At 45.7% G+C, this 69,449-nt stretch overlaps 6 protein-coding genes across 10 annotated transcripts in view; 1 reads left to right on the top strand and 5 right to left on the bottom strand.

The window, feature by feature from the left end:
• mpzl3 (myelin protein zero-like 3) overlaps positions 1–4,949 on the bottom strand; it is a 12,373-nt gene extending 7,424 nt beyond the window's left edge. Inside the window, exons 1-2 of one of the 2 annotated variants that reach the window (XM_068585332.1) lie at positions 4,749–4,949; positions 2,578–2,744 (exon numbers count right to left, since the gene is read on the bottom strand). In XM_068585332.1, the coding sequence (XP_068441433.1) occupies positions 2,578–2,744; positions 4,749–4,809 (228 nt within the window). In that variant the 5' untranslated portion in view covers positions 4,810–4,949. Of the gene's footprint in view, positions 1–2,577; positions 2,833–4,748 lie in introns of those variants that run through there. The other variant, XM_068585331.1, reaches the window with a different exon arrangement.
• A 4,158-nt stretch (positions 4,950–9,107) lies between these two features.
• Positions 9,108–26,660, bottom strand: LOC137790669 (myelin protein zero-like protein 2). The gene is made up of 5 exons (XM_068585108.1): positions 26,339–26,660; positions 14,093–14,262; positions 13,510–13,720; positions 12,031–12,202; positions 9,108–10,415 (listed from the first exon to the last, which is right to left on the bottom strand). The coding sequence occupies exons 1-5, from the start codon at positions 26,391–26,393 to the stop codon at positions 10,259–10,261; spliced, it is 765 nt and encodes a 254-aa protein (XP_068441209.1). The 5' UTR covers positions 26,394–26,660; the 3' UTR covers positions 9,108–10,258.
• Positions 26,661–28,426: 1,766 nt separating this feature from the next.
• On the top strand, positions 28,427–31,734 carry LOC137790668 (T-cell surface glycoprotein CD3 epsilon chain-like). The gene is made up of 5 exons (XM_068585107.1): positions 28,427–28,499; positions 28,843–29,034; positions 29,127–29,270; positions 29,604–29,656; positions 30,482–31,734. Exons 1-5 carry the CDS (start codon positions 28,427–28,429, stop codon positions 30,539–30,541), a joined length of 522 nt encoding a protein of 173 aa, XP_068441208.1. The 3' UTR covers positions 30,542–31,734.
• Positions 31,735–33,525: 1,791 nt separating this feature from the next.
• On the bottom strand, positions 33,526–35,981 carry LOC137790878 (T-cell surface glycoprotein CD3 gamma chain-like). Its single transcript, XM_068585452.1, has 7 exons — positions 35,903–35,981; positions 35,513–35,584; positions 35,370–35,390; positions 35,101–35,292; positions 34,838–34,981; positions 33,997–34,058; positions 33,526–33,904 (listed from the first exon to the last, which is right to left on the bottom strand). Exons 2-7 carry the CDS (start codon positions 35,559–35,561, stop codon positions 33,854–33,856), a joined length of 519 nt encoding a protein of 172 aa, XP_068441553.1. The 5' UTR covers positions 35,562–35,584; positions 35,903–35,981; the 3' UTR covers positions 33,526–33,853.
• A 1,008-nt stretch (positions 35,982–36,989) lies between these two features.
• On the bottom strand, positions 36,990–43,485 carry LOC137790159 (transmembrane protein 25). The gene is made up of 9 exons (XM_068584141.1): positions 43,215–43,485; positions 42,520–42,639; positions 41,517–41,861; positions 41,140–41,430; positions 40,451–40,582; positions 40,326–40,359; positions 39,160–39,269; positions 38,139–38,222; positions 36,990–38,061 (listed from the first exon to the last, which is right to left on the bottom strand). Exons 2-9 carry the CDS (start codon positions 42,596–42,598, stop codon positions 37,988–37,990), a joined length of 1,149 nt encoding a protein of 382 aa, XP_068440242.1. The 5' UTR covers positions 42,599–42,639; positions 43,215–43,485; the 3' UTR covers positions 36,990–37,987.
• Positions 43,486–48,510: 5,025 nt separating this feature from the next.
• sik3 (SIK family kinase 3) overlaps positions 48,511–69,449 on the bottom strand; it is a 26,251-nt gene continuing 5,312 nt past the window's right edge. The window contains exons 2-26 of one of the 4 annotated variants that reach the window (XM_068584308.1): positions 63,131–63,247; positions 62,774–62,837; positions 61,983–62,144; positions 61,643–61,767; positions 61,333–61,456; positions 60,451–60,569; positions 60,101–60,211; positions 59,586–59,720; positions 59,003–59,083; positions 58,383–58,492; positions 57,925–58,081; positions 57,665–57,814; positions 57,505–57,578; positions 56,305–56,439; positions 54,236–54,377; positions 52,888–53,007; positions 52,682–52,740; positions 52,402–52,511; positions 51,792–51,961; positions 51,586–51,698; positions 50,135–50,919; positions 49,873–50,027; positions 49,443–49,572; positions 49,230–49,356; positions 48,511–48,691 (exon numbers count right to left, since the gene is read on the bottom strand). In XM_068584308.1, the coding sequence (XP_068440409.1) occupies positions 49,235–49,356; positions 49,443–49,572; positions 49,873–50,027; positions 50,135–50,919; positions 51,586–51,698; positions 51,792–51,961; positions 52,402–52,511; positions 52,682–52,740; positions 52,888–53,007; positions 54,236–54,377; positions 56,305–56,439; positions 57,505–57,578; positions 57,665–57,814; positions 57,925–58,081; positions 58,383–58,492; positions 59,003–59,083; positions 59,586–59,720; positions 60,101–60,211; positions 60,451–60,569; positions 61,333–61,456; positions 61,643–61,767; positions 61,983–62,144; positions 62,774–62,837; positions 63,131–63,247 (3,570 nt within the window). In that variant the 3' untranslated portion in view covers positions 48,511–48,691; positions 49,230–49,234. Of the gene's footprint in view, positions 48,692–49,229; positions 49,357–49,442; positions 49,573–49,872; positions 50,028–50,134; positions 50,920–51,585; positions 51,711–51,791; positions 51,962–52,401; positions 52,512–52,681; positions 52,741–52,887; positions 53,008–54,235; positions 54,378–56,304; positions 56,440–57,504; positions 57,579–57,664; positions 57,815–57,924; positions 58,082–58,382; positions 58,493–59,002; positions 59,084–59,585; positions 59,721–60,100; positions 60,212–60,450; positions 60,570–61,332; positions 61,457–61,642; positions 61,768–61,982; positions 62,145–62,773; positions 62,838–63,130; positions 63,248–69,449 lie in introns of all 4 variants that reach the window. The other 3 variants (XM_068584306.1, XM_068584307.1, XM_068584309.1) reach the window with 3 other exon arrangements.

The raw sequence follows: 69,449 nt of genomic DNA, 5'->3' as shown, positions 1-69,449 counted from the left end.
ATTTGAATGTGCTCAAGTATTCACATAACGCTGAATTGTATTCACTGTTTGAATATCATCACGCCAAATAATCAGAAAGGGACAAACGTGTCTTTGTTCTTTTTACTGTTCGCTTGCTAACATTGCCTCGGATGCAGTGACACAACATTTTTTAAACGACAAAGAGCGGTAAAGAAACAAGCCGATTTCCACCAAAATGCTTGCAAAAGTCTCTTTTACAAGCGAGAGGCGCAAATAAACACGGCTGTACGACCTCGACTACAATCCTCGTTGTTGAGATGCTTTGCCAGAGCAGATAAAACCCGGCAGCTGAAACGCGCGTAATGCTTCCCTGAAGAACCACAAGAGCACCAGCAATATCCATAACCGCTTAAAGCTACACACGCTAATGGCTAGCTGCAGCTGTAGCGAGGGAAATGTTTGAGAACAGTTGACCACGCAACAGTAAATCAAGATCATGCAGAATTGTGCGTGCATGTGTGTGTGTGCGTGCGTGTGTAATTACCACCTGAAGGTTTACACACAAGGATTAATGTCAACACACGTAGATAACAGTGTATGGTCTTTCAATAAACTGAGGCATAAAAATGCATTTAAAAGCAAAGAGAATCACCTGAACAAACTCCGACAGACAGAGTTTTATGGTTTTACAACAGTGCGTCCATCTCGTGAGAGAATGGTTGGAGGACTTGGCAAAGCTCGGCCTGCACGAGAGAGTCTGCGCAGTCTGGGAGACAAACATTTAGACCCAGTGATCCTTTTAAAGTCACGGGAAATGCGGCGAAACGGCCAAGTGTGTTGGATTGTTTTCAGCTCGCGGTTGCAAACCCGTTCTACAGATGCATGCAACGATTTAGACAGAAGCTTTCGATGACTCTGCAAATATTTAAAAAAAAAAAAAACAGGGCTCCACTGAATTGTTCATCATCTCAATTATTGTGTTAACCATATTCTGCTAAATTAAATTGCCAACGCTTCCCAATTACCATCGGCTTTTCGCTGATATTTGACTGAACGTTCAGCCTTCTCTGCTCCGCTCTGCAAAATTAATTCTCATCAGGACTGAGGTAATTATGCAAGTCACTGAAGCACTGCAGCAATTCAGATCGACACTAAAGCTTTGGCTGCAAAAAAAAAAACATTTTTCTGATGGCCGCTTTTCACTTGCTTGTTCGCGGTCTTTTTTCCCTCTGTCATGATATATATATATATATATATATATATATATATATATATATATATATATATATATATGACTGGGGACACGAGGGCCAGTCAACCAGCCAAAACTGTTAATGAAATTGGATGTAAAGTAAGTGGAAGGCTTCAAAACTTCCATATTTTCATCTACGGGGCCAGCCCTGAAAGCTGCCACACATTATTCATTTGTGATAAAAGAGAATAAACGAGTTGTGCTGGAGTCAAAGCAATTAATAAAAAAAGGGCACTGCTGTGGCGTTTTCCTGAGGCGAGCAGCGGGCACACCCTTTCTTATTGTTGTTTTACTTACTTTACTAATACCACGCGATCTGCTGACTGACAAATATGTGCATGCATACACCCAAAAACCGCCTCTCGACGTGTGCCGAGTCCTTCCTCTTCTCCTCCCTGCATCGTAATGATTAAACCAACAGCACTCCTAAGCAGCGCAGCCACAAAAAAACATTAGCCTCCACTTAACTCTTGAGTGCTCCTATAGGAAATGATAGCATATAGCGTTGCAGCTACCACACTATGGATTCCCATGGTCCAAATGCAATTACATAGCACCACACTTGATGGCTATCTTCAAATACAAATGGAACTGCTTAAATTATGTGGTGGATGTTTAGTGGATCAGCGTGCAGGCGGGGTTTTGGAGAACTGAGTGCAGTTGTGGGCCGAGACGGAAACATCTGAGCGCACTTGAAACAAGACCACGACATCACCACATAGGAAGAGGGGGAGGTATTGTGGGAGATGACCAGGCACAGAAAGGACATTACTTCAGCAGTGGTGCTGATTTATAAAGCTCATTGGTACGCAAACAGTATCTACTGTGAACCCGGGTCGGACCGGACTCCGCTCACGAGGGTTCAGACAACAATGCAAATAGAGCGGCCAGATATTCAAACAAGTCGCGTTTGTACAGCGAGAGCCGTGGAGGTCACATACCCCAGCAATCGACATGGGATTGTAATAAAAGTAAAAGGGAGATACAGGTACTAAGTGGCACCGGGGCTTCAGTGATAATACTGTGATTTTAAACCCAATCGGGAGGGCAACTAGTGACTGTTTTAGTTGTTGAATACATAAATATGTTAAGACGGGCATTTTGACCTGATTTTAAAATCATGTTTTGCATCCCTGACAGATACAAAAAAGGAATGTCAAAAGCACAATTGTTGGTGAAAGATACAAGCAAAAGACTCACACTTCACAGGCTGGAAGCAGTGATATTTAAATCACTGAAACAACCGATTGATTATCATCATAGTTCTCAATCAACGAATCATTTCAGCTCTTTTTGCGACAGTAGTGCAACCACATTACCGCCACAGGAACACGTTGTTTTTTTTTTAATAAACGTCGACTCACCGTCATTGGAGGTCCTCCAGTCTGGGGCCTGTAGGACCAGTCCACCGTCATCTTACTGGTCGGCCTACTGGTGGAGGTAAAAGTGCAGGACAATGTGACGACGTCCCCTTTAGAGGCCTGGAGCTCTGGCGGGGTGTTCACTATGATGGAGGAGACGAGGGACGGGGCTGGGTTGGAGGAGAGAGAAGGAGTGTACAGAAAAGAAAATGTCAAGAGCGACAAAGAGTGAGAAGGAACAAAAGGAAACATGATGAGGTGACCTCCTTTCTCCTTATGAACAGTAGGAGAAAAGAGGAAATATTGTGTGTGTGTTCTTCATTTGTACTGTTTACGTTAGTGGGAAAAAAAAAACTGAGTGTGTGTGTTCAGGTGTTAGCATAATGGTGAAGATAGCCCGATAGCGCCCACATGCCCACATTGGGCTGACGTTAAAGTGCCAGCGCAGCAAAAGTATCCAGATAAACTCTCACACATGTTCCTCGCCAGCTTCTCTTGATGCATCCGACATATTTCATAACATTGAGTCATTAAAAAGCTGCAAAACAAAGAGAGAGAGAGAGAGAGAGAGAGGTGTGGAAGCCAGGGCCGCTGGTCCGGGGACAATATATCCACATCCAACAAGCTGACAAAGACAAACTCACCCCTCTCTGCCTGTCACACGACATCCATTAATTATACCATTAAACTATTATTCCAATCCAACTGGTCGCTATTAAGCTATTTCACTGAATAAATGAAAGCTTTGACCTGCTCGGTCACGCTCGAGGAAAGAGCTGGGCGATCGCCCAAAGTCATTGGAAGTCATCCTCTCGGGGGCCTTAAATATCCTGAGCACATTTTTTTAAAGCAACGGATTGAATAGTTTAGATATTTCATGTCTGGACCGAAGTCGCTAGACATAAAAAAAGTACCGTCACGGCGTTTCATTGTGCCGTTTGCTGTGAACATGGAAAACTGTCAACACCCCCAATTTTGCGTCATTAAAACAGAGTTGTTTGTCAATGAAACTGTCCAACATTTTCAAAGAGAAATCCTGAAACAAGGATGAAGAGACTATCTTCTGACCACATCCCATCTCAGACCGCCCCCTCCCTCTCCATCGGAGACCGAAATAGCCCCGTGATAAGGACGAAAGTTTATGTCATGCTAAAGATATCACGACTCATCTACAAAGACCCTTCGGAGGAAAAACAAGGGGGGGGGGAGGGGGCAGCAAGACGACAAACACGAACGAAGCCATCTCTTCTGTAAAAGTGGAAGCTCGAGCAGAGGCCTTGAAAGCCGTAACCGCTCATGAACTTGGTGAGCTGTGATTGAGTCACTGTGGCAATTAGCAGTGGGACAGGAGCGCTGCCTTGCTCATCAGCTGGGATGTTGAAACCTGGTTTTTCACCAGACGTCTGTCTGGATATGACATTTAGGAAGGGAAGAAGAAAGGCATCGGATGGCCTCCATGTCTCGACTCTGGAAAGGAAGGATCGTCTACATGTGCAGGCAGCGTTCCTAAAACACAAGTGTAATCAAATAAAAAATGTTCATGCTGCCCTGCATGCACTGACTGAGACACACTGCAGCCATTTACTGCATTGTTTTATTCCTTCCAACATAAAAAAAAAAAAATGAAATAAAAAAACAGATCAGATGATTTCAGAGCGAGCTGAACAGATGTTTACAGTTCAGAGCCATGTTTGTAATGCAATTGGCATAAAGACAGCGGTCGTAACTCACTGCATACCAGTTGTCAGAGTCCCACTGATCTGCTCCGTGTATCCCTTTAAGAGGCAGACAGCTTTGCCGTTTAGCCATTTAAAAATGGGCCGGTTTCCTTTCTTCTTCACCAGGAATGGACCAACATGTGGGACTTTATATCTATATATACACACACACACATATATAGCTTGGATATATACTTGTTTTACTCTACTCACACAGGAAGTCCACACCTCCTGGCTACAACGGAGGTGTTGCGCTAACCAGCCTAAAGAAGTGAAGCCGGGGTTATGGCGTTTGAAGGCACCGCGACATTAAACGTGGACAATTTGTGTTAAATGTGTCCACTCGCGTGACCGGAGACCCCGGGGCTTTTCATCCCGCCCGGCTGGCACTAACAGCAGCAGCAGCTCCGGCTGAACAAACATGTCACGGTGGTGAAACTCGGCCTGTTTACTCACCCAAGGAGACGACGAGGTGCAGCAGCCAGACGACGCGCAGCGCGCTGCTCCCGCGACGCATTTTTTTTTTTTTAAGAAATATTCAAAAATAAGTTGGGAGAACAAGTTTCACTCGCGTGGTCATAAACACACAAACAAAAAAAAGTAGAAAAAAGTGTCCTCAGAGCTTCGGAAACACTCCGTCCATTATCTGTTTGGTCATGACTCAGTCTCTCCGTGGCGCGTGCACACTGCGGGCTCACGAGCCTACCTGACAAACAGGTGTACCAGGAAGTGTGTGATCCAGGAGAGTGAAGCCTGAGAGGGAGCAAGACGGTATCGAGACAGTATCGTTCACCTGTGATGCTCTTATCAAGTATAAACTACTCTTACATTTGGTCTGTTCAATAAATAATCTCTTAATAAAGTTGTAAAAGAGTGTAAAAGCTACTTAAAAAAAAAGAAAATTAGATAAAATAAGTTATTCGCATGTGTCGAAATAACTTCAAAGGCAACTAAAATACAAATTATATTAGAATAACAAATAATAATATCTTTCGTCTGGAGAAATTCAATTTTTCATGCTGAACGTGTCAATTCAAAGGATATTTGATGTTGTGACTTACATTTTTTGCATATTTATTTTTATTATTATCTACCCAATATCTTCCTTGGTGCCAGTGTTTTGGTAGATTTTGTTAAAAAAAAATTGTTCAAAAGTAAAGAGGTAAAAAACACCAAAGTATATGGTTTATATGTCATACCTTTTCCTTTGCAGGTGTCTTCGTCATTTCAAGTGTGCAGTTTGACTCCGTGGAAGATGTTGATGAAGAGCATGGAAATCTCATTAACATGCTTCTTTAATAAAACGAGCTAAAAACATAACAAATACATTCTCTCTGCCCTCGTGTGAACTCTCTGTGTGGAGGCCGGAGGCTTTATCTCCCCAGCCGGCTAATGAATCAACCCAGGGACGCTCTAGTGGGACTCCGCTGTTATTTCTCCATGTCCCCAATGTCCCGTCTTTACTGTTGTAATTACCTCTAATTGGAGAAGCCTTCGCTTGTTCGGCTTCGCTCCGGTGTAAAGCTTCTGTATCTCCCCGTTACGTGTTTACACAAGGTCCTTTTTGAAGAGTATTCATGCCTTTATTTGGGCCGGATTATCAGTTGCATCCTCGCATCCATCTCGTCCGCCTGCGGCGTTTCCTCCGTCCTGACAGCAGCGTGGAGCCGGAGCCCATCAGCAGGATGTGGAATGAGAGCAGCGTCCTCTGTTACTCCCTCAAAACACACTGTGTGTGAAATCAGATGTGCGGCCATAATCTGATTTAGTGTTTACCGGAAGCTTCATAGCTGGATGTTTTATTTGGAGCTTCTCAACAACTAACGCACGTGTACTCTGGAGAGAGGAGGAAAAATAAAGGAGCTAATAGTCTTGCAAAAACTAATTTGATGTGGAATTAATGAGTTGGAGGAAAATGCTTATCATTAACATTGCCTAACCTAACCTGAACTTGATTAAACATTAAAAAGCAGCCAAGCTTAGAGGCTCTCTAATAATGGAAAAGTGGGGTTTCCGTACAGTAAATAAAAATTAACGCTTAACTAACTTCTAATTAACAGCAGACCACGTCAAAGTAATTCATGTGACAAAGCAGTCCGGACAAGTTTCCAGCATAATAAAGGTGAAATTTGGGAAAAGTGCTGTCTCTGAAGTCGATGATTTATCACTGTTTATCATTTTCACCCCATCGACATGTGCAGTAAAGTACACACAGCATTTCCTGCTCACCTGGCTGCACTTCTTTGTGCAAATCTCTGTGGATGCTGAAGATGTGATGCTCGCTCCTCCCCGCCACCATTCACAAGCACCTGTGTTTGTATTGCATGGGTCGACAATATTATGTAACGGTTCCCAGACTTTTTAAATAGATGCAGAGCTATTAAAAGACTTGCCTTACCTGCAAGCTTTCACCGTGCATATCAACTATATGATATACAGAATAATCTGCATGGGTTTGATAGAGATTCCCCGTCTTTTGTGGCAAGATAAAGTACAATACCACACACACATTATGGCATTGTGTTGTGTATTGTGTGTGTGAACACAGCGGCTCTCTGTCTGCTTACAGTAGAGGGGTCTCAGGTTCAGCTGAAATCTCCTCGGTCCCCAACTCACATGGTCTTGTGGCGACTCCGGTCCACAAGAGAGCTGTTCTTCTGCTGTCAACACTTGAGAGGGGATAATAAAGGTGGTTTAAATTGTTGGGGCCAGACGGTGTATGTAACTATTATCCCTCGAACGTGAGAGCCTCTTTTCATCCGTTTACATGCTCTCTATGCGCTGAATAGTTGATGAAAGGTTGCACCCACAAGAAGAGTATTTAAACAAGTTGTAATGCAGGAACTATTTTTCGGGGCTGTCACAAACAAGTAGGACGGCATTACTCATGCACAATAGCTATAGGGGGCCCTATCAATGCAGGACACTGAGGCGAATACGGCTGACTCGCCACTTTTGGAGTGAATGGATTAGAAACTGAAGCGTTTGAGTGCACACATGGGTGTGTGTGTGTGTGTGTGTGTGTGTGTGTGGTACAAATGGAGACCTACAGCCGTCGATATGTAAGTCACAGTGCGGCATTCGGTCGTATAGTCGGAGGGGAGGAAGTGATTTGTTTTCTCTTTTCCACAAGCTGCCGTGCCAAAGCCCGTGTGTCGCATGTGAGTGAGTGTGTGTGTAAGTACGTGTGAAGGAATGTAGTGCCTCTCCGCATTAATGTGCCAGGTACAACCCCTCCTAAGGTGTGGAATGCAGCAAATGGAAAAATAGAGAAAGAGAGAGATGAAGCAATACGTAGACCAAGTGGGAGGGAGAGAGAGAGACCGACCTAGTTTCCTCATTAGTGTGTCCTTCCTCCCTTTATCAAACAAACCCTATTCTTCAGAAGGGATTTACGTGTGTGTGTGTGTGTGGCGGGTGATGAACTTATTGTGGCCGATGATGAGTCACGGGCGAGGAATGGGTGAGAGCACCTCTCCCAGGTGTCGGCCAGCCATCATCCTGTAGAAGCCGGTTTTAGGGACATTAATATGGGAGGTGGTGTTTTGGGAACACGAATATCTGCCTAAATGTTCCAGCGTGATTGCGCAACAGCAACAAATATGTTTCATTCCCTCCAGTACTTTCCCAAATTGGCCTTTTGGCAACCAGCAGAGGGACGGGCACGGACTCGCATGCACGCAGATGTTGTCGTGTTTGTCTCGGTGGAGAGAGCTGTAGCGGCGGCGATAGCGTAGCAACGGCCATATTTCGCCACTCAAAATGCAAAGAGCATTGCATTCTGGTCTATTTGCAGGAAATAGCACATGTGCCTTGCTCTACAATGTTTTACAAAGGTAAAAATACACTAAGATGATTTTTTTATTTTTTTATATTTATTTTTTTATTTTTTTTTATTTTGTAATATTATTTTTTTATTTTATTGTATTTATTTCATTTTTTTATTTTTATTAATTTTATTTTTTATTTTATTTATTTATTTCAACATAGTTAAATGTTCATTGTTATTGTTGTTATTGTTAAATGTTGAGCTCCTTCCACCAGGACAAACTCCTTGTTTGTACAAACTCTACAATAAGTGGTTTCTAATTCTGATTAAATTGATTTCCAGGCTGATTTCTTTTTAGCACGTTACGTCTACCAGACGCTAATCAACCGTACGTGACTGTCGTATCGTTTCTGCCCGTAAACTTTAATAAGCCTGAAACATGTTTGTTTCCACACCCACGATTGATTACTGAAGTGGTGGGATTATTTGGAGGCCAATGTCTGTTCGCTCCGCGAGAGTAATTAGGAGACGCTTTGGTGATACAAACAAGATTATCTAGAGACCCCACTGTTGCTTTATCACTTCATTACTCGTGGCCTTTCTCTCCAGCAAAATGTAATTATTCATCTTAGATAAACGCACACTGTCTCCCTCCTCCTTTCCTTCTTTTTAGTGTCCGTCACGCTCCCCCCTCCCACCTCCCCTCACACACACACACACACACACACACACACATTCTTTAGGTCTGTCAGTCAGTAACTAAAGCTACACCCAGGGGGACAGACTTTGATCACAAACACACAAACACTCACGCACAAAGGTGTGTAACACGAGCAGCATATTCACGGTCATGAACACTCTGGTCCGATAAACCGGCCGGCGGTCACGGAGAGACGGAGACGTGTCGGACGCGCGGCTAATGAAACAATGATTCACTGCGGGAGACGTGTGCACAGGTAAACAAGTGAAGCGCCGAGCAGACAGACACATCATACGCACACGGCTGGACGGAGTGCATTAAAGATAATGGCGCATAATAAATGATGGATAACAAGATTCTCCGCTTCCATTATAGATGAGCTCTCGCGGATCTTCCCCCCCGAGTGACGTGGGATTATTTATGAGCCGGCTCGCGTCGGCCCAGATCACCTCTGTGTCGTGCAAAGTCACATGACCCAATGTGGTAAAGGCATTTTTTTTATTAGAAAATCTTTTTTATATATATATATAAACGTATACATATATAAAAAGCTCTATAACCAACACATACAGTGACATTTTAAACAATGTGATAAAATACTTCTGGTATTATCCTATAAAAAGACAAAATAGAAAGACAAATCTATACACAACTTGCTCAGCATTACATCACAAGTACAGATTTCTGTCAGGAAACCCCCCCAAAAAAGGTGTTACAACCATTTGTTAGTAGACAACGGGCTCTCGGGGGACATTACGCAATCAAAGGGTTTTCAGATCTGACTGCGTGTCGCCACACAGCACTCGGGAACGGTCCGTGCACGCGCTCGCTCGCTCGCTAGCTGGCTAGCTAGCTCGCCGATCAAGTATTTGGCCTTCAGGCTTAATGACAGCAACATCACAGTTGTGCTCTTTTATCCGATGTAATCCGACGTGACATAAACCCCCCCTTAAGCCGGCAGCTGGAGGATGAAACGGCATCTAACAAGGGCCCCGAGACGGGCAGGTGCGGTTGTGCATAGAAGTGCAAGACCTGCGTCATCTGCAGTGGCTTTTTGAAGAAGTCTGCAGGGTTTCACATATTGTTGTCTATCAAGCCAACACAAGGAATCGTTGAGAGCACCGTCAGACATGTTGTGGCGTTCATTACGGCTCGTCGGACGCATGTTCAGGACGACTTTGCGACAGACTTGCAACATCTTTTGTGTCCAACAGATGAAGAGCAACGCAACTGGCCCCTTTTTTTAATTTTTGCAGGTCAAATCCAGCATTTCTTCCTTCGTGTGGATGTATCTCCTGTCGATGGCTTGATCTTCAGCGCTCCACTCTTCTTTCTTCACGCTCTTTTAAACTCCCCCGTCCCCGAACGACGTGCTCGTCTTCGCTCTCTTCGTCTGGTCACCGTGATCCACAGGTGCCACCTGGGGGTTCGCATCCCTGCGAGCTGGGCGTCCCGTCAGTCCTCCCGCCTCCCCTGTCTGTCCCTACACACAAATCCTCAGTCGGAGTCGTCGTCCTCCTCTTCGTCGGAGCTCGGGCCCTCCTCCTCCGAGGAGCTCTCGCTTTTGGTGCTGGGATCTGAGATCATGCCGTCCGAGCTGTCAATCTCTATGGACGTCTCTGACAGATACAGGTGGAAGGACCTCGATGGGTGGCTGGGACACACACACACACACACACACACACACACACACACAGACAGACATGCACCAAGGGGGAGAGACATAGCACACACACACACACAAAAACACAGAGCGTGATATGAATCCATGCGTGACACATTCATGAATTATGTATGCGTGCGTGCATGTGCATAAGTCACACAGAATGAGGGCAGGACGAAGACGAGCAGACAAACACACAAGCGCAGCGGAAAGCGGACAAAGGGTTAGCGTCACACCGGTTTAAAGGTCGGATCGTTGGGTTTACGACACCTGCGTCTGATTGGGTTTGAAATGTTTCCTTTTTGGGGGGCGGGGGGGTCGGAATAAATCGGATCAAGACCAAGAAGTTGTCAACTTGTCTCGGAGGCGCTCAGCTTTTTTTTTGTTTTTTGAAAAGGCTGGTGGGTGAAAAGTGAGTTGCGGTGTCGCGGCGCAGCGGTGACAGTAACCGTGTCGCGGCGCCGCTAACAGAGAGATCTGAAAACCCAAGATTTGAAACAAAGAAGTCCCACGTGTGCCCGGAAAATACAACAGCAAAAAAAAAAAAAAGATAGCTTTTTGAAACACAACAGCTCATTGTTCTAAACAGACAACCGGCCACCAGAGAGGCTACGTGGTACACAAGATTTGTCATCGGCATTTAGAATTGATGTCTGGTTTGTAAGTGCTAGTGAGATTGTGTTGTTGTTTTGGATGAAATGTCTGTTTAGCAACAAGTGCTCGTCATCAGGTTTTTTGAATTTTTTTTGATAGCACCTTGATCATTTCTGCAGGAACCTGGACATCAAGGCTGACAACACCACAGAGTCTCAGAAAAATACAGCAATGCAACTTCAGTAGTGAAACAAAACAGAAATGTACACGGACGTCCACAGCGAGGAGGAAAAAGCTGAAACACAACCGCTGAAATGAGGGCTGGAGACACACACTGATCACAGATATGCGTGAGGCTTTCATCATGAATCGTCTGGTCATTAAAGCTAAATTTCAATAGCGGCCCGGAAGCCGCTCGGTCATTGTTCCACAAGTTTCTATTGTTTGTTTGAAACAATATATCAAACACACTTGTACTGCATCGTCGTGGGGGTTTTGAAACGTATCAGTAAGGAAGTACACAGCGAGGAGACACGCCATTGTTCCACTTCCACATCACCAAAACATGTACTTCTACAGCAGGAAATGTGTTTTTGGAAAAGCCCGGTTAGCTGCAGATGAAGCGATAATACAGTCGTGAAAGGCACATGGTGATATCGGTAAAAACAACAACAACAAAGCTACACAACAGTCTGGCTTAAGTTCTGTATCTACAGCTTTCTATACAAAAAGGCACTTTCTGAATTCATATCTAGTTAACATGACAGCTGCCCCGTCGTCTGTGGTCCGGGTTCGGGGATCCAAAGACCAAAAGTTGGAGTGGAAGGAGGAAGCGTCCAGAAGAAAAAGAGCCCCAGACCCTCGAGAAGAAGCCCCCCGGATCCCCGCAAAGAGCCAAAGAGGAAGCGTGAAAGTCTTCGGGGTTCCTCTCTCTCTCTCTCTCGATCTCTCCGTCCCCGTCTTCCACCCCCTTCTCTCTCTCTCTCTCTCTCTCTCTCTCTCTCGGTCTTACCACGCGGTGGGGTCTTTCCTCTCTTTGCGGGGGGCCTCCTCGCTCCCTTCCAGCTGCCGCTGCCGCCGCTTCCTGCAGCGCCTGCAGGACACGACGATGACGAGGAGGACGACCACGGCGGCGATGCCGCCCCCGATGGCCAGAGCCAGGAGGAGGAGCTCGGAGAAAGAGGCTGGAGAGGAGGGAGCACGGGGAAGAGGAGAGTTTGACACGGCAGAAGAAAATACAGTTACAATATTATCAACGCAAACGCACATTTTGGAGTTGTATTTTTTTGTTTCCTGTTTTATTTTGTAGTCTTGTGTCCTGTGTGACTCTCCACTTCCTGCTCTGGTGATTGTTGTGTGTGATTGTGTGTTAGGTTCCTGATTGTGTGTTCCCTGCACCTGTGCTGCCCTCATTGTGTGCACCTGTGTCTCACTACCTCCCTCTTGTATTTAAACCCCGTCTGTCTCCTTGTCGGTTCGTCCTGTGTAACTCTGTGTGATGTTGTTCGTACAAATTGTCGGCGTTTGGGTCCTTGCTTCCTCTGTCCCGTGACAAAAAGACACCGGCGGCTCAGTCATGTGACCTTTTCCTTCACTCTGACCGAGTGACAGTTGGGCGCTACTGTGTAAATATGTTAACACTGTGTGTTGGGATTAACGGGTCATTTTAATCTGAAATAACAGACACACGCCTCTGTGTAGTCAAAGACAGAAGACGCTCGTCTCTACTTCCACCATATTGGTATTTATTTATGTTCAGAGTTTTTATCCTAATACTCTGTCACACATTTGTGGTTTTCACTGAAATACGGTATTTCAAAAACTACAATGTTGAATCCTACGGATGTTTATTCCCCCCGACTTCTACTGCAAACGTTCTTACGCTGTGAAGTACATCTCCACATCCGCCGGATTAGTTTTAGATTTCCACGGTTCTGGGAAGATGTAACCTGATGACGAGGACTGCGATTTGAAATAAAGTGACTCTATGACTGAGCCTATCGGATGGATTGCAATCAAACGGTTAACATCCCATTAGCCTCGACTTCGCTTTGTGCGTCGCTCTAATTAGAACATATTAGCAACGCTAACACGCTAATGTAAGATGGTGAACATTATAAGTGCCCATTGAGCATTGTTGGCATTGGGAAATTACAATTTCCCCCAAAAGCATGACTGTGCGATGTACGACGGGCTCTATATGTATTGTAGAAACTTCATTTTAATACATTTTTATGGATTCAATTACATTGTTCAGTGTGTATGGAACATTTGCAGAGTTTTCAATTATAATGGATGAAATTAAAAACATCCATTTTAAGAATAATGTGATTCATTTCAACGCATTACAGCCGTTTCAGATTAAATATCATTTTCTTTTGCTTAAATATTCTGTGCTCTTGTCTCTCTTTTTTTGCTGTTGCTTTTTGTTGTTTTGTTGTCAGACACAAATACATTCGCGGTAAGTACAGGGAAAGGTGTGCCGCTGTACCTGTGGTGACGACGCGGAGTCGAATCTCTCCCACCGTGCCGTGGACGTCCGGGGGATTCTTGACCTGGCAGATGTACGTGCCGTTGTAGGTGAACTTGACCTGCTGAAGGAGGATGGAGGCGTCGCGGCCCATGACGTCGCCGGCCCAGCTCACGCGCTTCCTGAAGATGCCGTCCAACGGCGGATACGGCCGCTGCTGGTAGTGGAACAGCTGGCAAGGGGGAAATCGATGGGTAGATGTTGGGTTCGGAGCGACAACAACAAAAAAAGGCCGATTGTCACAGACGGAAAACACAAAAATACCAAACTGCGTCTGGTGAAGGGAGGTATTTTAAACTCACAGACAAAGAAAGAGCGAAAATAATACCAGACCTCTGCTGCATTTTCTCAATATGCATACACACACACACACACACACACTGGCTGGCTTGGATGCTCTGCAGGGAGCCGGATGACTCACCACGTCTCTCAGTTGGCTGAGGGGGTGGATGCTCGCTGACACAATGAGAGAGGTTTAAGGGTTGTTCTCGCTTTCTTGCAAACACAGACACACACAGAGACACACACACACACACACACTCACCGACTCCTCTCGGCCTGGTCTCAGGGGTCTGAAGCTCCAGGAGATGATGATGGAGTTGGGGTTGATGGCGGAGGAGCTCTGGAACGTGCACTTCAGGCGGACGTCCGTCCCGTTGACGGCCTCCACGTCCCCGGATGTGTATATACGCATCCCGCCGACCCGCAGCACGCCTGCAGGACGACACAACACACAACGGGCACGGCGGCAGAGTGTTACGCAGAGGGGGCGGAACGAAGAGGGCACGAGGAGCAAAGAATCAATACGTGGATAAACGGTTTGTGAAAGAGCCGCGAAACGGAACGGATGAATATGAATTCAAAGTCGTCGGTGGATTCCTGCCGAAGCGAGCGCACACGCTGCACCCGGTGACCCCGCCTCTGCCTACGCACTGCTGCCGCGAGGGGAAAAAACACCAACTCCTTAAGTTGTCACGATAACTGCGTTAGGTTCATACAGTGCGTAGTGAAGATTGGTTTCCGAAATGCTGAAAGTACGAGATGAGAATTGCTTTTTCAAAACATCTGATTCATTGCATCCTGAAGGTCCCAAACTGATTTCAGATCAGCAGAACAAATTCGTGACATTTGATGAATAATAGCCACTTTAGCTGCACTGCCGCAGCCGAGACCGGGCCTGAAAATTGAGTGTCTGCTCTAGATCATGTGGATGTGGACTGTATCAATCTTTACAGTAGGCTGCGCGGTAGACCTATTAGATGGAAAATGAATGGACTGGAAGAGCAGAGAGGGATATTGGCAACGATTTGGCTCTTCCACGTAATGATGGATGAAGCTCCCCAGAATGGAGTTAGCGCTGACACACACACACACACACACACACACACACACACACACAAATGCATGCATGCACTCTCCCAGACAGAGACAGCCTTAATGCTGAGTTTCTGTCTGGCGACAGGTCAACGTCACATCACGAACGAGCGGATCGAGCCTCCCAGCGGTGGACTCAGGCTGTCCGAGGGGCATAGCATTAAATATAAAGGGTACTGACTGCATGTGTGTGTGTCTGTGGGGGGGGAAGAGAGGGGGGTGGGGGCGTTTTCTGGTATGTAGGGCAGCACATGCATCACAATAGCTCCATTTAAGGGCACCCATTAGTGCACTGCGTCTCATTTTCACCAGGTAAAGGGTACACTAAAGGGACTTTATCATGTGTCATCCTGGCATCCAATGGGCATCCATCCTGTAGGGGCATTCATCCTGTAGGGGCACCCAAGGGGCATCCATCCTGTAGGGGCATCCCAGGGGCATCCATCCTCTAGGGGCATCCAATGGGCATCCATCCTTTAGGGGCATCCAAGGGGCATCCATCCTGTAGTGTAGGGGCATCCGCGAAGCATTTCATCATGTTTTCTCCACTTGAAGGACACCCTAGAGGGCGCTTCATCATGTTTTGTCCACCATAGGCGCTTCCAAGAGTGCACTCGTCACCCAACTTGGTGGCAATTTGTCGTGTTTTATCTTGGAGCAGCAAACTTCATCATGTTTTCTCCTCTGGAAAGGCACCCAAGTGGGCACTTCATCAAGTTGTTTCTACTGTAGGGGCATCCAAGAGTGAACTCCATCATGTGTTCTCTACTTTAAGGGCACCTCAGAGGGCACTTCATCGAGTCGTATCTACCGCAGGGCCATCAAAGAGGGAACTTTGAAACGTTTTCTCCACTAAAAGGGCAGCCTAGAGGGCATTTCATCATGAATAATAGATGAAACTATTAGATTGTGTTGATGCAATTGGCTAACATCAAGGTTATACTGATGTAAATGGATGAGATGTAACCTCGAGCTGTCAATTATTTAAAAAAAAAAAAAAAGGTTGCTCAATACAGCAACTTCAGAGACGTCCTTACAATGTACTTCTATTAGATTTCAAACCCTAAAAAGATGGATTTAACTTAATACCACTGTGTATAGTTTGGGTTAAGAGATAGATAGGGTAGGTTTGCCCCATTCCCAATGGCAACATATGGAAATAAGAAAAATCCAAGGAGGGAAAAAGCAACTATATTGTTCCCCCTGCACTGTAACCACAGGGAGCATTACGGCGAGAGCAGCAAGCTGGGACGCGGCCAGCGGGAGCTCGGCTCCTCGGGCGGCTTGTTTTGTTCCTTATCGGGCTGGAGAGCGCTTCCTGTGGGCCGGGACGAGAGAGCGGGGCAGCCAGACGGGCCCCACGCGGCATTAAAAACAGACAGGGCTTCTCTCTCATCGCTGGGCCTCGACAGCGCTCCAACAGCCTAATGTGTTTTAAATGAGCCCGATGAAACCCGGGAGGAGTGAGCAACACGAGCAGAGTACACGCTGCAGGAGCTGTCCATCTTGGCAAATCGACTGGTCCCTTTTTCTTTTCAGCCGTAAAATTGCAGTTTTACTGAATAAAAAACACACTTGTCGTCGCAATAAGATTAGCAGTTTATGCTCGCTTGGTTGTCTTGAAAAAAAAAGGAAAGTAGGCCTACTACTTCCACGTGCATCCATAAATAACCTCTTTTATGTTTCAGAATAATGCTTTGATGGATGGACTCCACGGGGAACAGGCCTCCTCTGCAGCCTTTATCTGGTTTCCTCCGCTGTACCTGAGTGTACGGAAAACCCTGGAGTTAGTGGATTAAACCGCCTGTGTTTAGGATATTCATTAGGCAGATAACATCAGTGTTGGCTGCATCAGTCCAGACAGTAATAACTCGCCGCGTGTGTGTGTGTGTGTATGTGTGTGTGTGCCGTATATTAAACTGCACGTCTCAGAAAAATGACGACCGCTTCTGTTCTCATAGAGTCCCTCGTCTCAAACGAGGGTTTCTCTTTTAGAGCAATGACAGCAGCGTGGGATAGGATGGCAATGTCTCTCAGAAAAATGTTTGATATATTTGAGCATTTTCTTCTCTCCAGACATTCATGGCCACCAGAGAATCAACCCCACAGATTTAGGTAATCCCCTGACTTCTCATCTATTGGCTGGGTGGACACAATTTGGTGCAGGCGTCCATGTTCCCCTCAAGATTAATGGAAATGGTTAAATAAACTTTTTTTAAAAGAGAGAAAATCAATCAAACACTTTGGTTTGACGAAATGAATCCCATCAGCCTCTGCTTCACTTGTCCTTAGAGCTAATTAGCAAACTGTTGCATGCTAAAAAGCTAACTTAAGACAGCAGACAACATAGTAAATATAAAGGCTTTCCTGCAAAATATAACATGATGTTATTAGCATGTTAGCATGTGGACATTAGCATTTGTCCATGTGCCGCAATATAACTCTCTCAGTCTGGTTAATAAATACAAGAGAATGCTGTAAATCTCTGTAAACAATCATTAGTCACCAGATCAGTGTACACAGTTAAACCCCTCTGTTTGTCCATCCTTATTTCAGTGAGTACGCGAAAGATTAGCGCAACGCTCCTCAAGCAAATATTGCTTAATTTATCAGGGAAGAAAGCGAGTTCTCAGACGCCACAACGCCTCATTTCCTCAATTCCTCCCATCAACCAATCTATGTATGAATTCAAAAAAGGCATCGCTAATCTCCTTTCAGCGACAACAACAACAAAAAAGAAAGAAAACGCTTTCAACGACGCCGTCGTTTGACGCAAGCGGAGCCGATTTAAGAATTAAGGTTAATCAGTCCTTTTTGAAGGCATAATGGATGTTAACAGAATGACAGTTAGGGCTATGTACAGTGCCTCAATTACATTACTACATTCCCCCCCACGGCTAAAAGTACATGATCTCTACTTAATCGGTCATTAGCAAGGCACTAATTGGCGAGGAGGATGCGTACCATCGAGTGAAGTGCAGGATTTTACCCATTTAGAGAACGAGACAAGCGAGATAAACACGCCGGAACGAGAGAGCGAGCTTAAGTGATGAAAGAGCGAGAGCGGCGTGATTGAGCAGATGAGGGAATGAGTGCTGTGAGGACGCGGCAAGAAGATAACGAAATGATGGAAAAAATGCACGTTTTCTACATAATTGCAGTCTGTGAGACGACGATAAGATAGTAGTGTTTGTTTGCTTGTCGGTCCGTCCGTTTTTTTTTTCTACTGCGGCGTGTCTGCGAGGGTTGTTTACGTCTGAACAACTTGACCGGCTATAAGCGCTGTGACCACACCCGGCATCCAGAGACAGAGAGAGAGCTTTCACGGCTTATTAAGATGGAGCTATGCACCCTACAGAGGAGGGAAGGGGCCAGAGTGCAGACAAATATATTAAATTTAATGCCGAGGTCTGTCGAGTTGACACAAAGGTGCTGCTGAGTCAGAACAAGAAAAAAGAGAGCGTAAGAATAACCTAACCTCTTTCAGACTTTCTTCTCCATATTCCCCTCCATTAAAGTCATTAAATGCTTTGGAAAGATTTGAATAAGATCAATTACACCCTTCACCAGTAATTAAAGAGACAAAATGATTGCCTTTGTGTGGAGCGTGCAGACAATTTGCGAACCCGATTCGCCTGAATTTAAAACTATCGAAGCGACATTTGCACGTGGGCGAGCAGTAACATCTGGGGAATGCGTGTGAGTTTGTGTGCGCACGTTTGTCAATGAAAACTCCAGCTGTTTCTATTCAGGAAGAGTTTATCATCAGGAGTTGTAAAAAATGGTATCGTCTATTGTGAAACCTGTGATTATCGTGTGTGTTTGTGTCGGGTTTGGTATCCCTCAGCATCTGCACGTCCTCCATTAGATGTAACAGTGTTGGCATTAGTCCAATAATGTCTGTCAATAAGTCCAATATATCACAATAAAGCGAACTTGCTGACCCTTTAATGCACTTGAGTCTACCCGTCAACGCTTGCTGGTACATTCTGGTCCAACCGGCTCGTCTGGAGAGGGCAGACACTTTCATCCGCTGTAAAATAATCAAACCAAGCCCACTCAAGTGTGATTAGGTTTGTTTGTCTTGGCCGACGTCCCAAGATTGTATAAAAGCCTTTTCCGAGGGGCACGAAAAAAAAAAATCAAGTAGTGTTTGACCATGCCCGTATAATATTTCACCCAATGTCAAGAGCGAAAGCAGCTTTAAAGCTGCATAAACCTCCTCCGTGCCTCACCGTGTCTTAATCTCACGTCGCCAGATGTAGTAGGCTGTATCCCATGCAGGCACTCGTCAGTGAGGGCAGAAGAAAGGGCTGGCAGAAATCATTTTTAATCTGCTATAGCCGGGAGGGAAAATGGTGGAGCGGTGTTGTACTAATCTAAACTGTAAGCCCCTCAGACCTCGTTATCTGCTGTGCTTATGATACAGATTGTATATTGTGTATAATTCTCTGGCATTTTTGAACAAAAGCACGCTTCTCATGGTTAAAATGACAACTGTCAGCAGAAGATACCATCAGCTAGTTAGCTCACTAGCTAGCGAGTTAGTTAAGCTAACACAAAGCAGTTGGAAACGCCAACGGCTGTTTTTTTTTAAATACATTTCCAGCTGTCAGCTGAAAAGTCACCTCTTCCACACATGATGATCCGTGTAGAGGACTAACCATGCAGAAATGTTCTCGCTTTGCAGTGGAGAGCTAAAGTACGATAAGGGGAATTGCTTAAAATATACTTATGTGAGTTTTATTCGTTGTTTTTTGTCAAACAGTTTGTATTTTAGAGTAAAGGTGTCTAGATGAGGACTAATCGTACCTTCATCTCAGGTAGTGAGTTGGGAGGAGTACACCTTCGGCTTCTCCGTGTCCAACATAAGCCGGACACAGAGATGCTAACTCTGATAGCATCCAGCGCTAACTTACGACTTGTGATCGGGGCACAAACTGCAACCGCCCGCTAATAAGGTAACGCAATCGCTCCCTGGTGCGAGAAGTGATGCACAGATATAATTATCCTTTATGACATTAACTTTTTTAACCCGGTCGCATTTTCCAGGCCGGTCTGGGTGTGTTTCACACTGCAGAGAGACATCGCTCGGCACACCGAACTCGTGTCGTAACCACTCGGCAAACACTCTCTGGCGTTCTAAATATTTTGTCTTTGAATGTTTTTATCTTTGTCGGTGTTTTTGTGTCGTCTAATAACTCGAGGGGCCTTCTCGATGCAGCAGCTCATAAATATGCAGATTCATAAACAGCGGAGGGGAAAGCAAGAGGAAACAGAGCTCCTGTTAGTCAAGCGCAGTTCAATATCCATTGATAGCTCGATTGATTGGACCTCGGAGACGCGACCGGCGTTTAAGAGGCGTTTCCTCTTGCACAGCGTACGACCGACATGGTCTTTCCTTCGGCCCGGGAAGAGGACGTTAAGTCTTCTCGGACTTCAAGAGAGTGGAAGGAAACACTGCGGGAGGAATCGAGCGGCTCCAAAATCAGGAAATTGGTCTCATTACAGTGCGTCCTCGGAGGTATGTGTTTGGGCCTTTCCTCTCTTCATTAGGGCTCCGAAACAAAGGCACCAGCGGAGGAAACACGATTCTCCAGTTTGCGACGTTTTTCGGAGGAAACACTTAGGACGGGACAAAACACACAAAGAGCTCGGTGGCTCACAAAGAGCCTCTTCTCTCCTTTGTGAGAGGTTTCACAAGCCCAGGTTAGTTTTCGTTTTTTTTTTTTTTTTTTTCCATTCATCAACAAGGCCCGTCTTTCATGCGGCGCTGGGAAGAGCAGGTTCAGGTAACATGTGCGCTCCCAGAGGAGGAGGACACCGAGTTGAGGGAAAGTGTAAGTGTTTAAGCTGTTATAATGGGAGAGGGTGAACCCATGAGATGGACACATACATGTTGTCCGGCCCTCGCTCAGCCGTGAACACGCAGACACGCACAAACAATGCGCGGCCAAAGGTATGCGCTGTTGCACTTTTGGTTGTTTTTGTTTTCTTCGTGGTTTCGGCTCCTTAATTCCACTTAAAGGGAATATTGATAGAGTGCTTGTGTCCTCAGTTTGGGGGGATGGCAGTTTGGCTGTTTCAACCAAGACGAGATCAGAAGCTAGAAAGCTGTAAAAAGCAGATTTTAAGGTTGTTGTTCTCCTCTTCTAGTTACCTTTTGATTGGCACAGTGAGACTATTTTTGCATAGTTGGAAAGAGCTCGTACAACTCGAGGTTACTATTTTATCGCGCAGCTATGTTTGACACTTCCCCCCGAACATCAGCAGCTGCTAAAGCGGAGAGATATATGGAAATCACCCAATCAGCGATCGCATATAGACGTAAAACTCAGGCCCTTGTGGTCGTGTAATGTATGATCGATAGACATATCGGTTTACGACCTTCCCTCGCTCTTCTCTCAACACTATATTTAGCCCTTATTAGTAAAAATAACTGCTTTTTGATTATTTTTTTTACATGTTTTTGGTTTGACATTCTGCAGGTGGTGCTGTTTTCTTTCTTTCGTCCACGGTGACGTTACCATTCGCTCACATTACTCTCCAAATGGTCCGAGAGACCAGAGAGACGGACCAGACGCCGGGTGTTTGGAGCAATAAACTGATTTATGGGGAAACCGCTCTTCTTCCAGAAAGACAGAAAACAGACATCCCCCCCCTTCCTCCTATGAAAATGTCACAAATTGCAATTTTGAAAATGCATTTTCCTATTCTTTGTCCTCTTTCAACCTCATAGAAAACTATAAGAGCGTGTTTGAAAACCCTTTAAAGGTCAGTCCAAACACAGAGCACGCATCAATCTTGTTCTAACTCTTTCTTCCTCTCCCTCTATCCTCCTCTCCTCTCCTGCTTCCTCCATGCAGGCCAATTGTAATTCATCAGGCGGCGGCCGGAGGAAGCGTGTAGTGGGTGAGTGAGGATAAGAGTTTAATCCATCAAACCTCTTCCACTCCCACCTCGCGGCTGACTCAACAACTTCTCCCTCACGGGATTACAAACTCCTGAGGAGGGGTCGGGGGGGGTCCAGCCGTACGTTTCCGATACAACACGCCCACGGGGTTTTTTTTGGGGTTGGCAGGACGGTTCAAACCCTCCAAAGACTTTCCCCGTGTTTACTTTACGAAGCCAGTCCGGTCCGTATGTTTAGTGTCCTGCAGTGATGCGATCAGACTGGATCCGGTCCCACTGCGACTTCCCCCTCTGCCCCTGATGCAGATGAATAAACAAGCGAATAACAATATATATACACTGTTTACACACAGACCAGAGCCCACACCCTGCAGGGGACCACAAGCATCGGCTCTCTTTCTGCCTTAAAGGGCCACAAATACAGAAATACATACTCAGAAACTTGTTTTTCAAGTGAGATTATGCAAGAACAACCACATTTTCAGATGGAAAGTTGCATTATAAGCGTTCAAACATTCCCTTCTGCCGTTGCTTCAGTCTCACGTGAGGCAGCTTGTGTTACTCTTTCGAGTCTCCCGCTTGTTTACACGCGTATCTGAGTGCGTTGCCGTCAAAAGCTGCGGTGACCTACGCTCAACAGAGAGCTTGAATGCATCCTGTGTGGACGGAGACCAGACAGCAACCGAAGCTGCGAGCAAGCAGGTGAGCTGATGGTTACGTCATGTCACAGAAAGTCCACGTGTGCCTCTGTTACAGTACGAGTTTTGCATTTATAATTGTCTTTTATGTCCCCCTGATGGCAGCTGTTCAGCAAAAGCTACAACGTCTCACTTTAAAGAATAAGAAAAAAGCCCTGATAATATGTTAAACTCTGAAAAAGATGGTTTTCCGGGCAGGAAGGAACTAATGAACGACACTACCTGGTCACATGTTGAAGGATCTATGGATCTTTAGTCAAACTAGAGACTAAAAGTCAGGATATCTTGACCTCGACTGCATTCATTTGGACATTTTTTTGAAAATATGTCCCCAAATGTTACGACAGCCTATTGCTAAAGTATAAGAGAGGCTTTTCAAGCCAATATGAGAAAACTATGGACTAAAAGTAGCAGCTCTCTTGTAGTGAAGTATATATTCCCTCCCTTTTGCCACTGAATATAATCAAACATATAAACTTATGTCCCAGAGCCTGAACTCACACCGAAACCAGAAAATCACCCACATAGTCACACGGGCCGGGCTTCAATAGAAAATTAATAAAAGGTGTAGGAAGTGTCCTTCACCTGCCCCACCCACTCGCCCCTCCCTTTCTCCCTCCTCCACTTCCACTCTCGTTCATTGAAATAGCCGAGTGCCGTGTCAAATGTTAATTAGTGAGCAAAACCGGACCCTTCGACACAGAGACAATGTCATGAGTCAACGTGTTGTCGAACAGCAATGGCTGCACGCACAGGAACAACATGGCGGACGCACACGAGGAGGAAAGGAAATCAGCACAGAGGAACTTCCTGTTCGGAGAAATGAATGCATCGTGAATGATGTAGCTGACGGGAACAGACACACACACACACACGCACACACACGCACACGCCTGCAGCAAACGGAGTGGAGGTGTTGCTTTAGCGGGAAGATCTACTTGTTTATGCGGTCGCTCCAAACAGACTGGAGAGCGAGTGACCAGCTGACGGAGTGTGTGAGAATGTGACTACACAAACACAATCCCGTGCTCACAAACACGCAGTATTTGCAGAGATTCACATGAGCGTAAGACGTGTGTGTAAGTGCGTGTGTGTGTGTGTGTCTGTCTGCGCCTCGGGACGAGCCTCCAAACATGTTCGGGCTCAGTGAGAAGTGTATTTCAGATCCCTGTTCACACTCTTGTGGTTTAAAACATCACATTTCTCGGGGATTTCTTTGTTTTGCGTCGCAGAGCCGACGGGTCGTTGTCGACTCTGCAACCCCCAACACAAATAGAGACAGGCGGCCTTCCGAGGTGTGTCACCGACACAATGCAGGACATTAACACAACAGGCGTGCTTTTGTTTCTGATGACCTCACCTCTTATTGTGGCGGGATTACAGAGAAGCCACTGTTATGTCACAGTAAACAAGACACAAGTGTACTATAAAGCTGAGGCAGGCGCCTGGTGTGTGGAGGTGTGTGTGTAGGTGTGTGTGTGTGTTAAACCAGTAAGTCAGGACAGGTTGTCACACGTCAGACGTTCTTGTTGAAGACGGAAATATTAGACAAAGGGAGAACACAAAAAAAAGAGAGAATTATCATAAACAGATGGAGGTTAAAAAATAAAGTTTTCTTTCGCCCCCTGACTGCGTTTGGTGGAGAAATTAGAGTAATCTGGTCTAATCTTTCTCTTCTAATTAGCTTAACTCAAGTCATTTTGCCGGCTTTTAAACCAACGTGTAGAAGTAAGCGTCTGCCAAACGACATCATCCAAAGTATGCGGGGTTGTTTTTTGTGCCAGAGAAGCTCTGAAGCCTCTGTGTGCAGGTCAGACATCACCTTTTCCTTTTAAATATTTCAACGGCTGAAAACAGCAGAACAACGTGAACTGTAATGGTCCACACACACACACACACACATCTCGTCTTTGGAGGCCTTTCGGGCCCTTTGGCGGTCTAAAACCTCTTTCACTGTTGTGTCGTCTGGGCCCAAGCCTCCACCTCTGAGAGAGCGAGAGAGAGAGAGAGAGAGAGAGAGAGAGAGAGAGAGAGAGAGAGAGAGAGAGAGGGCGCTGCACTGACCCTCCTTTGACACCTGGCACACCTCACCACACCAAAACCTGTTACTGATCACATCTGGAGGAAAGAAAATTCCAATCGAGTGCTGCGAGAAGCGAAAAAAGAAACACACACATTGCTCCCGAGGGGTATCTTGACATAAATCATGATTAATAGCATGTTATCATACAACAACGCCATGCCCGAACACACACACACACACACACACACACACACACACACGCACGCCACACAAAGCAGGAGTGTGATGAAGGACTTTAACTCGAGAGCGAGGTCATTGTGTCACGTCCACGTCACATCTCCAGTGAATGTGTTGCTTCAGTGTCATACCTGTATACCTGTTGAGGGCGAGGGATTGGAGGAAGTAACAGCAATTTTTTTACACCACACACGTCTGCTGACAATGAGCCGAGTCCGCTGTGCTTGTTTGTCGCCACGTCGGCGACACACAGAGGTCGACCGACGCGGCGGTGGCAGCGATTGTCGTGATTGCGGCACAACAGACACTGCTGAGCTTTAATCAGTTCCACCGTGCTTTAGCCACACACACACACACACACACATGCTGCTATTTGATTATCCCTCCATGTCCACACAGTGTACACATCCAGCCTGGGACTGTGTAATGACTGATTTGCAGTGCACATGCTCCATGTAAACACCAGCTTGCTACCAGAGGGAGTCCCTGCGTGGTGCTCTGGCGCGCGGATGGACGTGCTCAATCAATATAATCCACTTAAACGGCACGCACGCAGATTACTTCAAGGTTAAGCAGCCCATAAGGCCTCTGCTGAATAAACCGGCCTCCGATAGCGCTGATTCGTGATATTAAAACATGTTCCATTAGCCCGCCGGCGATCAGATGGGAGCAGCTGTAACAATCAGGGTATCTCGGGTGTTTATGGTTTTGTTTGCATCTGAGTTGTTATGATTCCAGCTGACATATCCTGGACTCCCCCTCCCTCCCTCCTTTTACCCTCCCTCCCCCCTCTTGCACGGGAAGCAGGAGGACTTATCTGCCTTCCAGTGGGCCACTTCACAGTCTCTGTGAAGGCGAGAGGATGCACTTTAAGAAACAGGAAAGGAGGTGAGGCTGCATGTAGGAACAAAAAACACACAATAGATGCTGTTTTTTTTATTTTTAAAGCCCACTGTAAAGTCATTATGACGCCCAGAAGTGGTCCCTCGTTTGAAAAGCGTTAACTGGAAGGGAACCCTCCACTCACTGACCGACGCGCCTGTGCCACTGGGCCAAGTCCCTCCACTTCCCAATGACGCACGACGGGCGCGCTGGAGATGAGGGTTACGGCTCCCGGAGGAGCTTTCACTGCTGGACAAGACAATCCAGCTTTTTTTTTTTTCTCCTTTTGACTTTGAAACTCCACAGTGTCTGTGAGCGGCCTTCCTGTTACGTCTTAACATCTCTCTTGGGATGTGAGACAAACAAAAACACCGCCAGGGTAAACTTTTGGAAACCCCAGACACACGCAGAGAGAGAGAGAGGAAGAGAGAGGAAGAGAGAGAGAAAGATAGGCTTGTTATATAATTAGCATCTCTTTTTTTTTAAAGGATGCATTTCATGGATGAGGCTAACGTGTCCAACTCAAAACAACATGTCAGTGGTCGACTTTAAAACACGTGAAATCCTAAATACACACTATATATTAGGAGTGTGAAAGAACACACACACACACACAAAAACACAACCTGTGTCTCCTCGGTTTACACTTAAAAGGGTTTCTCACCTGAAGCTGCGAGTCCCGACAGGACGGTGAGGAAATAGAGCCCTTTTACGCACATTGGATGGACGGCGGGCTGCCCGAAGACCAGCAGACCGGGAGTGAATAAACCCACTGACTCTCTCTCTCTCTCTCTCTCGCTCTCTCTTCCTTGGACTCCCGACAACTCGACACCCGGCTGATAAGTCTGTGGATCCTCTTTTTGGAGAGGGATTACACACACAAAAAAACCCCACGAAGTTCCGTCGAGTCCCCTCTTCCAGCTTATCTCTCCAAAGACGCGTCCCAACTCGCCGCTGCGCTCCTACGTCTCCGTTCAGCTCCCTCCCACCACATTTTCGGGCGGAGTAACAAAGTCATCCACTCTCCTCGCTGCCTTCTTATCTCTCTCTCTCTCCCTCTCTCTCTCTCACACACACACACGCACACACATACACACACACACGCAGAGCATGATAAACCCAAAGTGGGTTTAAATACCTGTCGCTCACACAACCTGTTCCGCTGCTGCGTAAAACAATTTTTGCGAGGTCTGATGTCAAAAGAAGAAGCCATTGCGCAAAGCACACCCGTGCTTGATAGATATGCAAATATAATCCATAATCTAAAGTATGCTCTCATGTGATCTGGTGTCTCGTGGGTCTATGTGACATCGCCCCGCTGTAGTGAGACGTTTAAGGCACTTAAGGCCTCTTTATGACGTGACATATTGGAGGTTATGAGCTGTTTGACACGTTGAGTGTGTTATTACAGTGTGGGATATCTCAGATTAATCTGTATTCACTCACATGTGTTGGTTTTATTCATACAGTTGCATTAAAAAGTCAAAGATAATTTGGCTTGTCAGAGATACAAGATGGTAAAAAAAAAAAATGTTTTTTTTCTTCCAGTTGAAAGAAAAGGTGATAAGACAGCTGATAGTGACGTGTTTGAACCACCAGGGGGCGCAGCTGCTCCTCGGTGCTTCTGGGTAGTCAGTTCTCAGCTTGTTGAAGTCTTTACAGTAAATATGTGAAACGACAATTTACTGTAATAAACTCCACAAATGTACTCTATGCAATCTACGTCAAATCTACAGAGTGAACATTTTTACAAACTTAATAGCGGCTCGTGTGGATGTTTGGAAGTTATAGTGCCGTTAAACGTGTTCATGAGCTGTGTCACAATGATGATAATCAAACAAAAACAAGACAAACAAGCAGTAAAATGAACAATCTGCATTTGGCACCACAGATATCATCATGAATTATTTATTATATAGACATATTGCATAGTGTTCAACAATTAATTTGTGTACTTGTGTGTACAGTTATGTAGAAACGCATGTAAATCTCAAACATATATGCAGTTTTTAATTGAACACTAAAGGGAACCGGATGGAAAACAGATCATAAATCAATACAGTTCTGATTAATTACACAGAATATGATGAAATATTTACAATTTCTCCTCAAAGAGACGAGAGAGGACCTGTATAAATGTATAAATATGAAACAATTACAGTTTTACTCCAACAAATCAGCACAAACATGTATATTTATTACTGTAATATGATGTAATCAGTTCCATTCATCATGGTTCAGCTGCTGGAGTTTATTACTTTTATTGAATCAGGGAAGTTACATTAAGATCTAATTATTCAAGTTATAGGACCACCGTGCACGAATAAACATGACGAACAAATATGAAACACATTCATGAATAAATGATGAAGATAGAAGTGCAGCTTGTTGTGTTGTTTTAATGGAATAAAATGTTTAAATCAGCAGGAAAACGCTGATGCACAGTGAAGTCGCTCAGAGTGACTTCATGCTGAGGTTCAACCGTTAAGTCACGTTGAAAAAAACTAAAACACTTCCTGTAGAGAGAGAGAGAAAGAGAGAGAGAGAGAGAGAGAGAGAGAGAGAGAGAGAGAGAGAGAGAGAGAGAGAAAGAGAGAGAGAGAGAGATACATCAAGTCTTCTTCACATTAGTTTGTCTTATTAAACAGCTTCAAGTGCTTTTCTTTCCATTTTAACGAGGATACGATCACATTAATATCTGATCTTCGGCTCCAGGAGCAGAAACAGACACTGAGGTCGTCGTCTCCAGAAGATGAACAGCTCGGGCGTTGGTGCCGCGCTCGTCTTCCTCCTTTTGTTCATAGCCTCTGTCGAGGCTGCCGAAGGTGAATATCAGTCATTTGTTTTCATTGTACTTCATTTTACTTCATATTTTAAAGCCGTAACGTTTGAACTTCTTGGTCCTTTGACCTTTAAGAGCCTCACATCTCTTGTGTTTCCTTAACTGCTGGGACATGGCGCATGTTTCTGGTTCTTTCTGCCGTTTCGATGGACTATAATCTGTCTGACTACGTGGTCATTGTGATAACTAGCTGTATTTTTGTATTCATGACATGTCGGGCCTCGGCTCTCTGGTCATCCTCCTTTTGTTTTTATCGAGGAAGAGCGGTCGTGATGAAGATGACCAACTAAAGCAAGTACTCTGAATATCTGTGCATGTCTTTTCAGGAGGAGTAACGTTCTGGCGCAAAAACTTCAAAATGAACTGTCCTGAAGCTGGGAAGTGGTTTAAAAAAACGCAACTAGGAATTACTGTAAGCAAAACTCATGAAATCGAGTATAGCAGCAACACCAAAGGCCTTTACCACTGCCAATACACTGATGAAAAAAAAACATATTATTTCTACGTGAAAGGAAAGGGTGAGTAAAACATTCATTTTTCTTAAACATCCACGTTATTTCCCTCCTCGCTGAGCTTTCACTCGGTTCCCCTGCTGACCTTTGACCTCCAGTGTGCGAGGACTGCTATGAGCTGGACGCGGCGGCGGTCGGCTACGTCCTGGCGGTCGACGTGGTGGCGACGGCGTGCTTGATGGCGATCGTCTACCGGTGCACCAAGAAGAGACGCTCAGCCGGACTGACGCACGCCTCCAAAGGTACGACGGCACGCGAGCAGATCACAGAGAGCACGGCGTTGTGTACTGTGTGTGTACATGTGTACATATACATGTATGTGCGTATATGTGTCCTGTATTTCACTGACCCTCTGGGGTCTGAGGGACTACTTAAACACAGGGTTATATTTGTAACTAAGTACTTCCCCACCGTGGTATTACTACTTTTACTCAAGTAAAAGATCTGAATATTTAAAAACACATATTTTGAAGTAAGTTTTAAACGTTCTGGGTGTAAAGAAACACACACAAGCGACCGCTAAACATCCCTCTTTGAGGATAAACATCACACACGTTTCTGTCATTATCTTCCAGCTCCGGCTCGCCCAGCAGGCCGGCCTCCACCCGTCCAGGCTCCTGACTATGAAGTGAGTGCATGCGCTGCATTTGCAGACGCTTTGACCTTTGGCATCCAAAGAAGAGTTTGTCTTTTTCCCCCCCAAAAAATGAGCGTAGCAGTTTGATCGTCCAGCGTCAAAGTCCAGCGTCCCTGCAGATAAATCAGTCGATTCATTTAAAAAAACTTGAAGGAGAATAGTCAGACGAGAAGGTCGGTAGCCGAGCTAAGCTACGGATGGTTAGCGTAGCTTAGCGTGAAGAGTGAGGGCAGTAACGCTCACTCATAATCAAGTTGTGTATCATTGTTTATCCTGTACAAAGCCTGCAGTGTATACAGCTGACAACACGTTGTGCAGAGAAACGGTCCAAAATGAGAACATTTTACACTCAGGAGAACATTTTTCTGGGTTTTTAACAAAAGAATTGTCAAAAAAAAGAGACAAATATTGGTAAAAAGACTCACAAGAGAGTCCCACTGTGAATGCATGTATGAACATTTACAACATGCAGCACATTACAGCATCAACTCCAAACTGGAACAATTTTTGGCATATTGGGAAAAATGTGTTGCACACTTAACATCCCCATATACTTTAATTTATTCTCATAAATCAATGAGAATAGTTATTCATCGTTCTCTGTTTCATTCTGTTTTTCACTAAAAATCTGCACTTGGAACGTCATTTGTCTGAAAGATGATCTGTAAATGTCTAATTGATGCTTTCTACCACTAACTCAACTCAACCGCTCTGTTGCCGTGAAGGGAACGCCTTAACCGCGACGTCCACTTTTAAAACATCCATGTTAAAGTAGATTAAATGTGTTTTAACGCTGTTCCTGTTGTGTTTTGGCAGCAACTGAGTCCTCACACTCGCTCCCAGGACCCGTACTCTGCCGTGAGCAGGATGAGGTAGACACGACCAGACAAACACCAGCGTCATGCTCACGCTGGCTTCTTCTCTCCTGGATCGAAAAAAAATGGCGCACGGAAAAGTTACTTAAAAGTTGTCGTGGTACAACGGAGCGTTTAATTAGCATTTACTTTGTGGTGCTCGTCGTATTTAGAAAGTACTTTCTCCTGCAGAAGTTGTTAACCTGAGGATCTTTCTACCAGGTGATCCATGGAGAGACGGAGCTGAGCTTATGTGAAAAGAGAAAGCTGAAATAGTGATTTGACAATATATATAATATAATATATAAATAACATGTATCAACACATCTTTGTTCATGAGGAAGAATCGACTCACAAAGATTTACCAACATGTGTGAGATGTTTAATGTCATGTGCACATAAAACAGTTACTGCACGACGAGAAGCTTATTTTCTTGTGTCCGCCTACAAACCTATTGACAATAAAAGGTAAAACAAAAATTAAAAGAAGGCACAAAATATAGTAAAGCTATTGCACAACAATGTGTAAATGTATTTATGGTCACAATAATCTATCAACTCAACTTCAACGAGTCAGTTTTGAAGGTTTGGAAACTCCGGCTGTATAGAATATTTCAAATGTCATCTTTCAATATTGTGAGCGGCACAAACACATTTCATTGGTGTTGATGCAGAAATTAGAAAAATAAAACACAAATTATCCACGTAGCTAAACCCCAATAGAGGCAAGAGAGAAAATAAATACCATAAATACATGTATACTGTATGCATGTTGTATATAATGTTCTTTTTTGTTGGTGTCATAGTGGTGTTAATAAATCATGTGAATCAGCAGTGAGCTCACGTTTAGTGCTGGTGTTGTAACCTGTAAATATGACCTCAGGTAGAAATGTACAATTTAATCTGCACCTTTTCAACTTTAAAGTTAGAATCTAAGCGCAGGTGTTCCTAAGCGAGTGGCCATTAAATGTGTATATATGTTGTTTTTTTCTGGTGTACTGATCATTTAATATAAAACATTGTTAATTAGAGTCTAATTTACAATCGTGTCAAATAAAAACCAGAGTGTCATATCAAATAAAGACATATAGACCTGTGTCCTGGACATGCATACCATAATAAATTAATGTTTGCTTCTGTTAAATCGCTTCCTGATGTGTTTTATCTTTATTTTTCTCTTCTAATCTGCTGCATTAACTTACTTGAAGTTACTTTAATGGGACAAACGTGTCAGTAATAAATGAACCACAACCAGATCTGCTCTCACTGTGTCTCTCTGTGTGTGTATGTGTGTGTGTGTGTGTGCGTGTGTGTGTGTGTGTGTGTGTGTGTGTGTGTGCGTGTGTGTGTGTAATCCGCTACCGCAGTTCACATCCGGAGCTCGTGCTCCTCATCATCACGTCTTCATCTTGTCGCGCTGCATGGAAACAAACATCTGACATATAAATGAAATGGAAAACGTGTCATCATGTTTTGGGCCTTCTGGTTGCGTGTCTGTTTTGTGTTTGTTTGTTCCCAGAAGTGAGCGGGCGCAGCTGTACTGACGGACATGAATGTGTGGCAATATTTCTTCTTCTCTATGATGATTAATGCGTTTATTATTATGCACGCAGCTCGTTCAGTGGAAACACTCCCACACCGACTGCTCGGTTATCTTCACCCAACATCAGCTGTACGTTAGTGTGAGAGAGGTAGAGACAAAGACACACACACACACACACACACACACACCACACACACCACACATCTACATCTGCTCAACAAGTGCATGTGGTCGTGTGAGTCTGATGCATGAAAGTAGACATTTGTGTGTGTGCGTGTGAGTGCGTGTGAGTGTGTGAGTGTGTGTGTGTGTGTGTGTGTGTGTGTGTGTGTGTGTGTGTGCGTGCGTGCCAAGCAGTTGTTTGCTCTTTGTCACAGCAGCGTTACGAAGACAAAAGACTCCAAGTAGAGATCAAAGAATGTAAACTTTAAGATTATCTGACGTGTGTGTGTGTGTGTGTGTGTGTGTGTGTGTGTGTGTGTGTGTGTGTGTGTCCCAGCTCTGCTCTGATCTTTACCCTCATGCAATGCTTTCCATCTCTGCATGCGTCTGTACTTTAATACTTCAGCCGGTTCCTGAAACTCTCCCAGGAGGCCGTGCGGTGTCAGAGAGCGAGGGTGTGATGACACATTCAGTAAAAAAAAGCACAAATACAGCGGTGTACAAATACTTCATATGAGTAGGATCCACCGTGCCGCTGAGAGCTGCACATGTAGAAAAACACATGCAAAAAAACACAAGTTGACTTCTGTGCAGCGTTTAGAAGAAAAGCACCGTAGATACAAAAAGCAAAGTGCAGGAAACTCACAATACAACACAAAGTCATGCACACGGCTGGGACACGGCACGCTGCACATGCTGCGTTTAATGTCTCCTCAAACGGTTTGTGTGTTTGTGTGTTGTGGAGTTGGTGAAAGGTGTTTCTTGAACTCAGAGTAAATGTACTGTGTGATCATCAAAATGTACTGCGAGTTATACTCCTTTGTGTGTTTGTTTTTTTCTGCGGCTACTGATGAGAGGCTGATTGTCAAGCTCTGATATATGATGTGTGTGCGTGTGTGCGAACTGTAACACAAGATGACATCCATGCCATAAAAATTAAACAACCGTATAAAGAGGAAATAACTGTTTATGAACTACTTTGAATGGCTTTTGCTGAATAATTAGCAATCACTCACGGTGTCCCTCGACACTGGATTGTAACTTTAAAGTGCTCATTATGCAGAAATGACGATTAATTATTATGTATTACATGGTTTTAATAATACTAAGGCATCAATGCGTAAGTAAATATTAATATTAATCTGGAAAGTCACGAGTAATCATTGTTCATGTGGTATTAAAAAGCAGAATACTCAGCTCTAAATTCGAAGTAGCAAGTAGAAAAATCAGGACTTGAGTAAAAGTACACATTGTTACTTGTGCCAACGTGACAAAACAACACATCATTTGTTCCTTAATTATTTTATTTTTATTGTTGCATCATGATAATTTCAGTTTTGTTCAAATAAAAGCTTCATTTTAAAGTCATGACACTGTTAGCGGCTGTTAGCAGGGCAGGAGGAGAGAAACACAATGAATAGAAATACAACGTGGAGCAGTTAAAACGCCACTAAGATATGAACTGATGAACACTGAAGCACAAACAGAAGGTCAACTAGTCACTCACATCTCTCAGGCACAGAGGAAGCTAATGCTAACAGCTAAAGACATGATGAGCGTCACAGACAACAGACTTTTCCCTCCTGCAGATGTTTCAGCTGCAGGATGATGGAGAGGTGTTTATTTTTTCTATCTTCTGTTCAGCACATCGTACTCGTCTTTCTGACGAACGTTCAGAGGCTGCGTGAGGAGAGGTGGGGAGAAGTTAAATTCATATTTCATTCACGTGGTAAATATGTTAACGGCAGATTGAAAGTCCCGTTTCAGTTCACCTGGTAGTGATCGTTGGGCGCTCGGCTCATGTCGTTATGAACGAGAGGCTGTCTGTCAGATCCTGGGGAGAGAGGGAGATATTATAGATAAAAGTAGGGAGAGAGGGAGGGAAGAAGGGAAGGAGGGAGGGAAGGAAGGAGGGAGATAAGGAGGGAGGGAGAGAGGGAGTGAGGGAGGTAGGTAGGTAGAGAGGGATGGAGGGAGGGAGGAAGTTATGTAGGGAGGGAGGAATTGAGGGAGGTAGGAATGGAGGGAGGTAGGTAGATAGGTAAGTAGGAAGGTAGTGAGTTAGGTAGGTAGGTAGGTAGGTAGGTAAGGAGGGAGGGAGGGAGGGAGGGAAGGAGGAATTGAGGGAGGTAGGAATGGAGGGAGGTAGGGAGGTAGAGAGGGATGGAGGGAGGGAGGAAGTTATGTAGGGAGGGAGGAAGTTATATAGGGAGGGAGGAATTGAGGGAGGTAGGAATGGAGGGAGGTAGGTAGATAGGTAAGTAGGAAGGTAGTGAGTTAGGTAGGTAGGTAGGTAGGTAGGTAGGTAGGGAGGGAGGGAGGGAGGGAGAGAGGGAGGGAGAGAGGGAGGGAGAGAGGGAGGGAGGTAGCGAGTTATGAAAGTAGGTAGGTCGTGAGTTAGGTAGGTAGGTAAGTAGGTAAATAGGTGGATAGGTAGGGAGGGAAGGAAGGAGGTAGGTAGGTGGGAAAGGTGGGTAAGTAGAAAGGTAGGTAAGTAGGTGGGTAGGTAGGTAGGTAGGAAGGTAAGGAGGTAGGTAGGTAGGAAGGTAAGGAGGTAGGTAGGTAGGTAGGTAGGTGGGTAGGTAGGTAGGTAGGAAGGTAAGGAGGCATTACTTTTCTTGTGAGAGGTGACCGGAGCGATCCGAGTCTGAGACGCAACGACATAAACCGCCCATCCGATCCCAATCGTTGCCACAACGTTTCCTACAACTAATCCAGTGATGGACGCCGCGTTGAGCTCTACGCAGTTGTCGCAGGCTGGACAAGAAAAAAGAAAAGAAATGTAATGAAATGGACACAAACACAAAGTAAACAACAAACGATTACTATTAAAAACAAATGACTGTATAAACACGTCGTCTTGCTGGAGGACTTACTTCTGAACTTCACATAGATTTTTGAGCCGTTAGTCCCGCCAGTAGTTTGGATACACTCGTACTCCCCTGAGTTCTCATCTCTGTATTCCAGCGAATCAACATTTGAACCATTGCCTCTTCTGAGCTGATAATTGCCGCTACAGCTCAGCTTAATCTCGTCGTCAGCGGTATGAGTCACTTCAATCACGCTGCCTTCGGAAGAAAAAGACAGATTTGTACGTTTTTGAGATCAAAGCACCTGAATGTATCCGATAAAGCGTTCGTCTTACCGTCATTGCAACTGGCCGGCGCTGCGGGAGACATTTTGGAAGAAAAAACAAAACAAACATTAACTTTTGAACAGTTTGCGACGTGTTAAAATAACTGGAGGGTTCTTTAGTTTGTCCAAACCAAAGCGGTCCTGAAGGCCTACCTGTCAGCGTCCAGAGCAGCAGCCAGCAGGCCGGCACAACTGATCTCATTGTGTGTGTTCGCTCCTTGAGGTCTGCTGACAGAGAGAGACGCTTCAGTTGCTTGCAAGTAAACGGTGAAGCGCAGAGAACAGGAAGTGCACCATTTTCTGCTCCCGTGTCGACCATTTTATTCACCTTTTATATTTCATAGATCGCTGATGAGGAGAGGTGAAGTACAAGGCGCACGAAAATACACGAGGGGAAAGTATGAAACAAACTCTGACTTTCAGGACAGTTGATTTTACTTAAACCAGTCGCGTTGTTTCAACAACACAATGTTGTTGTGTTGTTTCAACAACACAATGGGAGCTGAAATGAAAATACAGCATATTTGAAATAAAAGTACTGACCTTAAAAATATAGAACCGCCGCGTCTCTGCTGCCAAAGCATCCAGTCTACGTCTGCTGAAATGTCAGCGTGTGTGTGTGTGTGTGTGTGTGTGTGTGTGTGTGTGTGTGTGAGGGAAGTGAGCGTGATTGGTTTATTTCTCGTCTTTGGCTTCGGTGACTTCTCCGTCTGGAGGGCTGTGTGTGTCTCTGTGACTCCCAACAAATGACATTAATGAGTCGCGCTCTTCTTCTTCTCTTGTGCTAAAATTTCAGAAGGAAATATTGAACTTTTCTGCCCCAAATCAAGATTTTACAAACAGAAATATGACGAGGTTTTAAAAAAAAAAACAACCACTAAACTCCTCAAACACTATGTGAGAAGATGATTTCAAATAACTTTAAAGCTTAAACATGAATGTATTAACATCAATAAAGTGGAGTATTTAACATGCTTTAACTCAACTAGTGCAGAACTTTTACTGTTAAAGTACTTTTAGAGCTCTTTTAGTCGAGTAAAGGATAAAGGATCGATAACATCAGGATGTAATATCAGTGTATTTAGTAAACCGGCTGAAGGAAAGCTGCAGATAATTGTTGTTTCCTTCTCTGTTCGATGTCTTCTCAGGACTTTATATTCAAATGTACTACAGATTTCATCCCGTATGATGATGCATTTGGTTGAAAGCTGCTCGCGTGCTTTCCAAGAGACGCAGCGCAGCAATCTGTGGAGGGAAATCTTCATATTGAGGTCGTAAATAAAGCCACACGGAGCCGGAACGACTGAACCGACTGAGCGACAACAAAAGATGTGAACACAGCCGCGTGTGTGTGTGTGTGTGTGTGTGTGTGTGTGTGTGTGTTCACATTAATATTTCAATTCCCCGCTTGTGAATATTTGTCCTGCCAGACGGCAGCAGAGAGAGAGAGAGATGCTCCCACAACACAACGCCACTTCCTGTGTGAAGATAGGCCACAAAACGCTGTGACCTAGAACAAACACCTGGCTCACACACAGTCTCACACACACACACACAGCTTTCCAGCTGATAAAGCACATTAGAGCGCCCCCTGGTGAGCGCCAATGAAACAACCACAGCAGGCCCGACGTTCAGCTCGTACAATTTCGATATCTTTATTTAGACGTCCTCTTTTTTACACATATACATATGCATAGAAATATACAGTACATGACTGGTCACGTGTCCATATGTGTATACGAGGACACGCTGCGTAAATATGCACCATCCTATTTGGATATTAACCCGTTGAAAACTGTGGAAGCAATGTTGGCTCCAGACCTCCTTTTCCCCTATGTTAGAGGTGTCGTAGGAACCCCAAATTAATGCCAATACTTGTGTTTATTGTATGTATTTGTTCAGCAAAGTCTTGAGAAAAAAATGTATATCTGCAAAAATAAATCCCTTTTAAAAGATATTTTGATCGTAACTATGAACATCCAGCATGATGTTAGCCAGATTCCCCCAAAATGCCTCCTGGAGCATCCATAAGACACCTTTTTGGAAAGATTAGGACCTAAAGAATCAGAATATGCAACAAAAATCACAATAAAACAAAGTCTTGCTCTTTTAGGAAGGAGTTTCAGTCAAAAAACTGTGTCGTTCAGTTCAAAAATGGAAAAATATTACGTATTTTATGCCAAAAGATTGTCTGAATGGGGCATGCTGGGACTTAAAATGGGCGCGGGAGGATTTTTTCACACGGTTTCCAAAAGGTTAATGACAAACCTCACGTATACAGACCATATTTATGTTGGACCATGAGGTTTTACAGGAGGAGCTCACGGCCGAACACACAGAACAAGAGCATAGTGATGGAGACTCCAAGAGAGACACAAAAACATCCACAGCTTCACTGTTTTCGTGAACAACAAATTCCAGCGAGTGGATGAAAGTGGGGATCACAGACGGAGGAAGATGTTTCCCGGTCTCCTCGTCATCCTTCTGAAAGGCGACCGGCCGGTGATTGGCTGAATCGGCCGACTGGCAGTTGTTCTTGGTTTTTCCTCTCGGTTGGAAGTAGTTTTGCATGCATGTACGTTGTGTGTGTGTGTGTGTGTGTTTGTGTGTGTGTGTATTGCAAGGCAGTCAGAGCCAGACCTCCTCGCTGCTTGTGCTGTTCACCTTGTAGATGTAGCCCACCATCGGATATCTGGCGAAACCTGAGGAGGACACAAAGAGAGAAACTCTCTCACTGCGTGTTCCCACACCCGATGTAAAGTTTAAAATCTCTGCTGACCTCTGGCGGCGTAGGCTAACGACAGATCTTCCTCCTCCTCCTCCTTCTTCCCGCCCACGCTGTTCTGCTGGGCGGCCTCTCGGGCTACGATGCAAGAGGGATGGAGGACACGACGGCGTGAAAAAAAGATGTTTGGATGAGTTTGAAGCGAGAAAATACACTTAATTCTTCCCTCGCGGCGAGATAAAGCAGATTGACACCAATCTAATGTGAGAGGGTGTCGTGATCTTCTCATCTAAGTGTTGGCGAGAAAGCAAAAAAGTGTTTTTTTCCCTGAAAGCAGTCAGTACAGCTGCATCCCTCCCATCCAGGTACTCAATACATTAACATATTTAGATGTATTCATATTTAAAAGTGCAGAATGAACGGTCCAAATGCACAAAGCGGGCACATCAAATAATAAACGTTAAAAAGTAAAAAACATGCAGGCATTAGTATTAAAAGAGATGATTCCAATACTTGTGTTTATTGTATGTTTGCTCAGCAAAGTCTTGGGAAAAAAATGTATATCTGCAGAAAAAAAAACACTTTTAAAAGATATTTTGATCGTAACTATAAACATCCAGCATGATATGAGCCAGATTTCCCAACAATGCCTCCTGGAGCGGTCAATAAGACACCTTTTAGGAAAGATTAGGACCTAAAGAATCAGAATCTGCAACAAAAATCACAATAAAACAAAGTCTTGCCCTGTTAGGAAGAAGTTTCAGTCAAAAAACTGTGTCAATCGGTTCAAAAATGGAAAAATATGACGTATTTTATGCCAAAATATTGTCTGAATGGGGCATGCTGAGACTTAAAATGGGCGCGGGAGGATTTTCAGGCACGGTTTTCAAACGGAAACCAGCTGTTGTACTGGTGATTATGGGACCCAGCTGGATTAAACCACTAGGGGGCAATAACGTCACTGCAAACGACTGAGACAATGAAACCCTGAGAGTGATCCATGTGTATTTCATGCTGCATTCAAGTCCTGCAGGACATGCATGTGTGTGTGTGAGGCGCCGGTGTTTCCTCGTACCTTTTCTCAGAGTGTTGAGGTCGTTGAGCTGCAGGTTGGAAGGCAGAGACATGTTCTCTCTCGGGAGGTAGGCCTTGACCGCTTTGTCCGGCTTCAGATTGGCAGAGTCGCTGTTCGGGAGGAGAGAGACGATCCAACCGTGATGAGGGACTGTGATTGGTCCGCAAGCATGGACATCAAGTATTCACCAGAAACGCTTCCATCAGTGTTTTCCCTCCAAATCCACTGATGGATATCCGAGATGGAAACGATGAGATGAGATGCGGCGTCAGCGGAAGCTGAGCGGTGATGGAGATTATAAAAGGAGTTTGGGGGACGAGCCAAAAACCCTTAATTGACTATTTATCGACATCAAATGAGTTTGACTGCTTTAGATGAGACAAATGGTTGCATTACGTGTCATGCTAAGTACTTGTTAGCGCATTAGCATCGATGTTAAAGTCAGCAGAACGCCGTCTGCGTGTCGAATGTGTTTGAGAGACGCTGATTCGCATGTTCAACATGTTGGGAAGCAAAAGCTTCCTCGCTAAATGCTAACGTGAAGTTAAGCAGCTTGTTAGCTTAACGTAGCACTGAGACTGGAAACGGGCTAGCCGGGCTCTGTTTGTACATGGACAAAATCCAGCGGTTTCCAGTGTTTATGCTAAGCTAAGCTAACCGGCCGCTGGCTTTAGCTTCATGTTTGATTGACAGGGCAAGGAGTCGATCTTCGCGTCTAAACATGCAGCAAGAAAGCTAATAAATCAATTTACTAAAATGTCAATTAATTTATTTAAATGAGCCTCCGAGAACAGTTAATATAAATTAGCATATTTTCATATTTCATGAATCTTTGACTTCACTTGCAGAGAGTGAGAAAGAAAAAAAAGTGAAATGTTCTGAACCAAATCAATGCATTTCCTGCATTAATTAATGCTAAAACTTAAAGAGGTTCTGACCTTTTCCTTCATGGAAAAAAAGTCAGAACATGGCCGACCACATAACTTGTAACAAGACAATTACAGTTGACCTAAAAATGGAAACTTTACCCCAAATGTCACCACTTAGTGGTCATAAAGAGACAATGTCTTGCGTCAATTCCCAACCGGCCTGGTGGCTCTACGTCAGTCAATTAAAGTGATCGACACAAATATCCACTGACAGAAATATGATTAATATCCATTTACCTTTTCTTGGTCATGAGAATCTCCACTGGCTCATCTGCAACGTAATACAAGGAGATGCTGAATCAGTATCACACACACACACACACACACACACACACACACACACACACACAGTCCAGTCTCACCAAAGGACTTGCTCTTGTTTTTTTGCATGAGGCAGAGAACGATCAGACTGAGGATGAGGAGCGCCATGAAGGCCATGGCTCCCCCGGTCACTATCCCCAGCATGGGCACCTCCACGCGGGATTGCAGGAACTCTGGGAGAGCGAGGAGAGAGAAAGACAGAGTTAACCTTTTGGAAACTGTGTGTAAAAATCCTCCCGCGCCCATTTTAAGTCCCAGCATGCCCCATTCAGACAATCTTTTGGCATAAAATACGTAATGTTTTCCATTTTTGAACCAAACGACACAGTTTTTTGACTGAAACTTCTTCCTAACAGGCCAAGACTTTGTTTTCTTGTGATTTTTGTTGCAGATTCTGATTCTTTAGGTCCTAATCTTTCCAAAAAGGTGTCTTATTGACCGCTCCAGGAGGCATTTTTGGAGAATCTGGCTCATATCATGCTGGATGTTCATAGTTAAGATCAAAATATCTTTTAAAAGTGATTTATTTGCAGATAAACATTTTTTTCCCAAGACTTTGCTGAACAAATACATACAATAAACACAAGTATAAGAATTAATTTGGGCTTCCTACAACGCCTCAAACACATGGAAGAGGAGGTCTGGAGCCAACATTGCTTCCACAGTTTCAGAGCGATGGTTTGACAACTGGTCAGTCCTCACATCCCGTTGCCTTCCCCCCGTCACTCGCCTGCCAGCGTGAGGTTGCTCTGCGCCGTCCCCACGCTGTTGCTGACGTTCAGCGAGACGTTGCCCGATTGGCTGCCCAGCGTGACCTTCAGCGTGTGGTTGCTCAACCAGGGGAAGCGCCGCGAGTCCAGCACGAGGAAGTCGGAGGTGTTGGCCACCAGCTGGCCGTGCTGGTCCACGAAGGTGATGGTGGCGGGCGGGTTGGAGCGCACCAGGGCGAAGAGCACCAAGGAGAGGCCGGGGTCCGAGGTTTCGCTGTAGTGGCCGTTCAGCCGGAGGATCTCTGGCTGGACTGGGAGGCGGAGGAGAGCGGCAACTTTATCCACTGCATCAACACAAAACACATCTCAACACACACTCGCACTCACACACACTCACACTGGACATTGAGCGTGACCGTGGCGTTGCGGCTCTCCCCTGTCCCGGGGTTCGATGCCACGCACACCAGCTCCCGGTCCCACTTCCTGGCCCGCAGGGAGAAGGTGCTGTTGGTCCGCGGCCTCCCGGCCTCGAAGGCGTCCTCCTCCTGCGGCGACATCGTCGTCCTCGCCGGCGCTGGCGGTCCCCTCTGCTGCTGCTTGCCGTTCAGGTACCACGTTAGCAAGGGAGGGGCGCGGGGGTCCCAGCCGTCCGACTGGCAGTTGAACCAGTGCGTCATGTTCTCCTGCAGGGTCACGGCGGCGCGGCGCCGGCCGTCGATTTTGGCGGCGGGCTCAAGAGCGCCTGCGAGGACGAGATCGGCGTCGGTGAGGATGGAAAGAGGAGCGTGAGGGGCAAACACAACCAAATTAAAAAAGCTAGAATGAGTGAAATTGGATCCCTGTGTACTGTGTACCTTACCTTTATACGTGAGTAAGTAAGTAAAGTGTATTTATGTTGCACTTATCACAGACAAAAGGTCACAAAGTGCTGCACAGGAGTCAGGAAACAGTTAAGAGAGAATAGTAAAATACACATTCAAAGATGGAGCAGTAAAAAACACAAATAAATAAATACAAAACAGGTTATAGAGCATGTATTCAACCAAAGTAAACAAGTATGTTTTCTAAAGGATAATACTGAATCCGTAACATACATTACAACTTTGTGTGAATATTGCATAATCTTTTTGTAACAGATAACTCGACCGGTCTGAGAGTAGCAGCTGCCATGAAATGAACTAAATCCTCATGCCGGCATCTCTAAAGCTCATGAATTTACATCTTTAATCTCATTTGTTTCAAGATAAACGTGGTAAAAACACGCTAGGCTATTCAACCGTTCGCTGTTAGCTCCGTTCTCACAAACGGCGAGGTCATTTTTTTTTTGCTGGCGTCCCCAATGGATGCCAAAAGGTCAAAGGGGTCATGTACGGCGTCCACGTCGCCGCAGAGGGCCTCACCTGTCCAGGACAAGGCCAGCGTGTGGAGGAACACGACCGCGGAGCTCGATGCCCACCTGCTCAGGCGCGAGCGCTGCATGCTGGCCCGACTGAGCACCGCGCGCAGACACACACATCTACCTGCTCGGAGGGAGGGAGGGAGGAAAATACACAATTAGTATAGAATAAGTGTAAAAAAGCAAAACTATACGCGTGGTCAGCTCCACAGGGCGGGTTCACACGAGGACAAGAAGGTCGTTGGGATTGAGATGCAGGGAACACACACACAGCATGCCTCTCACTTTGCAATCATTCCAACAAAAAAAACACCACGAAACAAAAACACACACAGGCCCGCGCGGCTCGACGGCAATTGTGCGCATGCACGTAGAGAGAGTACAGTGTGTGGGGGAGGAAGGGGGAGGGTGGGAGTGATGCCTGCTTGCTGGCAATTTGGGTCATGTGATATGTGATATGTGCAATGTATGCGGATGGGGAAAACACAAGTGCACAATTGCACACGCACACATCGAGGAGACATCCTGACGCACACGTCAGAGGAGGATGCTCAGCTCCACAATCACAACAACGCACCAGGCTGCACGCAGGCTTTTACAGCGCCGATGTGAATACCACAACGAAAAGCCCTCTTCAATATGCACACACACACACAGACACACACACAGACACACACACACACGGTCACAGTATATTACCTCAGCCCGTTCTGCAGATGCTGCGGTGATTCAGCCTGCTGGAGCTCCATCATGGCAGCGGAGGTGGAGGAAGTGAAGGACAGCAGCAGCAGCGGAGAGATGAGAGGCAGCCCTCGCCGACTCAGTTGCTTTCCCATCTGCGTACGCTCACACACACTTACACACTAACACACACACACACACACACGTATACACACACACAGCTCTTTGCAGGGAACAGCAGCTCCAGCAGCAGCGTTTACTAGCTGGCTGACGCAGGCAGTTAGGAGGAGGAGAGAGGAAAGGGAGGGGAGGGGGGATGAGAGAGAGAGTAAGAGGAGGAGGCAGCGGAGGAGATGGAGAGGCAGAGAGGAAAGGTGAAGAAAGAGAGAGAGAAGGGAGGAGAGTGGGCACAGAGTCGTGAGAGAGAGAAAAAGGCTCTGTGCAAAACATTGTTCACAGTCTACGAGGAGGAATTGAGTCGTGTGGATGGAGGAGAGGAAACGTCTCTCTTCTTCCCGTCATCCCTCCTTCCTGCCCGGCACCATGAAGGAGGCTCATGATGGAGGCTCATGGTGGAGGCTCATGACAGAGGTTCATGATGGAGGCTCACGATGGAGGCTCATGGTGGAGGCTCATGACAAAGGTTCATGATGGAGGCTCATGATGGAGGCTCGTGGTGGAGGCTCATGATAGAGGTTCATGATGGAGGCTCATAATGGAGCCTCATGATGGAAGCTCATGATGGAGGCTCATGATGGAGACTCGTGATGGAGGCTCATGATAGAGTTTCATGCTAGAGCCTGATGGAGGCTCATGATAGAGGTTCATGCTAGAGCCTGATGGAGGCTCATGATGGAGACTCATGATGGAGGCTCATGATGGAGGCTCATGATGGAGACTCATGATGGAGGCTCATGATAGAGGTTCATGATGGAGACTCATGATGGAGGCTCATGATGGAGACTCATGATGGAGGCTCATGATGGAGACTCGTGATGGAGGCTCATGATGGAGACTCATGATGGAGGCTCATGATGGAGGTTCATGGTGGAGGCTCATGATGGAGGTTCATGATGGAGGTTCATGATGGAGACTCATGATGGAGGCTCATGATGGAGGCTCATGATGGAGGCTCATGATGGAGGTTCATGATGGAGGTTCATGATGGAGACTCATGATGGAGGCTCATGATGGAGGCTCATGATGGGGCCTGATGGAGGCTCACTGGGACTCCATGACCTCAGACTGGGAGCTGCAGTGCAGACGAGCGTTACGTTTGAAACGACTCTTCTTGTTTTATCCTCTTCAACGGAGGATTAAGATTAATGACGAGCTAAATATGTCAAACATGTTTTAAACCCAGCATTACGTCACTGAGTGTAAACATCGCTCCTGTCAGCAGAATGTTAACTATTTATAAAAGTAACTAGTTTCAAAGTAACTATGTACAAAGTAACTAATTACAAAAGTAACTATTTACTGAAGTAACTATTTACAAAAGTAACTAATTACAAAAGTAACTATTTACAAAGTAACTTTGAAAAAGTTACTATTTACAAAGTAACTAGTTACAAAGTAACTAATTACCAAAGTAACTAGTTTCAAAGTAACTATTTACAAAAGTAACTAGTTACTAAAGTAACTACTAAAAAAGTAACTATTCACAAAAGTAACTATTTACCAAAGTAACTAATGACATAAGTAACTATTTACAAAAATAACTAGTTTCAAAGTAACTAATTACAAAAGTATACATATATACACATTTATATATACATACTTATATATTGTTTTTAATAGCTGTGAAATTAGACAATATGTAAGTCTTGATGTTAAAGTGATGAAAATAAAACCCTTTATAATTCTAGCACTAGTTACTAGTAAATGTAACTAGTTACTTTATAAACGGCATCAGCTCACACATCTCACGCCCCGACACAAAGACACAAGTCATGACCTTTTTAAATTAGTTCTTTATTTATATATATTTATTTATTCATCTCAGTTTGGTTGATATTCTTTTTTTTCCTTTTCTTTTTTTTTTTAATCATTGTTGTTGCACTTTAGTATTTTTGTACTCAACAGAAATGAACATAAACAAAAAAAACAACAACGAAAATGACAACAAAAAAAACAAATGAACCAATAGAAAAAAAAAAAAACGAACCTAAGAAACAAGAAGTAGAGCCGAGCTGAGCGGGGAGGCTGGGATGGAGAGGAAGGACTGAAGGGGAGGGACGTTAAAAGAAGTGTGTGTGTGTGTGTGTGTGTGTCAGTGTGATCGGGCAGAAGGTGTGTGTGGAGCGTTCCCTCTCAATCACCTGCAGATCTTTCCCTTCACACGAGCCGGCCTCTTCCTGAGCGCCGCCGCTCTCTCCCTCCTGGACACAATGTCCGACAAGCCGGAGCCTCTCCGGCCTTTAAAGTTCAGAGTTTCTCTCCCGCGGCGCTGAAGGCCGGAGACACGCGGTGTCTTCCACTTCAGCCGCTTCCTCTCCAGTACTTTCCACACACACACACACACTAAAGAAAAAAAAGCCCTCCATTGTTTCTCTCTTTCAGATCTCCCCTTTCTGGCTTTCTGGTGTAAACAACGAGAGGAATGAAGGAGGAGAGCCTGGAGGCTCCTCCTTCTTCTTCTGCTGCTGCTGCTGCTCAGAGAGACGCCCACTTAGTTTTTGGGGAAAAGAAAACAAGAGAATGCAAAAAACAACATTTTTTTTAAATCTCAAGAATCCGTCCTGCTTTCGGTGTCGACGCTCTCGGTCTGGAGATCGGGATTCACCGCCAAAAAAGCCCTCTAAGTTGCTCTGAAGGGGACGACTGGCCACGGTGGGAACGGAGACGCCATCGACGGCCCTTAGGATGTATATATATATATATATATTTATTTATATATCTATATAGCGTATGAAGAGTCAGCCGCTGCAGCCAGGTCGTGTGAAATCTGGCCGATATGAACAAACACAAGTGGAGCTTTATTCTTTGCACCACAGTCTCCTGCTGGAGCGGTTGTATATGGATAAATAGAAGGTCCAACAAGTCCAAACTCAAATTTAAAAAGGGCGGTTCAATCTGCTGCTGTGGTCCATCATGTGCTGGAGCCTCCGTCTCGCGGTGCTTGAACCCGACTCCGCTTCGGGCTCAAGCCTTTTGTTAGATATGTTTAAAGGGGGAGGATGGGGGAGAGAGAGAGGGAGAGAGAGAGTGAGAGAGAGAGAGAGGGGGGGGGGGGTCTGCTGTGACCTCATGTTCCTCTGCTGCTGAAGTCCAATTCAAGCGGTTCCTTCCTATGGTCGCCTGCTGAAATGTTTCCCTTTTTCTTTCCTTCTTTTTTTTTTTACAGTTTGGGAGTTGCGTCCAGGTGTGTCCCCACCGCGTCGCCTCCTTCCCGATCGCCCCTTTTTCGTGATGGTGTGAGGGTCAAAGAGCGAGAGGGAGGGAAGGGGGGAGGAAGCCGACGTCGTAAAAAAAAAGGCGGCGGGAGGATCACAGCAGATGGGGCGGCGGCGGGGGAAGAGAAGTGGAGGATTTTGTCCGTTTCCACACTTGATGTTCAGGATGATATGTCGGCTATATTACAAGTTAAACCCTCCGTTGTTTTTGTGTCTCTTTTAGTTAGTTTAGTTTTTTTTTTTAACGAGTGTCAAGTCTCTGTGTAGCACCCGAACCAAACCCAGACGAAGACCAAAGCCTGACCCTGTATCGCCCGCCTAACTACCCCCCATTGACAGAAAAAACAGGCCCAACATCAACACGTATGACACGGCACGACAACATCCAATTTGAAATGATACTTAAAAAAAAAAAAACGCAAAACACACAAAATCGTTACGCTCCTCTTATTTCAAGTGTCTCAATAAAATAATAATATTAAAACATAATAAGAACAATCTTTTTTTTTTTTAACGAGACAGAAAGAGCGTCTGTCTTCTTTTGGCTAGAAATCTCAAGATTCATTTAAAAAATAAAAGAATGACATCCAAAAGAAAAACAAAATACAAATGATAAACAATACCAATATAAAAAAAGCCTCCCCGACATCTAAAATCAACAAAAACAAAGAGAAAGGATTTGATACAGAAATTGCAATAGCGTTCTATACATGGCATCACTGTACAAGGAAAGGAGCAAATGTCTGGTAAAACTACCCACAATGCAATACACTGTCACTGACATGGGAAGGGAGGAAGTCGGTTGGAGCAAAAAGGGTGGTGGAGAGCGGTGTGGGGGGTCTGGAGGAAGACGAAGAGGAGGAAGAAGAGGTGAAAAGCAGGGCAACAGCATGATGGAGAGCGAAGAGCTGCAAGGAGGAGTGGAAACAGAGAGAAGATAGCTTGAACCGAAAGTGCAGAATTACTTAAGTAATCAAAGAACAATGTTGTCTTCCTCGCAACACAGAACTGTTTTTCCTTTAATAATAATAATAATAATATTCATTAATAATAAAACCTCTTTTACAGAAAACAGTAATAACAATAAGAGTAACAATATTGACCAGAATGCCTACATGTGGACATCAGCCGTAAAAATGAATTCCGAAAAAAAAAATAAAAAAAAATGCTAGAACAAAAATTAAAATTAAAATAAAAACACTGAGAGAGCTGGTTTGTCCTGTGCGATGTCACTGAGCTCCATCTTTGGATGAGAGCGGTTTTGGTTGCCCAGTTGGAGCCCGACGACCCAAAAACACTCACCCCGTCCCCACCCCCCACCACAAAAAAAGGGGGCGGGGCCCGCCACGACTGAGAATTCAGATTTCAGCATCGCTCCGGAATGATCTGCTGCAGGACGACAGCAGGAGAGAGGTGGTGTGTGTGAGGGGGGGTGGAGGAGCAGAATGAACCCTTCCCCTCCGCTCACCTCTTCTTCTCAGTCATGCACACACACACACACACATACACACACACACACACACACACACACACACAAATGTGAATACTTTGGGTTTGTGGCAGCAGTGTGTGCGTTTGTGTCATTACGCGCTATGTTCTTGCAACGATGACTGTTTTAATGCGTTGGCCGATGAGGCACGTCATGAGTTATGCCAACAGCTAGAAGACGAAAGGGTGAAGTGTGTGTGTGTGTGTGTGTGTGTGTGTGGAGGAGGAGGAGGGGGGGCGTGGGGGTCGAGTCAAAAAGAGGGAGGAGTGGATCCCCAATCTACCCGCGATGGGAGGTGAAAAGAGAAGACAACCTGCGGCAATGAATGCTGGATGTCTGTGCAGAGAAATGCTGGCACTTTGACCTTTTGGAATCCCGAGGCCCCACCTGTGTACCCCCACACACCCACCCACCTCCACCAACACCCCTCTAATGTCTGCATCCCCCCTCCCCTCTCTCTTGCGCAGAGGACAGATGGACAGATGGAGACAGACAGATGGACGTAGAGCCCCCCCGCTGGGCAGAGGGCGGTGGTTTTGGCGTGATGCTGCTCAACTCAACACAACTCAGGATGGCTGATATGGACCGCTGCACACAGGATGCACCTCTTCCTAAAAGACGAAACAGGCAGAGAAGAAACTAGTCATATTAGGAAACATCCCGTCTCTATGACTTATTCTTGATATTTAGTTTTAGAGCAAAGACTGAAGAACTTTAAACCCTTTAAACCATGACATCACAATAAAAGTCCCTAATAGCAATCAAGCATGAATGTTATACTCTACTAGATACTGAGCTGATGGGGGAAATACTTATTTCGTCCACTGGCTAACAATGTTGTGATACAAAATTTAAGCGAAAATCCACACAAAGTGATCATAAATGAAATAAAATGGACAAATGCGAAGAAATTCAGCTAACAAATTGCCCCCGGCAAGGTCGAGGAGACGTACCACGTGGCTATTAAATAAACTAAATGAGTTTTTGAGGGGGAGATGGGTGGCTGTCATCCAGCTTATTCAGGATTACAGAGTTAATACTGCTTGAAGCAACACACACACTTTACTCACAGGTATGTAAAAGTCTATTGAAGTTATTCCTGGACAAGCTAATCTCTTTCTATCAAGCCTGTGCTGAGTGTGTGCGTACCTGTGCTAGACCCCGGCCTGCTCCATGCTGTACTGCAGGTCAGGGGGTTTGTAGCTGAGGAGCATGTCGCTGGTGCAGGAGGAGGGGTAGCAGGCTGCCGCGTGAAGCTCCTCTTCCACGTCGCACGCTGCACCAATGAAAAACACAGAGTTTACGGATGTAGACAAGCGTGTTTTCTTTTAAAAAGTTCGTATCGCCACGTCTCCCACTGACCCGACTCCTCCCGCTGGCGCAGCTGCTGGCTTCCCGTCAGCGACGTCTGGCTGAGGATGTCCGACATGCGAGCCGAGCTGAGCGCCTTCCCGGCCAGCAGGCTCATTCCCGACATGGGCTCCGTCTGATCCTGTGACAGAGAGCGAACGACCCGTTTTAGACACAGAAGAAGGAGGAAGAAAAACCTCGTAATGAGCAGCCTGTAGCAGCGTGGAGGAGAACTTTGTGTGGATGACTGGGTATGCTAATAGTGTGTGTGTGTGTGCGCCTCGAGAAAAATCTAAATGAACAGGACTTCCAGATTCATTCAGTCGTGCAAGATGAACTATTGCATCACGCCCTTTAAGATGAACCCAGCCGATATCGACGTGTCGTAGAAGTGCTTTCCCGCCGTCCTGTTGTGCGTGGGACGCGTTTGTGTTTCACTCACGTAGGCGTCGTCACAGGTCTGGATGGTGTGGTGGCGCTGCAGCTGTCCACGGGACCGATAGGCGTCAGCCTGTGGAGCTCTCGAATAGCCCACGCCGTTGTGATCGGGCACCTCCATGGCCTGGCCCTGGGGCCTGCACTCCACATTCTCAGAATCTGAGAGGAAAAAAAGATGCGGACGCTGAATGTACCGCGTGGAAAATACAACAAAAAAGGTACAGATGCACAAAGACCAAGGCCGAGTTTTCTGCGGCGAGTCTTACCTCTGGCTTCTGGAGCGTTCCTTATGAAGCCGCCGTGCCTATGTGTCGGGGAGTTGTAGGGCGGGGTGCCGCCTCGGGGGGGCCCCAGGAGCTCGTGGCCCTCTCCTGCCTTGGCCAGCAGGCCCTCGTGCGGGTGTTGGTAGCTGGTCGGCACCTCGTCCTCCTCCATGCTCTCCGAGTGCGGTAAGCTGGGGCAAGACGTCTGCTGCTGCTGCTGGACCTCGGGGGGTCGAATCTGGAGGAGGTGGTGATAGTGTTGGCCCCCGGGGGCGCTCTGCGGCGCCGGCATCTCCAAGCTCTCGCCCTGGCTCAGCTGGCGGAGGAGCAGCATCTCTCCGTACTCCTGGGGAGCGCCGCCGCCGCCGGGCGGCGTGGCAACAGCGGCGGCGTTCGCCGAGCACGGCCGGGGACTGTGCCTCTTCAGCAGGGCGGCCAGGTCCTGGGGCGGCAGCCGGGGGTCGGCGTGGCCCGTCAGGGAGTGTCGGGGGGACAGGAGGCCCTGCAGGGTGGGAGTGACGTGGTGCTGAGGCGGGCGGTACTCCAGAGGCGTCGGGGAGAGCAGCGCCTGCTGTAGTGTAGACGGCGTGCCGTAGGTGCCGGTCCCGACCACCCCGCTCTGGTACTCCTCCAGGCCCGGGACTTTGAGGGAGGTGCCCTGCAGGTAGTGGCCGTAGGAGCCGACAACGCTGGCGGCGGCGGCGCCCCGGGCGGCGACGTCGCCGGAGAAGAGGTGGGGATTGAACTGAGCTTGCTCGTAAGCCGACGTGAAGCGGCCGAGGCTGCGACTGGATGAAAAAGGGGCGGGAGGGAACAGCGGGAGGAGGATCAGTTTCACATCGACGCGCTGCCGAGCCTCGCACGTCGGTGCGAACGGCGATGCTTTTATCTAAGTCACGGCACACAGACGGACTAGCAAACACTTGAGCTCGAGTCCAGGTACAAGTATTCACTGAGAGGTGTACAAGCACTTCCAACAGACACATTTTTTAGTGTCCATTAGAAGATTTTGACACATTCTCTCAGTGAAGGCGGTCCTAGTTACAGGGGACCGTTTATGGGATGATGATGATGATGATGTCATCACTGACTACTTTGACCGTTGGGACCTCTACATACACTTCCAAAAACATCGACATCCAGTCACTCACCCAGCTACACTGCATCGATGTCGTCGTCTCAGCGATGTTCTCGGGGGATTTACATTCATTTTCAATACTGGTAACTAAAGTCTGACCTCTCGCACATCAAAAAAACAAATCTCTATTACCGACTACGGTTCCACAATAGGATCAGGTAGAAAATCAGTGTACATTGCAGAAAGAAACGTGAGAAACACACAATGATAAAACATAAAAAAAATGGCATGAAGTCTGCGCAAAGCGGCGAGTTGGTCATGGAGAGAGAGAGAAAACTGTCCGCCATCAGGAGGCGGGTGGAGTGGGTGGGGTCACCTGTGCGTCTCGGCGTTGTCTGCGCTCAGCTGCTTCCCGAGGACTCTGTGGCCGGGCGTGGCCAGAAAGCCGCCCTGTCTCTGCGCCACGCCTCCCAGCTCCACTTCCTGAACCTGAATGGTCACCTGCACAACGTTAACGCTCGTTATCGACTCGAGAGAGAGACTTTTATCTCAAAGCGACAACGTGCTAAAAAAAAAACCCACCTGCTGCTGTTGAGGTACGCCCTGTGGCAAAGGTGCGGCGGGGCGAGCAGACGCCGCCTGTTGATTGGTTGATAGAGGGACTCGCGTCATCGCTGCGGGGGGCGGGCTGGCGCTCTGGCCCTGGTACAGCGCGGGAGCGCCGTGCTGGTACTGCACCGGCGACGGGCCTCCTGGGAGAAGAGAGAAGTCGTGAGGGCCGAAGCTACGTCCACGCTTTTGCCAAAACCCTCTGGCATCTTTTGATTCAGCTGGTCGCTCTCTGCATTCCTACTACCACCAGCCTTCAGCTCATTGTTAGGCTCGGTCCTGACTGACACCTCGAAGTAAAGGTACGGCGAGTGAAAAGATTCACTTGTTATCTCAACATAATGTCACAGGTTACTGCAGCCAAAGGCCAGAAAGTAATAAAGAGCCTGAGCTGCACTTCCAGTCTGAAAAATGCTAACTGCTCATAGAATAAGCAACAAATATAAGGCTCAGGTGCTTTAACATAAGTCACACATTTATAAAGATTATAACCGGTCGAAGATAACTGAGTAAAACACCAGTTAACAAGCGAGAGAAGCATTTTATTTTTTTATAAAACGCCCTAGCGATAAGCCTCACTAACCGTGCCCCTGCATCATGCCTGCAGAGCAAGGCGGAGGGCTCTGGTCGGGCTGTCTGAAGAGGTGGTTGCTGGGATGTGTTGGCGGAGGGCTGGAGGGCTGGATGCGCAACCTGAGGGAGGACCGGAGAGAGTAGGAGAGGAGAGGAGAGACGGGGGCCGTGATGTAACACTTCAGTCGATAGCGCTGCGCCACGGTATCAAGTTCATCGTTCGCCGTTCAATAGCTGATGAGTAATACGTGTGTGTGTGTGTGTGTGTGTGTGTGTGTGTGTGTGTTCACCTCTGGAGCTGGTGGGTTAGGTGGCTGGGCTGGCTCTCTCCATGGCCTAAAGACAGACCCTGCGGGTAAAGAGAAGGACTCGAGTTGAGGAGCCGAATGAAGCCACAGTGCAGCGATATCCCAAATCAATAGCACTTCCTATGAAGCCGACGTCTTGTTTTTCTTTTCTTTCTTTTACGATCACAATGCTTCACGGGGTCCAGTACCTGGATTTGCTGGTGGAGGATGTGTTGCTCTTGCTGGTAGAGGATGTGCTGCTGCTGCGTGTGCTCCAGGAAGCGCTCATCGTGCTGGGCGGCGTACAGTTTCTGGAGCTGCTCGCACTCCTGCGGGGAAACATAAGACACGGCCACCAACTATTAATGACACCATTTGAACAAAATCGTCAATCAATCATCGATCAGGAGGTCGCGTTATCGTCAGTTGCGAACGTCTGCACCGCCTTTGTCTCTTTCCTTCAGAGCGTTTGACCTCTTCTCAACCCCCTTCATTAACCCTCTGCACACACTCAAGAGCAACAATAATTTTGGCGTGTCACTGCAGGGCCCCCTGACATAAAGCACCCGCCGCGAACACGATAATTATCCCTCCCTTTGCCGACCCCTCCCTTCGGGTGAGGTAATCCCATCGCGAGTGATGTGATGTCTCGGGACCGGCGGAGCGAGCATTTTTTTTCTTCCGGTGAAAGGGCGAACGCCGAGATATGGATACGTCTAAAATGTGTCTGCGTTTTCAGATCGGTTCGGCTCGCGAAAAAAAACAAAAACAGGATAAACATAAAAGGACCGAACAATCACAAAAAGCTCAGATTTTCAGCTCTGCCGCCATTTCTTTTCCGTCGGGTTCACGAGAGAGTTCCACGATTTCAAACGATTGATCATCGCTGCAGTGTAGCTAGTGTGGCAGCCGGTACCATGAGGGGAGGCAGAATTAACGACGGACCTATTTAGATTTACCAATATTTTTATAAAAAAGGCCGGAGCTGCCGGTTCTGATTTTCTTTTTTTTTTTTTTTTGAACTACAATCTGACAGCATACACAAACATTTTCACAACTTTTCTTTCATGCAAATGTTCATCTAAAACAGTTATCTATTAGATTCAATTTTCTCCAAAACTGCACAAAGTCACAGGACCGTTCTCTCACTCAAACAAGTAAAACTGCTCCGGGTTACCGGACAAAACAGACTCCAGCTGAAAAGCAGCCGTTACTCGTGCATGTTACTGATGTAGAGGACAGTAGGTGCAGCACATCTAGCGAGCGACTTTGTTTCACCGACTGCTGCAGCGCTGAATTTCTCTCGGCGCATAAAGCAGATCTGCAGTGCCGGGGAACTTAAGTTTTGTATTCCCGAGAGAGAGTCGGACTTACATCAGACCAGCTCTGCAACGCGGCCCTATTTCTGCACCGTTTGCCTCGAGAGCCAAATATGTTGCGTCACTGTTTGGAAAGCGCCGACTCCGACGGGCAGTTTAAAAGCTTTAGGAGCTCGCATGAGCTCATGTTGCCTTATTTTCATCCCGACCTCGGCTCCGAGCGGAGGGCGACGTGTACCTGTTTGAGCTGCTTGATGAGGCTGCTGTTCTCCAGGTGAGCCTTGAAGGCCTGGATGGTGGCCGCGCCGTCGGAAAACCGCCTGACGGGTGAGAAGCGCTCCATGGGGAGGTGGAGGGTGTTACAGTCCTTATAGCTGGATCTGAGGAGGGGACCACAGGGAGCAGACACAAATACGCGTGTACGCAAACACACACACACACGACGGATAACAGAGACACACACACATTCAGTCACACAGACACAGAAACAGATATATGAGACATTTGAGCTTTTCAAACACGCACAAAGCATTACCAGTTATATGACTGTGAGATATTGAGTGTAGAACAGCGGCTTGCGACGTTTTGTCATTAAATAACACCTTTCCAAAGAAATAACCACAAAAAAAACAAAAAAAACCTGTAAATGTGTGTTATGCCTCGGTCAGCTTTAATCCCAAAATAATTATTCTGTTTACCCAAACCCATCACTGCCTGCCAGTATGAACTCCCATTTTGATTTGACAGCATCCTACTGGGCTTTTACTGGCCAACAGCTGTCTCCTACATCACTTTTTCATGATAATATATAGATATATATGTATACACACACACACACACACACACACACACACACACACACACACACACACAAGCTAACAGTGGCAACATGTGGTCTCCACTTATTTGTCGTAATTGACTTGGTGATATTCAAACGTAACTGGTCACTTAAATTGATGATTTTCTTTCTTTGACATGTAGTTATAAACATGACAAGCTTTGTGAATTACTCAAAAACCTTCTCTTTTTTTTTTAAATCCAACCCTTTGGCAGTACCTCTGCAGCCCACTAGATGGCTCTGAGGCTCAGCATCCACTGGGGGTTTGAATGTTAAACACATAAAAAAAAAGACTCAAAAATTCACAAATCTGTCAAAAAAAATGAATCCGCTATCCTTAAAAATGGATTCATCAATCCTGTCGATCTCAACAAGAAGAGCAGGAGTGAGGATGTTTAACTTTGAAGAGGGACTGTGCAAAATAGAGGACGGCTCGAGTGTTTGGAGGCTGGTCCTAATATGTTGGAGAGTTGCACAGTTTAAATCACTTTAAAAACCTCGATACACAGAAGTCACTGCATCTTTTTAAAAACAGCTGAAGTCAATGAGTCAAAAATAATTCAGGATAATAAATGCCACAAGTTATCATCATTTAAAAAAAAGAGGTAAGGTACAAAATATACATACATACCATTGTGAATGGAAATGCATCTAAGGGCCACACTTCCAGTACAGGACATTAAACAGGAACGCGTCCCGAAGAGTTTCTCACACAAACAAGCTCTTGTCTAAGCAACGCACGGAGCAACATCTCACATCAACGGCAATGTCGAGGAGGTTGACTACTTTTCATTGTATAGCAACAAGCACATACACAACAACCACCGTGAGTTGACATACAGATGGACGGCTTTTTTCGCAGCATCTGCGTGCCAAAAAAAAAGTGTTCCACGAACAACAACTTTTACTTTTATGAAGCCACAACTTAAGACAACGGGTTCTGGCAACGCATCCAAAAAACAAAAAGCACATCTCAGCCTCTCAAAAGACGCTAATCTGAGTGGGAGGAAGATGACGCTCACGGGGGACACACCCAAAAAACACAAACATACGACTGCTATGGGACAGAAACAAAGCACAGAGGGTCATAATTTAGCTTGGCGGGGGTAATACAAGACTAATCTGCTACATCTAAACTGGTCAAATACCTGCTCCTTCCAGGATTATGAGGGAGAAAAAGTTAAAAGGTTAACTGGAGATGTGGAGATACACCCCCCTCCTCAACGCCACTATTGACAAAAATAAAAAAGTGCACAACCTTTTCTTGGGGAGGGTGCATCCTCATTATATGTGTGTGAGTGCGTGTGTGTGTGTGTGTGAGAAAGAGAGAGATCAGCTGTGTGTGCAAGTATGTGTGTGAGAGAGAGAGAGAGGGGGGAAAGACAGGGTTAATATGCCCCCCATTTAACGTGCGTGTGTGTTTGTGTGTGATGGTGCATATACAGCTCGGAGCGGGCGTATCCCCTCACCGGGTGTGTGTGTCGGGGGCCCAGCCCCCCCTCTGGCGGGGGCCCTGGGGCCGCTGTGACTCTGCCGAGGGCTCGCCATGCGATGTGCTCATGAGCGCGTGCGTCGTGTGCCGCTTGGAGCGGTTCGCCAGGTACCTGGGCCGCAGGGAGGAGGAGGGGGAGGGAGGGGAGGAGGACGGAGGTGTGAGGGTGGGAGACAGGAAGCAGCGCTGGTCAGCTCTCTGTCCTCATTGGCTAATGGTGACGGGTGGATGGAGGGGGGAGGGGAGGGTAAGGCCCGCCCCCTTTTCCACCTCTGCCAATGGGTGTCATCATTCATATCATCTTAGCCAATCAGAAAAACATAAATTAATTTACACCATGGATGGATGTGTTATTGCTTACGGGTTATCCCACAACCCCCCAGCTTCCAATTTAACGATTGGCCTTTTTTTTTTAGTTTTGCAAGCTTCAGAGTAAGCAAAGCGGTGTGAGAAAGAGTGAGAAAGTCCAGAGAATAATTTGGCACGTATTGAAATGAAAAAAAAGAAGAGATAAAGAAGCTTTTTTTTGGGGCTTAAAAGAGTTGGATTGGGCGGCAGATTGAGTTTGGAACTGTGGCAGAAGGCACTTGCGCGATGGAGATAGGAGGAGAGATGGGGTTGGGGTAGGGGGACGGGGGGCAAGCGCCACAGCAGAGTGGCCACCTCCAGGAGGAGAAAAAAAAAAAAGCAGAGCAGCCTAAAGGCACTCACTCCCAGCAACCCAGGACACCAGCGACGTCTACAGGAGGTGCTGTCTGAGGAGGACCAGCTGGGGGAACCCCAACCTGCACCCTTCCATGTCAAAGCTCTTATTTTGAAAGGGTTAAATGTGTCTAATAACCTCTACTGTGTTTGTTTTTTTGCAATGAAAAAGAAATAAAAACATACCTCCTCTTAAAGAGGCCTTTTCTATAAGAAATGTACGTCATCTGCATATCAATAACCTGTATACGGTTTGTTTACACTGAAGGTGATGATGCTTAACTAGCAAATGTGTTTGGTAAATAAAGTGTGGAGAGAATAAATGTAAATAGTGAAATGACTTAATTATTCCAGCGTTCATACAGAACATGGCGGCTTCTCGTCGCAGGTTGCAGGCGCCCCCACAGAGTCCGGTTCAGACAGCACCCCTGCACAGTGCACACCCCCTTCACCCAAAACCGTAATCGTGGGTTACCTCTGCACGGCTTCTTGGTCCGGCTCTCCGTCTGAACCTTCCTCATCCACCGGAGCGACTGCAGGGATTGGGTGCTGAGAGGGTAAAGAATCGACCGGTCAACACCGACGCGTTGAGGCAGAGAACAGTGAAACTTTGCACAGAAATCCAGATCCCTCACCGGGCTGGCGACAAGCGGCGAGGGCCCCCGGGGCCTCTTGAGGAGCTGAGCGTGTAGCTGGATGTTGGCCCCGCCGTCGGAAGCTCTTCGACCGAGCGGCCCCATGCCGTTGAGCAGCTGCAGGGTAGGGGGCTGCAGCAACGACTGCTCCTGGAGGACCGAGCAGACGTCACAGAAAGTCAAGATTGGAGCAGGAGAAAGCAGTACGGTTGATATCTAGTCGGTTTCTGCGCCGTCCACTCAAACGCAACTGACTGTACCTTGTACTCCAGCTGCTGCGTGGGCTGCAAGCTCTGCGTGGGCATGAGAGTGTGCATTTGGCCCATAGCGGGGGCCAGTGAGGGGAAAGGGGGCTGGGGAACTGCCCCGCGGGGGAAACCCGGTGGCAGTTTCTGGAGGTCCTCCTGCATCTCCGTCCTGTGGCGGGAGAGGAGACAACGATGGGAGAGAAGTCAGCGGGCCGCGTTCATGTGGCAGCTGGCTCGTCAAATAGTTATAATGTCTTATTTGGGAACCGCTACACCCGATATGAATGATCAGTGCACGCTACAGACTTACTTCCAGCTAAATAGTCGGTGGAAATAAAAACGCGAGGAAATGGCGGACATTTTAGAGTTAGTACCGGAAACTACGCAACAGTTGTGGAGTTAAAAAAAAATCAATACTTGTGACACCCGGAGCGTAACAGAAACAATCCCCGATGGCAGTTTTTCTTTACCTTTGGTCTGGTACTCCCACAGTGTGTCGCCTCATCGAAAGGTAGCGAGCCATGGCCTCCGGAGACGGTTCCTCCCCTTCATCGCTGTCCAGTGGCATGCTGCCATCCGGCTACACAACACACACACACACACTCTTTTCATTAGTAACGCCTTTTGTCAGTGTGAGTAGCACTGTCCCAAACGATCATACACATTTTAAATGTATTTGTATGCTAATATTCATGCTTTATAAAGTTCAGGTCTTCTATTAAAATCCTTGCTGCAATGCAGTAATCTGACGCATTCTTGTGTTTCACAATATGTGAGTCAGCTTTGAGGCTGTGTGCGTGTGTGTGTTTATGTGGTGGATCCTGGGCTGCACAAACAGTAGTAAACTGTACAGTAGTAAACACTGGACAGCCAGCGATTAAAAACATGCAAAACATCCCAAAAAATACAAAGACTGGAAGCTGGTGGTGTTGACTGATTGTTAGCTGGTGCAACAATTCCGTGACAGGTCAAGCGACAACAATGTTAAGCCGTCAAAACTCTTAAAGTGAGACGCAGTCAGAGCCGAGGTCGGGCTTCCAACGCCATAAGCTAGCTCGTTTAGCTCGTTTAGCGACCACCGTGGACTCACCTCCACTATCTGGTTCTCTGGGTTGATGAGCTGGACATGGGGAACGGTCATGCTAACGGGATTACCCTGTGGATCCGTCTGCTGGGCACGTAGGCACACACGTACACACACACACACACACACACACACACACACACACACACACACACACACACACACACACACACACACACACACACACACACACACACACACACACACACACACACACACACACACGTACAGAGAGACAGGTCGTGTTAGGATTGTGCTAATATTCTCGCAAGCTCATTAGTGCAGTGGGATTGGTGAATGTAGGTTAACGCAATTAACGTCACTCAGTGGACAAAGACACGCCTTCATCAGAAGCACTCGTGCCCCCAAGCTCTCAAAATCAACCGTTACACTTCAACGACAACACATTCACGAAGAATACATTCATAGAATTAATTAATTGTATTGACAGACGCACAAAGGATGGATCGGAGTTAAGATCAACATAAAACACTTTCACACAATACTATGAAACAGAGTTGAAAATGGACACATGTGGGCTGCAAAGCACCATCGTATCAAGCCGACACCAGTAAGCAATGAGTTTCACCTGTACAGCGTTAAGAGGATAGCTAATGGAGCGCGGTGTGGGCGGGGCAACGCGCAGGGTCTTGTGTTTCTTGAGGCGGTCAGCCAGCAAACTGTAGATGGCACTGTAGTGATCGTACGCATCCGTTTGTAGAGACTAGAGAAGAGGAGGCAGAATTAGCACAAGTTAATAAGATGACTTGAAACTGATTTTTCACAGCTGTAAATGTTGTTTTTCTTCAATTTTGTCGCCTGTCGTGACCTGTTGTCTTTAGGAAAAGTGTTTGCTCCGTGCATTACAGAAACGTTTCATATTATTTCTAATGGCGTGATAGATTTATCTCTTTGCCTGATCAGAATAAATGGAAAATAAACAGATCCTTGTGCATTTGTCGGGGATTTGAGGCTTTGAATCGTGACTCCTGAACCAGGGATTATGACACTTAAACTGCGACACGCCCGTATTATTTTTTAACAAAAAGGCAGCGGAAAAAATGTAAAGACATCCGTGTATGTCGCTACGTATTTGCGTCCAACCTGAAGTGTGCGTTCCCGATCCAGACCCATCTCGCACATGGCGATCAGCACCTGCTCGTTGATGAGCTCGACCTCTCGCTCCGTCTTCACCTGCTCGCACTCTGCTATCAACTGGATGAGGAGGAGGAGGAGGAAGATGTCATGTTAGTGGTGGACACAGCCAGGCTAGCCATCTATACTCTTTGTGCTAAGCTTAGCAGGAAAATATGGCACTCAAATAGGACACTGAAGCAATCAAATTCGACTAATATGTGCAGAAAGATGTACAACGCGACACAGACGCAACACAAGTTGGGCTAAAATGATATTTCTTGAGTCGATCATCGTTACAAGAGTCTGAAGAGTCTTACCCTGTCGAACTCCGGGTCCGGGTCTCCTAGCCTCATCCACTTGTTCTTATTGATCTGATCCATCGTCAACCGTCTGCTGGGCTCCAGCACCAACATGTGTCTGATCAGGTACTCACAGTCTGCAATGACACACAAACATGCATGGGAAGACACGTGGACTTTATGGGGAAAAACATGCACTATTACCAGGTAGTATGGGAGGGAACTTCAATCGTTTACGTGGGAAAAATGGAGCCATGCCGTTAGTTTTTTTCTCTTGAAAGAGTTTGTGCAGCCCTACAAAATATCACAAAGGCCTCTTGTCTCTGTGTATGACATTGTGAGAGTGGTAGAGTACCATTCGCGAGTCTTTTATGTGAAGTATTTTCTAATTATCTGATCTTGATCCAGTCTTTACTGGATATTATTGGATTATTCGTCGAGGAAAATTTAAAAAAAATTTCCCACACTTTGTTTTCTAAATTGTGGTACTTTTTTTTCCAGGAAGTCCATTAACGTACTGGAATGTAATGGAACATTTTGATACTTTAACTTGATTTCAAGCCGCCTAAAAGGCACTGTTGTGGACTTATTTTGACCACTAGGGTCGCTCTGGAGCAACGTTTCGGTGAGTGGGTGCTTCTTTAGTTTGTACAAGGACGCAAATTGTACACGCACACACTCATTTACACGAACAGCCACTAAGCAAACACGTGTATCAATGATATGCAATACAAACCGTTCAATGAGGAATGAAAGAGGTGTTTAATGCATCTCCCGTAAACTATCTTTTGAACACGGATGCGCGAGACAAAAGAAAATCGCTCGGCCCTGAAGCAAAGGGACATTTTTGCACTGATGGTCTGGAGGAAGAGGAGGAAGTAAATATGAGCGGAGTCCTACCTGTGGACATGAAGAAGGGGATGCGGAACTTTCCGCTGAGGACGCGCGCCCGCAAATTTTGTAGAGTGCTGCCGTCGAAAGGCAGGGCGCCGCACACCAACACGTACAACACCACACCTAAGCTCTGTAGAGAGAAAAGAGTACATAATATATAAATAGGACTTCAACAAACAATTAAACAACTATTGAATCTAGAGCGACACAGTCTATACTTAGGGCCCGAATGGTTTTTGTCTTCAAATACAGGCCCTTTCATTTAATTTTTTTTTGTCTTCAAGCCAATTAGCTGCATACCTAGAAGTCTACTCACCCATATGTCGACTTTAGGTCCGTCGTACTCCTTGCCCTCGAAGAGCTCCGGCGCGGCGTAGGGAGGGCTGCCGCACCACGTCTTCAACAGCTGTCCTCGAGAGAACAGGTTACTGAATCCAAAATCTGGCGGCGCGGAGCAGAAAGAGAGAGAGAGAGAGAAAGAGAGAGATTCATTCGATCTCGTCGCTTCACCTCGACAGCGTAAACTCAATCACCCCCCGAGAAAACGCTCCAGAGAGCGCATGTTGACGCTCGCCTTCGCCCACTCACCGAGACAGCCCAAAACCACCGAATTAAGTTTCCCACCCATACATTCTTAAGTACACACACACACACACCTGCAATTTTGATGTTAAGGTTGTGGTCCAGCAGCAGATTCTCAGCCTTCAGGTCTCTGTGGACGATGTTGCGGCAGTGACAGAAATGGACCGCTGCCACGATCTGTTTGAACTTCTTCCTGGCGTCCTTTTCTGCCATACGCCCGTGAGCCACCAGGTGGTCTGCACGCACATACACACACACACACACACAAACACACAATGAACAGGTTAGAGATGTATGATACTCTGTTGTGAATGTGCAAATGAAGACGATGATTTCGTTTTTTTCGATTTCGGCAAATAAATCACAGCTTTAAACAATCGAGGAAACACGCAAAAGGGATTTTTTTTTTGGGAAGCAGAGGAATTTTTCGGAGTGACTCAAATAAATGGGACGAAGGGAAGTTCATGAAGAAACGGTCAAATCGAGCGACGTTTATTAAAACAATCAATCAAGAGAGAGCATGCAGTGCAAACAAAAGAATCACGATGGACAAAAGATTAGAAAAGAAACGAAAAATGTAAGATATTTTTTACACATTTTCAGAAAGTTGTAATTCAAATCTGTATTTTGATATTACAAAAAAATAATGCCAAACTGTAAAGTTTTTCTTCCTTTTTTTCTCCTCCTGTGAAAGTTATTTTTCTATTTTTTGGGGGCATGTCTGTACGTGTACAGATTGTAAAGCCCTCTGAGGCAAATTTGTAATTTGGGCTCCACAAAATAAACTGCGTTGAATTGTAAAGCAGGGAGGTAAGACGATGATCAAGACACTCCACATCACTGTGTCGGTCGGGAACTCCCTCACCGAATATCTCTCCGCCGCTCGCGTACTCCGTTACCAGATAGATCATCCGCTCCGTCTCCATCACCTAGAAGACAGAAACGAGCGATAACAACCAGGAGCTGCAGACCCTCTGACGGGCGGCTCACCCGTTACACAACAGAGTGAGTCAGCGGTGGTTGGCAGACACACACACACACACACACACACACGCAGGGGGAGATTCAGATAGAAGAAAAAACTGTTTTACATAGTGTATTGATTTTATAAATGTAATACTACCAAACAATACCAGCCAGCTTGGTGCAGTTACCAACACATATTCGGTTTGTGTAGATGTGTGTAGCGTGCGTTAGCCGCTCTGTGGCTGAACATGTGTACCTGGTAGAGGCGGATGATGTGTGGGTGCTTCAGCAACTTCATGATTTGCACCTCTCTGAAAATCTTTTTCAGGTTCTCCTCGTCCAGCTGGGTCTTATCCACTATTTTTATAGCCACCTGGAAGACGAAGGAGAAAGACAGAAACAAAACAGTGAGGATAGAAGAAAACAATAAAAAAAATGTACCTCAAAAACCTTGCAACTTGTTTAGCGGGTCTTGAGAGTTACAATACAATGCAATACATTCACATAAATGGCGCTTAGCGGACACTGAAATTGCAGGCAACGATTCCAGAGCACGGCCCCCGGTGCCCTCGCGATATTGCTATGATGACACAATAATTATAGAAAAGCACAGTGCAGAGAAAATAACCAGCTAAAAGAACTAAAAAAGGGAGGGTGTGAGTCAGACAGACTCAATTTAATATGACCTGGCACCGCTGATCCGTTAGCAGTCGCCAAAACAAGTAATAAAACACAAATAATCAAGTAAAGAAAATATAAAAACGAGATACAGCACTGGCAGTTCTCAAGATGACGATTTGCCAAACGTGTGCGTCGTCAAACGCACGCCGCGCTTTCCCCCGGACTCCAGCTTGTTTGGATAACCCGACCTCGGCCGTGAACCTCGACCACGAGCCGGGCTGTTGCGTAACGGTCGGAGCCCGGGGAACAATGGCGCCGGCGGCGCGGACGATGATGGCGTGCGACAGGAGCTTTGCGCTGCCACTTAGAGACGGGGAGGCGACTTTAATGACTTAATCAAGCCCGGCTAATGAGGCTGTGCCAAAAAAAAAACATGGCTTCTTCCAAAGATAAGACGAGCGAGTACGAGTCTGGGTGCGTGTGAAAAGATGGAAAAGTATGCGCCGCGCATTAACGCACACACAAGCACGCAAACACGCAAACGGCACCTCAAATTCTGCTTGGTGCCATCCTGAACTCTCCCTTTCCTGGTAGGAGACATGAAGAAGGACATCTAAAAAGGCTGGTAAGTGTGACTTCCTGTTGCGGACAGGAAGGGGAAGCGAGGGAGAGCGAAGAGAGGGCTCTTGGGAGGGCACAGAGTCACATCCAGCGGTGGCATTAATCCAGATCATTGTGTGTGTTTGTGTGTGTGTGTAGCTTCCTTTTCATGAGTATTGAAGAACTTCCCCACATCTCTGCCAGCACCAATGTCAGTATCCTATATCAAAAAAAAAAAAAGGTGAGGACTTCATTGGAAAGCATTCGAGGCAGTTATTAAGACGCCTGGAATCAGCTGTTCTTCTCGTGGTGTATGAGGAACACAGCGATTAACCTATTTTTAATGATTATTATCAGATCGTGATATCACATGACGATTAGGTCATGGAAACGCTGTGTGGAAGCTTTTTGAAAAAGGAGAGAGAAAAAAAGAAAAGAAAGGAGACGACAGAAGGAGACCAACGTCTTGTTGCTGATTACGTTCTATATTCTGTTTATGGAAGATCTAAGAGATGCGTTATTCAACATAATTAGTTTAAATGAAGATGAAAGCAATGCGGGAGGGAATGAATCACACACACACAAAAACTGCGTGTGCGGCGCTCATCATGATTTATCTGAAGTGGCTCAGTGACCGGCCGGGACAAACTCACAATGTTGTTTGTTTTTTTTTACACAAAGAAAAAAAGAATAACTTAGTGTGGTTTACATTTGCCGAATTCACCAGAAGGTTTGTCTTAACGACTCACAGAATGACGTGATTATTACTGCGAGTCGGGGGATTTCCGTCCCGGGAGACAAAAGGATAAAACTGTTTACTATCATTTGTCAAATTTTACTTGTCCAATAAAAAAAACATATTTTTTCATCATAATTGCAGTGTAATAAAATAGCTGATAGAACCGAGAGTCATTGTTTTACATTCGCACTGAGCTTCCATTTAGGGTTTTTTTCTGTCATCATATTTTACGATGTCATCGCACTAATAAAAAAAATAGGGGGAAATATTCTTTTGTAACGTGTGTAGATTATTGTGGTTGTAGAAGACGGCCTTGTTATTACAGCTGCGTTCTCCTTTAGGCCAAAAACAATGTTTCTACTGCGGTCTTGTAGACGCCGACAAATAAGGAACAAAGCAGAATGTTGTAAGATAAATACATATGAATAATCATTTATGAATTTAGACTTTTGGACCAAAAACTGAGCGCTGTGTTGCTCCGCTGTGCATGGCTTTGGAAGAGAGAACGACACAAAGAAGGGTAGAGAAGGTGGAGCAGTGTTTCTCTATAAATCATCCGGAATAAAAAATGTAAACGTTATAAGCGGTTAGCCCCTCCCCCCCTCCTGTAAACTCTTTGAGTCGCTGGATGCTTTACCGCCGACTCGAGCTGTGTGGGGTTTGCAGCTGCCGGATCGATGGCGGGTATCGTTTTAATCAACTTAAGTAATATTCCAAACAACTCTAGCCACGTGTGCGTGTGTGTGCGTTTGCAACGTGCGTCTATGTAGTATTTTAAGCTCTTAGAATCTATTCTTAGCGATGGCAATTGTCCAATTTTGTTGATGAAATCACTCCCCTCTGCATCTTATGGAGGGTAACAACAGGAAATCTGAAACATGTGCACGCACACAGACACACACACAGGCTGACCTCTGACTACACATGGACATTATGCTCGTTTTATGGACAATGAAAACGGGGGAACTGGGCAACAGCTACAATGGTTCGGGGACTCGGTGTGTGCGTTGGTTTGAAAGCTTTTGGCCGGGAGATTGTTCAATTGGCGAGATGACAAGATACACAACGGAACAACCGGGGCAGTTAGCCGTCAGTGTGTTGGGCAGTTAGCCGTCAGTGTGTTGGGCAGTTAGCCGTCAGTGTGTTGTGCAGTTAGCCGTCAGTGTGTTGTGCAGTTAGCCGTCAGTGTGTTGTGCAGTTAGCCGTCAGTGTGTTGTGCAGTTAGCCGTCATTGTCGCGCTGCAAACATTTCAGATGTCGCATATTAGTCACCGTGTTTCTCCGAACCATAGAGATTCGAGGATTGTTAAAATGGCCGACTATGAATTAAGGACATTGGAACTTCGTCACAGCTGACGAGCGAAGACCTGGCTAGACGAGTGGCGATGCTCTGCTAACAACCCCACGTGTCCAGTGTACATCCCAGAGGTCGGGTTAGCTTTTAGCGCCACCCAAGGCAGGACGTAGTAAATGTGTTGTGTGTCTTTGTTCGCATCTTAGCTGCCTTGAGGTGTACAGCCTGCTTTGCACGAGCCTCAGTGACTCAGGAATTTTCCATCAAAAAGATCTGGGAACACACACACACACACACACAAACACAGACACACTACTGAGAGGCCGGCTGCTATGAGATGAGGTGTCACATAACCCCTCCGATCCCATGACGGTGACTTCAATACAGCCCCGTCCCAGAGCAGCTGGGGCCCGGCGGAGGAGTCTGGACTATTTACTGTACATTACACAACTCACACGCAGATCCTAGTTTCACAGCACACGAGAAATAACTGCTGCCAATGGCAACCAAACAAGAGTCTAAAATCAACCATCAATGTTTGACTACCTTTTTTTAATTTCCCAATTACATGCCAAAATGTTTAAACAATCCACTTATGCTTCCTATAAAAATGTATATAAGTGTGAAGCATTTAGGAGGCTCTGTTGGCAGAAATTAAGTTTTCTTAAGTGTATAATCATTAGAAATTAGGAATTGTGTTTTAGCTTCTTTAGATTAAACCGCACAAAAAGGAGCGGGGCATCTTCACGAGCATGTTTCTACAGTAGCCTATAATGGCCAAACTAAAAGCCGGCTCTACATAAAGCAATTAGCGTTACTAGGTTTTCACGTCGGCCACCATCGTTCTCCTACACGCTAAGCACACTAGAAAACAAACCCTTTATTGGACTGCACCTTCAAAAAGGTTTTGCATATATTTGTTGGCAAATAATATCACAGCTTAATTTGTTTATTTAGGGTTCATACCGCTGTAGTAAAGCAGCCGTCTTGTGGCTTGCTAGATAAAAAAGGTCAGCGATTGTTTTTTTTGGCGCAACACGGACAAAGCAGCAAAAGTTGATTGCAAACTTTGTTTTGCGTCATATGTGAAAACAGCAAAACAGCATTATTGTTCAACTTCACATGACAGCAGAGCTGACTCATTAAAACAGACCATTAAGCAAAATTTGCAAACCAGCAACTCTGTGTTGACTTAAAGATCAATATGTCACAAAAGGACACGGATGGAATAACACAATAATTTGTATTTTTCTATCCCAATATTCTCCAATGAAATATATATTTCTTCCAGAGCTCAGATTTGAGAGTTGCATGAATTGATTTATTTATTTTTCTCATTTTGAAAACATCCATGACTCAACTGTAATGAGGCTAATCCCGAGCAAAGAATTGGGTCTATGGTGTAACGTCTACAGTGGGAAGCTCGGGCTCTTGCCTGTTCTCTCTCACTCACACACACACACACACACACACACACTCACACACAGTATGAGGTTAACCTTCATAAACAGGTGACACAGATTACAACACCTGTAATGCTCAGGCTTAACCCATATCACGCGGGCACACGCTAATGGCCATGCACGTACACTAGCTACCTGAAAAGCTAGCCTTTACTATAGCTAACTCTTAGGCGCTAGTTATGAAAGCTAAAAATGTGGCGCCTGTATGAGTTTGTATGAAGCCACAAAGACACCACACGGTGTCGTACACACACACACGCACGCACCCAGCAGGTCAGTACTATGACTGTATTATGCGCGTGCACACGCGCGGAGATGAAAGCGTACAGGCGGCATGAGTCAGCACAATGCCTCTCAGAGATGCTGCGTGTTGTGCACTTGTAAGAGTGTGGAAATGACTCAGTGGAGTGTGTCAGGATGAAAGTACAAGACTGGGGACACGTTACAGTGTGGAAATGCTGGACATCACACTATTAATCTGACATTTGGAGGAATTTTAATTTTTTTTTTTGCATAGCAGAGCCCACACTTCATGATCGAGTAAATTGTGACGGAGATGAAGACCTCTAACACAACCATGTTGTAAACCACTCGCACTGTGCCATCGGGACAAGCAGACCCGTATTACCATTACATTTACTAACAAATTCACTAAGGTATTTGGGATATATAGATGTAGACAAACTCAGATTATATGAAACCCAAATGGTTGTTGCCACATGACACACCATCACAACAAGCTGGTTGACTCTCGATGAACCACATTCCAATCACATATTGTTGATCGGTGCTTACGGAGAAGATTCCTGCACATCCAGTTTCGGCACCGACTTTACAATACCACAAGCGCCTCAATATGAACATCATTAAATAAATGAAGAATCATTAACTATCAATGCTACAGAGATGTACCGTTGCGTTGGCCTCAAAGTCAGAGGTCAGACATCTAAGACTTAACATTTTAAGTCTCTCAAAAACCCTCATCACCTGTAGCAGTTCATAAACCCCCATACAATTAAACTCATACCATCATCCTCCTGTGCACCGTGATCTTGCCCCGGTCAAACTGCAAAGATTAGTCCATGAAGTGGTCTTTTGGTGAAGACTATTCGTGGTCAACGGTTTTGATAATCCATGAATAGTCTTCTCTGGCCAAAGGTGTCAAGCATTCTTGGTTCTAGCTTTCCAAATGTGAGGATTTGCTTATCTATATATGTATATACGTAGCAGGGTTGAAAAAAAAATGTAGTAAACAGCACCGTGTCATCAGTGTCTGATTTAATATAGAATATATAAAATGCAGTTAATGAACATACACCTACATGTTGTTGAATATTTATTTTACAACTATTTTTAAAGGACTTTTGAATGGATGCAAATAAAAATAAAAAAACTCAAGTATCCTCATTTGAGAACCACTGAGCTATAGTCTGGAATACTTATAACTATAATAATTAGTGAACAGTTCGTCGTATCTTTTTATGACGTATATATTTATTCACAAATACAAATCTGTGGGAGATTTTTCATTACAAACTTTCCAGAGGAATTAAAATGATTGGAATGTGGCTCATCAAGAGTCAACCGGCTCGCTGCAACGGTGCGTCAACCAGCAACTGCAGGTTTCGCTGTTTTGTATTTTTTTTTGTTCTGCACGGTACAAGTTAAAAACACCGCGAATGAAAAGTCCGTCCCATTGAGAATTGGTGGTTGACGGCTGGTACCGGCATCATTGCTCCGGAAACCGGGATCCAACGGAGCAACCTTTCTCCAACTAACGAGTCATGGCAACGCACAGCCTCCTCTGACAACAAGCAACGCTGTGGATGATGGCGGCGACGCAGAGTTTTGTTATTTA

This window comes from Clinocottus analis, unplaced genomic scaffold (assembly GCF_023055335.1).
Source record: "Clinocottus analis isolate CAN_PGR_092001 unplaced genomic scaffold, fCliAna1.0.p SCAF_2, whole genome shotgun sequence".
In the NCBI taxonomy this organism is placed as follows: domain Eukaryota; kingdom Metazoa; phylum Chordata; class Actinopteri; order Perciformes; family Cottidae; genus Clinocottus; species Clinocottus analis.
Note: the sequence above shows the minus strand (reverse complement) of the source record. Positions and strands in the feature narration are given on the sequence as shown.

Bases quoted from the DNA above. Each gene is read 5' to 3' on its own strand.
- LOC137790669 (XM_068585108.1), bottom strand. From the start codon at position 26,393: ATGTGCGTAAAAGGGCTCTATTTCCTCACCGTCCTGTCGGGACTCGCA. The intron at 12,203-13,509 runs GTACAGCGGCAC...CCTCCTCTCCAG, and splicing joins ACTCCGCGTCGTCACCACAG to CCTCTTTCTCCGAGCTCCTC. The intron at 10,416-12,030 runs GTAAGACCGAGA...TGTGTGTCCCAG, and splicing joins AGGAAAGACCCCACCGCGTG to CCACCCATCGAGGTCCTTCC.
- LOC137790668 (XM_068585107.1), top strand. From the start codon at position 28,427: ATGAACAGCTCGGGCGTTGGTGCCGCGCTCGTCTTCCTCCTTTTGTTC. The intron at 29,035-29,126 runs GTGAGTAAAACA...TTTGACCTCCAG, and splicing joins TTTCTACGTGAAAGGAAAGG to TGTGCGAGGACTGCTATGAG. The intron at 29,271-29,603 runs GTACGACGGCAC...ATTATCTTCCAG, and splicing joins ACTGACGCACGCCTCCAAAG to CTCCGGCTCGCCCAGCAGGC.
- LOC137790878 (XM_068585452.1), bottom strand. From the start codon at position 35,561: ATGAGATCAGTTGTGCCGGCCTGCTGGCTGCTGCTCTGGACGCTGACA. The intron at 34,982-35,100 runs GTAAGTCCTCCA...TTTCTTGTCCAG, and splicing joins AATCTATGTGAAGTTCAGAA to CCTGCGACAACTGCGTAGAG. The intron at 33,905-33,996 runs GTGAACTGAAAC...CTCCTCACGCAG, and splicing joins CGCCCAACGATCACTACCAG to CCTCTGAACGTTCGTCAGAA.
- LOC137790159 (XM_068584141.1), bottom strand. From the start codon at position 42,598: ATGCAGCGCTCGCGCCTGAGCAGGTGGGCATCGAGCTCCGCGGTCGTG. The intron at 40,583-41,139 runs GCGAGTGACGGG...TCGCTCTCCCAG, and splicing joins GAGCAACCTCACGCTGGCAG to AGTTCCTGCAATCCCGCGTG. The intron at 40,360-40,450 runs GTGAGACTGGAC...ATTACGTTGCAG, and splicing joins AAACAAGAGCAAGTCCTTTG to ATGAGCCAGTGGAGATTCTC.